The sequence below is a fragment of the Pholcus phalangioides genome, unplaced genomic scaffold, assembly GCF_987345545.1.
Source record: "Pholcus phalangioides strain wild (caught in Gottingen) unplaced genomic scaffold, Ppha-v1.0 ptg000011l_1, whole genome shotgun sequence".
Taxonomy (NCBI): domain Eukaryota; kingdom Metazoa; phylum Arthropoda; class Arachnida; order Araneae; family Pholcidae; genus Pholcus; species Pholcus phalangioides.
In genome coordinates this window covers 34,018,606-34,090,694 of record NW_028301604.1, presented here as the reverse complement: position 1 = coordinate 34,090,694, position 72,089 = coordinate 34,018,606, and the positions used below count along the sequence as shown (strand labels likewise).

The 72,089-nt window shown below is 36.6% G+C and overlaps 5 protein-coding genes and 1 long non-coding RNA gene across 6 annotated transcripts; 5 read left to right on the top strand and 1 right to left on the bottom strand.

The window, feature by feature from the left end:
* The first annotated feature begins 23,888 nt into the window (after positions 1–23,888).
* LOC149080367 (uncharacterized) lies at positions 23,889–24,347 on the top strand. Its single transcript, XM_089238724.1, has one exon. It carries the CDS (start codon positions 23,889–23,891, stop codon positions 24,345–24,347), a length of 459 nt encoding a protein of 152 aa, XP_089094850.1.
* A 1,231-nt stretch (positions 24,348–25,578) lies between these two features.
* Positions 25,579–26,079, top strand: LOC149080366 (uncharacterized protein F54H12.2-like). Its single transcript, XM_089238723.1, has one exon. The coding sequence runs from the start codon at positions 25,579–25,581 to the stop codon at positions 26,077–26,079; it is 501 nt and encodes a 166-aa protein (XP_089094849.1).
* A 33-nt stretch (positions 26,080–26,112) lies between these two features.
* On the top strand, positions 26,113–26,895 carry LOC149080365 (uncharacterized protein F54H12.2-like). The gene has a single exon (XM_089238722.1). It carries the CDS (start codon positions 26,113–26,115, stop codon positions 26,893–26,895), a length of 783 nt encoding a protein of 260 aa, XP_089094848.1.
* Positions 26,896–50,961: 24,066 nt separating this feature from the next.
* On the top strand, positions 50,962–56,370 carry LOC149080364 (uncharacterized). The gene is made up of 2 exons (XM_089239498.1): positions 50,962–51,009; positions 51,392–56,370. Exons 1-2 carry the CDS (start codon positions 50,997–50,999, stop codon positions 51,787–51,789), a joined length of 411 nt encoding a protein of 136 aa, XP_089095624.1. The 5' UTR covers positions 50,962–50,996; the 3' UTR covers positions 51,790–56,370.
* A 181-nt stretch (positions 56,371–56,551) lies between these two features.
* On the bottom strand, positions 56,552–66,513 carry LOC149080363 (uncharacterized protein F54H12.2-like). Its single transcript, XM_089239496.1, has 2 exons — positions 65,793–66,513; positions 56,552–63,741 (listed from the first exon to the last, which is right to left on the bottom strand). The coding sequence occupies exon 2, from the start codon at positions 59,083–59,085 to the stop codon at positions 57,790–57,792; it is 1,296 nt and encodes a 431-aa protein (XP_089095622.1). The 5' UTR covers positions 59,086–63,741; positions 65,793–66,513; the 3' UTR covers positions 56,552–57,789.
* A 2-nt stretch (positions 66,514–66,515) lies between these two features.
* LOC149080362 (uncharacterized) lies at positions 66,516–69,459 on the top strand. Its single transcript, XR_016193565.1, has 2 exons — positions 66,516–66,887; positions 68,322–69,459. It is a non-coding gene; the product is annotated as an uncharacterized LOC149080362 (long non-coding RNA).
* Positions 69,460–72,089: the final 2,630 nt, after the last annotated feature.

Sequence of the window (72,089 nt, the reverse complement as noted above, 5' to 3'; positions counted from 1 at the left end):
CCAACATGCCCCCTACACCAAAGCTGTTCCACATAATTATAACACTGATGGTTCATACATTTATGATTCTTCATATTCCGCTTTTCATATTTAACCAAAAACTGATGATGCAAATAATATTAATTGCATTTTACCACTCCTCATACTCACATTATTTTTTCCCAGAAATAGAAAAGTTTAGGTCCTTTGTTTCTTTAATTTACAAGGGATTATGGAATGCAATTTTTAATGAAACATACTTCGTCAGTTTTTCTGTCGTAAATATTCTAGCCCAAATAGTAATAAGCAATTTCTACACGATTAAAAAAAATATTTATGAGGTTTAAAATTCATGTGAAATCAATTTGTTATTTTGCATTAGGCTTATCAAACAGAAATTTAATGTGAAATGAAAACTACATGCGTTTAATTTTACAATTTTAGTATAAAAATGAATGCATCTTTTAATATAAAACTACGTGCACTCACCTATGAAACCGCAGTTTATTTCCATCTTTCTTCTGTTTTCCCCATCGGTTGGTGCAATTATAGGCAGAACATGATATCAGCATTTGTGTATGTACAGATGGACGACTATACTAATGAAATAATATGAAAAAATACTGAAGATATGGAAGTTTCCCCCATTGTTTACATGCTGAAATAAGCAGTGTTTTGCCTATTTCGCTCCGTCACGCCCACTTTTATATTCCTCCGCGTCGGCTCGCGCACGTCTGTGTTATTGTATAGGAAGTCTTCACTCCAGTTTACTTCTAGCTCAGTGGCTGATGCGAAGGCATATACTATAATATAGCCACCCTGATCTGATGCGCCACGCTAGGAAAACACAAACGCGTAGCGTAATTATGTAACAAGTTTCTGCCTGCGCGAAATGGTCTAATTCGGTTCACGCGGAGCAAGAAACCTATTCCTAGGAAAACCCAGATTAAAGTTTTCGGCTTTATAGCTAAGCGGAAAAAATATATGGAAAGCAAAGAGTAGGGTGCATCAGTAGGCTGACTATATTTTCTCCAGAGAAATATGGGAAATTGGAATTCCAAATACGGGTCATCGCCAATTTTTGCCAAGAACGAGGCAAAAAGTGAACAATGTTGCCAAATATTGCTGAAATTACTGAAAAATCGCAATGGTGGGAAAGGAAGCATCACTGCAAATTGCAGTGGATTTCACGAAATAAAACGTTCACCAAGGCAAATGTGGGAGATTAATGTTGTTATTTGTAGTTGTAATTATCATATAATTTATGAGTTCAAAAATAATTTTAATTTTTGACTTCAATAAAGAATAAAAATCCAAAACCGGGACACTTTTGTCCAAAAGTCGAGACGGCTAGAAAAACAAAGAAAACCGGGACTGTCCCGCGAAAGATGGAACATATGGTCACTTTATGCATTAGGATTTGCGCGAGCCCACACGGAGGAATACAAAAGTGAGCTTGGCGAACCGAGAAGGGCAAAACATTGCCTATTTCACTATCTAAACCAGTGATTCCAAACGTGGGCGATAAGAAAGTTTCAGGGGGGCGGTAGAAGCTACGGGTATAACATAGGATCCTATGGGTTTACTTGAGTTGGGGGCGATGAGAGAAAAAAATTTCTGATGAAGGGGGCGATGGAATAAAAAGTTTGGGAGACTATGATCTAAACTATGGGAAAACTTCCATCTTCAGTATTTTTTGCAGTGGTTTTCATATTATTTCATTAGTATAGTTGTCCATTTGTACATATGCAAATGGTGATGTCGTGTTCTACCTATAATTACACCAAATGATGGGGAAAGTTATAGAAAGATGGGAAATAAACTGCGGTTTCAGAGGTAAATGCACGTGGTTTTATATGAAAAGTCATTGATTTTTATACTAAAATTGTAAAAGTAAACACATATATTTTTCATTTCACATTCAATTTCTGTTTAATGAGTATAATTCGAAATAAATTAATTTCACATGAATTTTAAACTTCATAAATATTTTTTGAAATCGTGTAGCAATTGCTTATTACCATTTGGGTTAGAATTTTTATGACCAAAAAACTGACAAAATATGCTACATAAAAATTCATTTATGTCCTAAAAAGACTGAAAATGCCTTAAAGAACTATAATTATGCCGTATAAATCAAAGAAACGACCCAAACATTTCTATTTCTGGTAAAATTAATGTTTGGGAAAATGTGAGAATAAGTGAGGAAAGGTCCGTCATTTCAACTTTTTCGGGGAGGGGGCAAAGAGCATGTACTCAGTTACTCAGTGTATATACAGTCGAATCCCGTTTTAACGGATTCCAAAAGACCGGAGAAATCACTTCGTTATAACGAAATTTCTATATAAAGGAATTCCAGGCATTGTTCCTATGTAAACTTACCAGAAGGATTCGAAAAGTGTTAGTTAAAACGAGATTTTTGCTATAAATTAGCTATATTATAAATTTTGCTATATTTAGCTATATTATAAATTTTGCTATATTTAGCCCCCAAAAATTCGTATAAATATAGTTTCCACATTTTGCAATGATGAAAAACATTTTTTAGACCAAAAGTTGTTCTAATCAGTAGTGTATTTACAGAGGGGCTAAGCGGGATATAGCCCAGAGCGGCAAATTCGGAGGGGCGGAAAATTTTGAGAAAAAACTTTGTTTTTCGAATTGACGTTTCGTAAATGTATGGAAGCGCCATCTGTCATTTCTATCGTAAATAGTATGTAATTATTTAAGCATATTGTTGAGAAATTGAATTTTCTGGATGTTATGCCGAAACTGATATTTGGAAAGATACACAAGGACAAGACATTCTTCCAATCGAAATGGCTGATTCAACGGCTTTCATTGAAACATCTTTGATGTCCCCTGATGTTAAACTCGAAACTCCAGTGTGCTCTTTGGCCTCTTCATTGGAATAGACAATTTCATCATATTCAGGAGTAGAGCTTTTTTCATCTAAACACAATGCAATGTTTTTATCGAGAGGTTCTTCCAAAAGTTCAGCTTGCTTAGTTTCATTATTAACATCAGAACGGGCGGGTGTATGGACGTTATCGTTTTTTCCCCCATCATTCTCTTTATGCACAAGAATTTCTTTAGCTCTTGCTCCCACTTTCCATATTATGTCCATTTTTCAGCAAGTAGGGAAGTTCTTCTTCAATTGTACAGGGCTTTTTGCCTGAGGGCCCAGGGTATGGCCATGGATGCATAAGGCCTTGAATAATATTCAAGTCAAGTCGCCTGAGGGCCCCAACCCTGTTTGAGAAAAAATCACTGAGCTAAAGCTGGGTTTTCCTAGGCAGTGCTGTCTTAATGCGTGGGCCCACCTGGGCACGGCCCGGGGGCCTCAAGAGGAGAGGGGCCTCACAAAAGTGAGAAGTGGGTGAAATTTTGAAAATTTTCAAGGTAAGATCTCAAAAACATCACTTGGCCAGGGGGCCATGACGCTCTTAAGACTACCTTTCCAAATATCCGTTTCGGCATAACATCCAGAAAATTCAATTTCACAGTATATTTCAGACCGGAAAAAAAAACCATCTCTTCATACAAAGCATATTGTTTACTTTTATTTGTTTGTGTTTTCTCATATGTGGGTGCGAAGCCTCATATGGCGACCCTGGTATGAGGCTAACAGGGCTTCTGTGAAGGGGACCTCGAGATAAACCTGACATGACATGACACTTTATTTTACGTCCTTTATACCTACAACGGCTTTAGGACCGCTTTAAAACAAAAATTTACACTATGTAATACACATGTAAATATGTAAGCACATATACGTAATGTGAATACATGACTGCAAAATTTACATTAAAGATGGTAGAATTTGCACAAATCTTACATGATAGGGATGGGGGAAAATCACACTTGGAAATTCTAACCAAAAAATACACATAGAGAAAGCAAAATATAAAATTTCAGAGAGATTAAAAAAAAACAAAAACAAAAAAGAACCCCACACATAAACAAGAATTACGAATTTTCTTTTTCATTCAAATGCTTCTTACATTCTAAAAAATAAATAGCTGCGGTATACATACCATAGGAAATATCTCATTTCACATCTTATGTGAATACAGAAACAGAAAAAATCAAAATTCAACGCAAATTAAAATCTGTTACATGCATAAAGATATTTTTCAAAAGCATGAACAAATTGTTCAGCATTCGCCTTTAATAAATTCATCCAAGACAAACAATTGACATTGGGAATCGAGAGGCTAATAGCAAATTGACGGCGTTGTGCAATCCAATGTTTACAAATGAACATGAAATGCAGTGAAGTCTCAGGATCTGAACAATGATCACAGATCGGAGATGAAATCTGGTTTATTCTATGTAAATGATCTTTGGTGGGTGCTCTGTTTTTTTGTAAGTAAACGATAAAAAAGTGTTTCATATTTTCGACTGTGAAAAAATCGTGAGTATAATTTAACACAGTTGAAAAAGTCGATTGCGTAGATATATTCGTTTTGACAAGTAAAATGCTGATCAACGTTGTTTTTAAAACAATTTTCAAAACGATTAAGAATATCTTCCATAAAAGTGAAAGAAGGAAAGTTTAAGTTATTATTTCTTGTCGCAAGTCGTGCTACTTTATCGGCAATCTCGTTATATAAAATATTCTTATGGCCAGGAGTCCACACCAGTCATTGAATTTGCAATGTTTTTTGCATGTGCAAGACAGGAATGTGTCAATAATGTTACAGAATGGGAACGGGGATTTACATTTTTCAAAGCAAAAAGTGATGCTTTGCTATCGGTGAAAATAACGTAATTACGTCTCTCACAGATGAGCTTGGTAGCTGCATATGCAATAGCAAGACACTCTGCAGTAAAAACGGAGGAGTAATTACGGTATGAACTAAAGCTTGTATACATGAATTATTATTAGGGCAATAGATTCCCACCGACGTATGTTGAGCTTTGGATGCATCTGTAGCTATGATAACATTAGACGACCAATTTTCTGTCATATGTTGCTTAAATAATATTGGAATCATATGATCGTAAATACTTTCTTGAAAGGGAAGATCATCAATATGAAACCTGATGTTGGAGTTACTCCAAGGGGGAGTTTGTCAGTGTTTGTAACGGAGTAGTAAGGTGATTATTAATTATAAAATCGGTAACTTCAGATGAGATCGGAGAAATAACTGAATTATTAGAAATCGGCCATCGTTTGCAAAAATCAGAAAAATCAGTGCCATAACTAGACACTCTAGCCTTCAAAAACAATCGACCAACGGAGCGTAAAACAGAGATTGAAAGGGGGTTGACCACATATACTAAGTAGGAGAGTTATAGGAGTTGATATAGGTAGGCCTGTTGTAATGCGAAACGCAGAGTGATATAATGCTGCACAATTTTTCAATTGAGTTTGTGATGCAGTATGCCATAAAAAAATGCTATAACTCAGAAAACCTTTAATAATGTTAGAGCAAATAGTAAGAAGTTTATTATTCGGAGCTCCACGTAATCTTCCAGCTATAAGTTTCAAGATATTGATAAGTTTGTATCCACGTTTTGTGAGGGAATCTATTTGTGTTTTCCAAGACATTTTCATATCAAGAAATACTCCTAAAACCTTCATATCGGCAATGTATGAAAGCCTAGAGCCATTAAAAATGATACTGGGAATTTCAATGTTGCGGTGTCGCGTGAAAAGTGTAAAAGCACATTTTTCTGTGGAAAATTCAAAACCCCATAATCTTCAATGAAGATGTATCATTACCACTGCAGTATAAATATATATCGTCAGCATAAATAAAAATATCTATACCATTTATGATGCATGTAATATCTGCGACATAAATATTAAAATACCACGGTGAAATAACGCATCCTTGAGGTATGCCTCTGCGAAAGAGAAATGGGCTGGATGCATAGTTTCTCCAGCTAATATAATTCATACGTTCAGCTAAGAAATTCTCCATCCAACGAATAAAGTTTCCATCAAAACCCATCTGCCGAAGTTTGAATATTAGTGCCTAATGAATCAGAGAACCGTAAGCGCCTTTCAAATCAAGTGAAATCAGTATACCGATTTCCCCACTTTGAAAAGTTTTTTGAATAAGAAATTTCAAATCGCAAGATAGAGACAAAGTTTCACTTTTTGGTTTGAATGCATATAAGTTTTTAGGAAAAATCTTGTATTGTATAGAAATCCAATTAAGTCGTCGAATGATAATACGTTCAAAAATCTTCATGCAACTATTAGTTAATGTTAGGGGTCGATAAGATGTAGCAAATTTTGGGTCTTTGTTGGGTTTCAAAAGAAAAATAATTTTACCCTTTTTCCAATCGATTGGAATTTGACCGGTATCCCAAATAATATCAAATTCACGACAAAGATTCTGAATACCTTCATAGAATATGTGTTTGTATGCTGTAGCGGGAATATGATCTGGTCCCGGTGAATTACTGGGTGAGTGTTGAATCGCCCAACACAGCTCAGTATATGTGATAGGTGCATTTACGCAATCCGAAAATTCGTTAGCTGTACTTACATTGGTTGAGAAACTCTCTTTGTAATGGAGTTTTAAAAAGTGAATTTTTCAGTTCTTCGCACTGCCGTTCTGGCTCTGTAACGCTCATACCATTAACATTGAATGTTAAGTGACTGTCCTCATATATTTTAGATTGAATAATTTTAAGACGGCGGAGTATTGTGTAAATTTTCGGATATGAAGAAAATTTGAAAATTTGGTTTGCTTCATATTCAAGTTTTTTCTGATTGATTTTTTCGAAAAATCGCATTTGATTTCTTATAACTTATCCAACAATTAGGACACGGGCATGTCAGGTATTTACGAAATGCTCGTTTTTTATCAGTGAGAAGTGTACGCAAATGTTGATCAAAATAATGATTATATTTGAAACGTGTCACTTCACTGTTGCAAGTATTCTGTTGATAGGTTTTAGCAATATAATTAGAAAAAGGAATCGACTGATCAAAGTTACTTAATTCATTGCGGAAATTTTGCCAGTTCGTGATGTTTCTTTTCAATGAGATTTTTTGGCAGGGGATTTTCATCATTAATCGGATATAGGTAGATGATCACTACCATATAGTGAATCTCCACTTATCCATGAAATATACTGATAAAGGCACTCACTACTAAAACAGAGATCAATAGTATTGCAAGACGAAGAGGTAAAGTGAGTTGGACTTAAAGGTCTGATTAAAAGCATTTTCTGTTTTATGAACCAATTAAAAAGTAGTCGCCCAGGAGTATCTACACGACTAGATCCCCATCCTGGATGAGATGCATTGAAATCAGAAATTATTAAGAAAGGAGGAGAAATTCTGCTTTCGATTAGATCGAGAATATTCAAGAAATTATCATGATTTGAAAAATAAACGTTATCTATTGTAATACTCTTCTGACGGAAAAAAACCTGCACAATAAGAATTTCCACTCCTGGATAGTTACATTTGAAAATTATTTGAGATGAAAAATTACTACGAAGACCAATCAGTACACCACCGCGCCTCTCGGTTCCTCTATCGCATCGAAATATTTGAAAGTTTGGTAAATAAAAATCATCGGATATTGACAGAAACGTTTCCTGAATACAAATAATTTCATATTCACGAATAAATCGTAATATTGAATCTTTTTTGTTACGAATGCTTTGAGCATTCCATTGCAATATATTAACAAATTGACTCATTACAATGAATATATAAATAAATTGTACAGTTTTTGTCCACTTACTGTTCACTTCGAGACCCACCTCCATCTGAAACGTCCATACTATAAACAGTGTTATTCAAGTTCTTTGAACCAACAATATTCTGGGTCGAGGAAGTAGAAGTACCGGAAGTAGGGGAAATTGTAGCTCCATACTTATTTGATTTTTTCCTTGGTGGAGTGACATTATCTAAGTTCTAATTTCGTCCAAGCACGATTCAATCATCGCTTTCATGTTTGTAGCGATTTCCAACTTCAATGATTCAAACAGTTCATTAAATTCACTTTTTGTTATAAACGAACAGAAGTTATTTGTGATCGGAGAATTCTTGTTATTCAAATCCAAATCGTCATGCAACTTGGTGAACATGTCTGTGATCTCAGCTTTGGTGATCCAATTTGACGTATCTGGAATGTTGCTTTGCTGTATCGAAGATAATTTCGCGATTTGAGAATTTTTTCGATTTTCAAAAATCTTACGTGCATTGGCTAATGTTATGTGATTGACACACTTAAAATCCAAAATTTTTTGTTCCTGTTTAAAGTAATCACATGATCTGTCACTCGCTGCGTGCTCTTCCATGCAATTACTACATTTCAACTTTTGAGAAACACAAGTTTCGGTGGGATGGTTTTCTGAACATTTTCCACACACAACAATAGTGGTAGAATAATGCTTCATTGCATGGGTATATTTATGACATTTTTTGCATTGTCGAGGATTATCATTAAATAGTTTTATGTTGTGGCGTTCAAGCCATAAAATTATTTTTTCTGGGAGGTAGTGGCCCAACGATTGAATGAGTATTGTGTTTATTGGCTTACCTTTATACTTGAAACGACGTATTGATAGAACCATCATATCGTTTTTTTCCTCAATTTCGTCAGCAACATTTCCTAGATCTTCATCAATTTCGACGTCACGCAAGAGAAATCTTGATGACAATTCCTCCAGCATGAATTTTGGATTAACTGCAATACCCATGATGGATTTCAAGTCTAGAAGGTCACATGCAGTATTAATGTTCGTTGTTTTGATTATTGGGTCGCCCTTTGCTGTGTATTTCACAGCCTGTAGATCTTTCGATGATCGAACGCTTTCAGATAATGCCTGGCTGAAGACTTTCGGTTTCGACTTCGGAAACTTGGTATCAATCGGAACCAACATGATATGAAACGTGGAAAATCCTAGAAAGTCAGCTTTTTTTAAAATATCCATATGTGAATGATTGGTTTGGAAAACACATGGGTCATCCACTTCCATGTTTGTATTTTTTGATGTATCACCACATTTCTTATCTATAATAAAATAAATTTCTATTTGAGAGCAAACGAATGGGGGGGGGGGAGAGAGAAAAAAAAACCCACAGAAAAACAAATTTGAATTCAGACAAAAAAAAAAAAAAAAAATTCTCTTTCAACAAAGGATAACTGGTTTTTCTCGCAGCGAACACTCGAGCGTCCTTCCCGTAACGTGGCTGAACGTCGAATCAGAAAGAACGTCGTTTTCAGAAAAAAGACGCCCGTCATTGTTTACCGTGCAAAATTAGTGACTATACAACCCGCTTTGGAAGTAGAAATTTTTTTCTGTTTCAGAATTATTTTACCATTCCTAATAATGCCAGATAACTTAATCCTGGACACAGCTCTTATTTTTGTGAGCGATCATCACTTATCCTGTAAAGATGCTATACACATAACCAGCTTATTTTTATTAAGCAATTGTTTTCAAAGGTGTTTCTGGTACTCCAGGTACCGGACAAATGAGAAGCGGAATTTTTCCTTGGATCTCAATTGACTTGTGGAACAAATTCTGGGTGAGGGCATGCCCCCTCCTCCCTTTCTAGAGCAGGGTACAGGGGCGGCACTTGGTCATGCAACCCATTGCGGCCGCACGAGACGCCTTTCAAGAGGGATGCTAAATCCGAGGTGAATGGGTAAAAAAGTTCCATTGGCCGAAAAAAATCGAAGAAAACGTTTTCTGTCTGCTCTGGGGGAACAAATTCCAGATGAAAGGGCGAATTTTTTTTTTGTTTGGAATTGTTTGGATAAGTTGGTAGGGAGGAGCTTGACCTCAAGGGTAAAGCACGCAGGGCTCCAATTTAGAAGCTCGGGACTGAATCCTTATAATTTTTTTTTACACTATAAATTAACTGTAGAAAGGGCTCCATGGAAAATCTATCTTGGGTCCCACGAAAGATTCCAGCTTAGGAGCCTTGACGCAGGATGTAGGGGCTGTGGGGAGGGGGAGGAAACGGTCAAGAGGCGCAACAAATAAGTCCCGCACGGATTTTGCCTCAAGCCGCCCCGATGGCTTACATTCTTGTTTCTGGTATTAAGGTCAGAGGTCCTGCCTATTTTCTGAATATTTCCGTTGTCGAGGTATGACTCAAAAGCATGATGTCATGTGAATTCTCACTGTGTTAAATTTTGGGGGAAGTCTACGCCGCCAGGACAGTAAAGTAAAATTTAGGCGCAACTACACTGTTCAAAGCAATTAGGGGAGCAAGCAAAAAAGTGAAGAAAACCGTGCGAGACAGCCACGTATTGGCATACAATGGATAGTACACGCGTATCAATGCGCAATACAGAAAAAAGACGTAAAAAAATTTGGAATTAAGCTTTAATTCTTTGAAAATATGGAAAAAACATGAAAAGATGATTTAGGGCAACAATTTGGTTACATGTAAACGATAAAAAAAAGTACTGTTTAGACATGATGCATGAGTTTTAATAGGGCGTGTGGTCTCCTCGAACAGCTAAGACTGCTGCACACCTGTTTGCCATGGATGCGATGAGGTTATCGATCAGACTTTGGGGAATACTGTTCCACTCCTCAAGAAGTGCAGTCTACAAGTCTCGGACAGTAACAGGCGGCCTTGGTCGCGCAGCAATGCGTCGTCCGAGCATGTCCCAAACATTCTCGATTGGATTCAGGTCAGGAGAGCATGCTGGCCATTCCATACGCTGTATTGTTTTAGCTTCAAGCATGTTCTCCACCAGACGAGCTCTATGCGGTCGGGCATCATCATCCTGGAAAACAAAAGGAATCTCCAATGGCTCCAGCGTAAGGGATGACATGAGGTCGCAGTATCTCGTCTGCATACCTTCTGGCCGTCAAAGTGCCATTCCGAATGATATGCAGGTCCGTACGTCCGCCTATGCTGATTCCACCCCATACCATCCAACCAGCTCGTCTGTATTGTGACCTTTCACGAACGAATGCGGGGTTATTTCGAGTGCCCCTGTCCCTCCATACCAGAACACGTCGGGTGTCACACTCCAGACTGAATCGGGACTCGTCTGTAAACAGCACTTGGCTCCAATCATGTTGCTCGCTATCTCGATGTTCAGCAGCCCATCTTCTTCGGGCCGCACGGTGGCGTGGGGTCAACGGAATGCTAAAGCACAATGGCCCGCTGCTTTGGGTGATATGAATAACCAGACTTTTCGAAACATTCATTCGGGGAATCGAATAGTATATAGGATCGAAGACCGAATTGCCGTTGCAGAGTTTTCGCTTTTTCTTCGCCCTTCACGAAAATCGTTCGATAATTTTCATTTATCTGGGCAATGTCTGCTACAATAGTAGTCTACGCGGCGCTTTACCGTCGGAAGTGCCCATTTCCGCCGCTAGACTGCACCACCGGAAATCTCGATTTTTCGAGCATTTTTTGACCGACTTCCCTTTTTTTCCGGATTTAACGCCTCTCGAACCAAACTTCCTGTTGCCTGGGAAAATGGCGGTATTTTTTCCGGATCTCACACCTCTCGAAACAGGCTTCCTGTCGACCGAGAAATGTCCGATATATATTTTCAAAATGGCGGTATTTTTTTCCGGGTTTCGCACCTTTCGAGCCAGACTTTCTGTCGCCTGGGAAATGTCCGATATATTTCCAAAATGGCGGTATTTTTTCCGGATCTCGCACCTCTCGAGCCAGACTTTCTGTCGCCTGTCCGATATATTTTCCGGATCTCGCACCTCTCGAACCAGACTTCCTGTCTTCCGTGTCTATTTTCCTATCATGGTGGCCATTTCTGTCACGTCCCGGATGTCGATCCGTTTAACTTTCCGGCTTTTTCCGGATCTCGTACTTTAGAGCCCTTTTTTGATATCTACCGGCGTTAGCTTGACCAAGGGATGTTTCTGGTCTCACGGTGTTCTTTCCGATAATTACTATACGCTCAAGCTTATCTACAGAGACGCTATAAATACCCCCGTCAGCAAGGAAAGGCCATCATTCTTAGTTTCAAGCTCGATCGAGATGGATTCCGCTTCTTTTTTTGATGAAAACCCATTGCCTAGCGATGTTGACTGGGATCTAGAGGAAGAGGTATGTTTTTCGATACACTTGTATTTCTCGCTTTGTTTTTTATGTCTTTTTAATGCAATTTTGAACAAGTTTTTATTTTTTTCTAGAATGCGTTGATCTTCAGATCAGATTTCCATATTGACGATGTGGAATGGATTATGGCCGAGAACCCTTTCTCCCAAGAAATTAACTGCACTCAGGTCGAGAAGGTTGGTTTAATTGTTTTAAAGTTATTTAATATCTCTTTTAATGTCTCCTTCGATTATTTAATATTGTTTCTTTCTCATAGGACGCCTTAGAACAGATAGGTGGTGGTGATCCTGGCGAGGGAACGTCAAATTCCGTAAGCATTATTTATATCAATTAATTATGTGTTTTTCCTTTTTTTTTCAACGCTAATTCTATTTTTTTCTTTTATAGACCCGACGTCCATACGTGCTGCAGGAACAATTCCGCAAGATGACCAAAAGATTCAATGCGGAGCAAATCATTTATGCTGCCCGGATACGAACCGAAGCCCTAGTGGATCCGTCAACCCGCCTGATAGCTGCCATGGCTTTTTTGAGATCTATGTTGAGGCAGCTGATAGACGAGACGACAAGGGGTCTGCATCCCGAGGACCGCATTCGGTAAGTATTTATTGGATATTCAGAGTATTCTGAGGAATTTTTTATTTGAATAATTTATATTATTTTTGTCTTTTCTTCAGGATTGTCATGACGTCCGATAATTTCGACAGGCCCATTTCGACATCTCTTGTTCCTGTGGCCTCACTCACCATAGAATCACTCCTGGCTGTGATAATGAAGGTTCTACAGAGCAAGAACTCTATAACCCTGGACGACCCATCTCTCAGGTTTGACGTCATCACGCTCCGACTACCACGAGGAGGTGGCAGATGCAAGATCATCAACATATCGACTGACCGGCTGACAAAAAAATCAGTTACACGTATGCCTGAGGATGGACTGTGTTGCAGTCGTGCCATAGTTGTTGGACACGCCATCCTAGACAAGCATCCAAAGCTCTCGACGGTAAAAGATGGGCGCAAAAAATTACAGAGAGATATGGCCTTAGCGTTACATCGAGTGACTGGAGTTCCCGAGGGCCTTTGTGGATTCGATGCCATCACAAAGTTTGCCGAGGTTCTAGACGTCAAAATATTCGTCAAGTCTTCGGAAGAATTTTATCGGGTAACCCACATTTATGTAATTTTATCTTAATTTTTACTACATTCAACAAATATTTTTCTCAAATTATATTTTTTCAAACTGTTTTTTTTTAAATCTATTTTTTAGGTGGTGTTCAAAACTTCCAAAAAAGACAGAAAGATATTTCTGTTGTTTCATAACGGACATTACGACCTCATCACATTGCCTAAAGGATTCCATGGTCCAGTTTACTACTGTCCGGAATGTGACAAGGCCTACAACAGCATCCAGAGACATAAATGCGCAATCCGATGCAACACCTGCTTTGACGATACATGTACAGCTGGGGTGTCTCAAGCCTGCAAGGATTGCCATAGGATATGTCGATCTGCCGACTGCTTTGCAAGACACAAGAGTCTAGGGGGGGAAAAACACCACATACTGCCAGCAATTCTACGAATGCCCGTCCAGCAAGAAATTTCTTGTAGAAAAAGAACGGCCTCGAGGCAAACCATAGACTAAAGATATAAATAGACAACGCATGATATTCATAAAACTTGTCGAACGTGAAGAAAAGATGGGCAGTATTGTCGGGGAAAGAACAGGTTCTGCGCTATTACATTTGGCTCGTTTTCGCAGAACCTAGTGATAACGCAAGGATGTTGCTGTAAAGAAATTTGACTCAATCGAGTTGATCAAAACTTTCTTTCATTTGTTCAATGAATTTCATTCATTCTTTTGTAAAATATTTAGGGAATGTGGGATTTAAAAAAAAAAATCAATTCTATATAATATAAAAAAATATTTAAAAATGAAATTGCTTTATTTTCCAAAAGGGATAATTCCTAATAATTTCAGACTTTTGTGAGTTTTTAAATCTTATTATATATATGACCTATCTCTTATATATACAGCCTATTTCATTTATATTTTTAAATATTCTCTTCTCATTCACTTTGTCACTTTTAATTTCGAACATTTATTTTAACTAGGGGTTATTAAAAAATAAAAATTATCTTCCAAGAACATTAAAATTACTCTAATCATACATTTATTTTGAGTATATAATTATAATGCATCATATTATGTCATGTAATGTAACACATTCACACTCATACCATATTCAGTCATGAAATATTTAAATAAGTATAAGTTTCATTTCCAACATTTTCTTGAAAAACCTTTTATAACCTTATCACACAAAAATGTGAACACTTACATAATATTTCAGGAATAAAATGAATTTTTCAAGAAAATTGCAATACCTCATCGTTACTACTTTTCTAAATTATAAGAAATGAAATTTCGTGTAGCGTGTATATGTAATAATTTAGAGTACGTAAATGTATGTTACATGTGACATATGGTAACCTCTTCGCTCCAGAAGTATACATGTGTGAACCTTTATTTTTTTTCAGGCATTAAGTAGTTTTTAGAATGATTCTTTCTTCAAGTTAACATCTGAGGTACACATAGTGACTTCAGATCTTAACTCAGATGGTCCTAATAAAGATATTGACTGAAAATTAATTAATCAATTGATTTTTCTTGTTTGAGGGCAATTTCACACATACAACAAACACAAATTAATCAATAAAAAAATTTCTTTTCTGTAATAGTTTTCTCTCAGGCGTGAAGAGAGGTAAAAATACTATTTTTAGAGGTAGTTATACATTTTATGCAAAACTGCCATTGTCTAGAGCATAGTTTCCCCAACCTTTTTTGTCCCATCGCCCCCTTTTTCAGAAATGTTTTTCTCCCATCGCCCCCAACGCAATCTCACCCATAGGATCCTATGTTATATCCGTAGCTTCTACCGCCCCCCCCCCCTGGAACTTTCCATCGCCCCAAGAGAGCGTTAGCGCCCACGTTGGGAATCACTGGTCTAGAGGGTGCGTTTTCATTACATTCTATTTAAATAAAATATTTGCCATAAATTCCTCATTCTGAAAAGCATATTTTCTTCAAGTTGAGCGAAACTCGAATAAACTCACCAGCTCGCAAAATCTTGCGGAGACGTATATTTCAGTTAAAAGTTAATAAAACTCATTACTTCAATCATTTATAACCAAAAATTCTATTAAATTATTTAATAATGGCTCATGACATTTGAATTTCACCAAAACTTGAAACTTTAATTGAATTAAATCCAAAATGGAATCGTTAAAAACTGATACTACGTCAGAAATCTATTGAATCGTCAATTTAATATTGCAATTTTTCATTTATAAGAAGGGGAATAAGCAAAAAAGTATTCCCCCTTGTGAAAGGATACTGGTCCCCCTTTCCTAAACCGTTCATAACATCCAAAAGCTGCGCAAGTGTTGACCATTCTAATCAAAAATAAGACAGCACGTGTAGATGATCATACGAATAGCCATAAGGAAAGCATTGCCAGCGAGATTCCCTGACCAGCCTTTTGACCGGAGTCACGTGACTCCGGATCTTTGCTTCACATTGTAACCCCTCGCGCGCGCTCTATATTATTCTTACTCTGTGAGGCAAACACGTCTGCGGGGAAAAGTATTGCAGCAACTGCAAAAATTTTCATCAAGATGAACATCATCTCTGCTCCCTCAAGAAGAAGGTGAAGACCCCTTCTGACAAGCTCGTTTTCTTCGATTTCGAGACGGATCAATCTTCAGGCGAGCACGTGATAAACTTTGCAGTTGCTCAGTACTCGGATGGAACTGAATTCGTCTTTCGAGGGTATAACGCCCTCAACGAATTCTGCGCCTGGCTCTTCCGCAAGGAACACAAGGGGTACACCGCCATCGCACACAACATGAAGGGATTCGATGGTCAATTCCTGCTCAAGTAAGTTTTTTTTAAATATTTTGAAAATGTTTACATGAATAGCATGTTACTGTTTTATTTTTATTATGCATGCATTTTGTGGTAAATTTGCGCTTGTTATTTTTTCTTTACAGATATCTCCTAGAGCAAGGAATTAAACCTTCTGTGGTACCGTGCGGATCCAAAATCATGGCTTTGCGGCTGGACACCATCAACATCCGGGTTATCGATAGTCTTAACTTTCTCCCGATGGCTCCGTCCAAACTGCCGAAAACATTCGGTTTAGAAGAGTTGAAGAAGGGTTTTTTTCCTCCTCTCTTCAACCGACCGGAAAACCAAGACTACAATGGACCCCTCCCTTCCATGAACTTCTTTAATCCGGAAGCTTTCACCGTCGAAACGAAGGCGAAATTCGACAAGTGGTACGAGCAGAGGAAAAACGAGAGTTTCGTCTTCCAAGACAAAATGTACGAATACTGCAAGTAAGTTGTTTTTTCCTCCATTGAGCATATTTTATTCGTTGTTGTTTTTTTTTCATTATCGTTTCGATTATTTTTTCCATTGTTTTATTATTTCTTCTTTATGATTAACATTTTTTTAGGTCAGACGTCGATATTCTTCGTCGATGCTGCTCGCAGTTTCGTAAGGAGTTTTTATAATTAACCGGCGTCGACCCCTTTCAGTACCTCACCGTAGCCTCGGCCTGTATGGCAACATACCGGTCGAAATACATCGACGATGGTGTCATTGGTATGGTGCCTGCCAATGGTTACGTCAACAATACAAACAGCAGCCGCCTAAGTATTGAATGGCTGTCATACCTAGGACTGAGAAACAACATTCAACATTCCAGAAACGGGACGGGAGAAAAGAGAATGCTTGGTCTCAGCGTGGACGGGTTTTGTGAGGACACAAACACCGTGTTTCTGTTTCACGGTAAGCGTCATCGATTATTACTTTTTTTGAATTAATTTATTATTATTTTTATGTTCCGTGATTTTATTTATATATGATATGCTTTGTTTCTTTTCAGGATGTTATTGGCACGGCTGCCCGCACAGTTTCGAAAAAGATATGGTGAACCCCAGCATCCAGAGCTACATGTGGGAACTCCACAGGAAGACACTAGAGCAAGAACAAAAGTTCCATCAAGGCGGTTACAATCTCGAAGTCATGTGGGAGCATGACTTTAACGCTCTGAAGAAAACGGATCAAGCTCTCAAATGCTTCCTGGTGGACTTCCACTATGTTGACAGGCTTAACCCACGGGGTGCATTTTATGGCGGAAGAACTAATGAAATCAAGCTGTTCTATCAAGGGACCGCAAAATATATTGACTTCACGTCTTTGTACCCGTGGGTCAATAAATACTGCTAGTGAGTGCTTTAAAATTTATATAACTTAACAAATATGGCTACCATTACTTTTTTCTTATTGCAGATATCCCGTTGGACATCCCAAAGTCATCACCGAGAACTTTGGAGAGTTAGAATCGTATTTTGGCATCATTAAATGCAAAGTACTACCACCAAGAGCATTATATCTGCCCGTTCTCCCATACAGGTATTATTGTAATTTTTTATAACGGGATCTTCTCACGTATATTCCCAAGGAGAATTATCTAACATGTTTTTTTTCATAAAGTTTTTTATTATTTTTATCATAAAATATTTCATTTTTTATAGATCCGGTGGAAAATTGACCTTTCCCCTGTGTCGTTCGTGTGTGGAAACACGCATAAAAGAATGTTATCAAAACGACGAGGAAAGATGTATCATAGGCACCTGGGTGACTGAGGAACTCAAGAAGGCTATAGAAAAAGGCTATGTGGTGAAAAAGATACACGAGGTATTTTTTTTTCTAACCCATAATTATTTTTAATGTTTTCCACGATTATTTTTGTTTTCTAATTAGGATTGTTTTCTCTAGGTTTATCATTTCGATTAATCTCGAGAGGGCCTTTTTGTCCCCTACATCAACGCTTTCCTCAAAATCAAGCAAGAGTCCTCGGGATGGCTGTCAAACTGTGTCACGAAAGAGGAGAAAGACTCGTACGTAAAGCAGTATGAACATGTTGAAGGCATAAAATTGGAGCCTAGAAATATCCAAATCAATCCAGGTCGACGTCAAGTGGCGAAACTTTGTCTGAATAGGTAACTATCATTTTTAACGAATGAAAATATTTTGAAAACTATATGCATTTTTAAGATCATGTAATCATTTCTTTTTTTTCCCCCAGCTTTTGGGGTCGGTGGGGCATGCAGGAAAACAAAACGCAGCTGTCATACGTCACTAAAACAGCCGATTTTCACAAGATGATGAACGATCCTTCTATTGAGGTAATTATTCATCATAAAATGTTATTTAATCTAATATTTGATTTCATCACAAACTAAAAAAAAACAATTTATTTTTCAGGTCAAGGATTTGTATCTCCCCAGTGACAACATAGCTGCAATAGAGTGGCGACACAAGTCGGATTTCATACCATAGACCGACCGGACCAACGCTTTCCTGGCTGCCTTCACGACAACATGGGCTCGCTTAAAACTGTATTCCGAGATGGAGAAGCTAGGCGATGCCTTACTCTATTTTGACACCGACTCGTAAGTTCGCAGAAAATTTTTTGTTTCATTTAATTTTTCAATGTTTTATCACTTGACTTATTGATTTTTTTAAATTTCAGAATCATCTATGCTAGCAATGGGACCAATGATCCACCATTGAGCGATTTCTTGGGCCAATTTACAGATGAGCTCGATGGTCATCACATTACGGAGTTTGTGCCAGATATTTTTCTCAATCTTGTTATCGAACTTTAATTCATCCTTTAATTTCACAGGTTGAGACGTTTCTCATTATATATATTTGTTTTTGAAAAATGCTTATTTTCAGTTGGAGCCAAGAATTATGCCTATAGGAGGTCAGATGACAGGACATTCTGTAAGATTCGAGGCTTCACACTCAACTTCAAAAACTCGCTAGAGCTCAACTACGACACGATGAAGGCCCTGGTCCAGTCCATGGATTTTACAACGAAGATCGCTATCGTTGATACCCACAAGATAGTGAGGGAGGCTAAGAGGAGGCGGATACTGACCAGACGAGAGGAGAAAAAATACGGTCTTGTTTATGACAAGCGTGTACTGATGCCCTATTTCACGACGCTGCCTTATGGGTACTAATTTTTTTTTTCACGTCAGAACATGCTTCTCACCGCTATGGGGACGAAATACCCATATGTAAATACGACTATTTCATGAATAAATTATTTATTTCTGTTATAGATTTGTTTCTCCCGTTCTTGTGCGTGTTTTTTGGTATTTAATGTTATGCAAACCGAATTAACTGTCATTTGCGATGGAGGAGTTGAAGCTTAAACATCCTTTTGGATGTATAGTGTCTGGACCGACTTCTTCGGGAAAAACTCGATTTGTTTCAAAGACTCACAGCCGAAAAAATGATTGATCCATTTCCTACGGAAGTTGTCTGGTTCTATGGTATTTATCAATCGTTTTATGAACAGATTTCAGGTGTCACATTCGTAGAAGGTTTACCTACAGATTACGAATCTTACATAGGTTCGCGAACGTTATTTGTTATCGATGATCTGATGTCCGAGCTAGGCAATGACAAGCGATTAACTAAGGCCCCTTTCACACGGAGCGGATGCGGATGCGGACGTGGGTCCGCATACCCTTTCACACGAGCACTGAAGATGCGGGTGTTTCGCCCGCATCTTTAGGTTGAAATTCGCGCATAAAAACTATTTTTTCGCAATTTTTGTAATTATTTTTCTCCTTCACCGCTGATTCAGTGCCCATAGGCAGCCTAGAGCCATTCTTCGGTGGTTTAATCTAGAGCCCCATAGAATAATGGGTATAAAGATGCCTTCATTCCGATCCTCACAAGTAGTCGATGGGAGAAAATATCTTAAAATATTTTCAAAAAATTTTGAAAAAAAAAATCTCTTTTCGGAAAAATATGAAAGAAAAATTCCAAAAACACATCCAATGTTCGAAAAATCAAATCCAAAAACATCCAAAACTTTCGATGTTCCAAAAAAAAAAAAAAGTTCAGGAAATATCAAAGAATTTGCAAGTAGAAAAAAAGGGGAGGGGTGGAGATTTTCAAAATGTCTGTGCTCAGAAATATTCACATCACAATTCTGTCTTAGGCCGGGATTACACTATAAAAGTTTTGTAAAAGCTCTTTGATAAAACGTGAAAATTCAACCATTAAGATCACCGGTTGCATTTGCTTGAATGCAACCGATGCGCCTATTGGTTGAATTTTTCAACTTTTATAAAAGATCTTTTACAAAACTTTATAGTATAATCCCGGCCTCAAGTCCGGATTACACTATAAAATTTTTATAATAATGCTTTTAATAAAGCAACTAATAAATTTATCGGTTGCACTTGCAATTTATTAGTTGCTTTTTTCAAGTTTTATAAAATAACTTTCATAAACCTTTTAGAGTGAAATCCCATCCTTAGATTAGTCTCACTTCTGAAATATAAAATTTCATTTTTTTTAAGTTTATAGACTGAATATCGAGTAAAATATACTTGTAGGTATCGAGGGAACCACCAAAAATATTCAAGTGCTAGGGTCTTCAAACGTCTTAATCCGGCCCTGAGTGAACAAACACCGTACGTGGCTAACATTGTTTAATAAAAGTATTTTTTTTAAAGTTTAAAAAAAGGCCTCTAAGGCCCCTTTCACACGGAACGGATGCGGACGCGGGTCCGGAAGAAGTTTTAACAATTGGAATATACTGCGCCTTTCAGACGAGCCGAAAAATCTCCGCACCTAGGAAATGTTCATGCGGGTCCGGACGTCGTCCGCATGTGTCAAAACCTAAGTGCGGGCTCCGCATCCGCACATAGAAGTTTTGACAATAGGTTTATTCGGAGCTATTCACGCGATGCGGAACGAATTCGTCCGCATCTTTGGCTACTTTTTGAAGGTGATTTTTCACGGAATTTTTTTAATTATTTGCCATAAATACCCTTAAAAACACTATATTAATGAGCAGGGACCATCATATGATGTACCTACATACGTCTATCCCTCCGTTTCCTTCTAAGATGGAGATATAGCAACTTCAACTGCCTTTTGTCCATATTTCACAATTTTATACAATAAAACCTGCCAACAACGGCCACTGACGGGACCAAAATTATAAGCCGTTCTGTTCATTACGAATATTTAATTGACTACATACTTTAATAACTTCTAAATTTAATTTGAAAATTTTAATTTTTTTCTTTTTAAATTTTTAAAATTATTTAAAAATATAAATATCTGAAATATTATTTTAAATATTTGTTATTTTTTTAAATTTTTAATCTGTTAATTTTTTTAAACTTTAAAAAAAATACTTTTATTAAACAACGTTATCCACATACTGTGTTCACTCAGGGCCGGATTAAGTCGTTTGAAGACCCTAGCACTTGAATATTTTTGGTGGTTCCCCCGATACCTACAAGTTTATTTTACTCGATATTCAGTCTATAAACTGAAAAAAATGAAATTTTATATTTCAGAAGTGAGACTAATCTAAGGATGGGATTTCACTCTAAAAGGTTTATGAAAGTTATTTTATAAAACTTGAAAAATGTAACCCATAAACACATCTGTTACATTCGAGAGAACTTAACTGATCCGCCTATTGGTTGCATTTTTCAAGTTTTATAAACGAACTTTTATAGTGTAATCCCGGCCTCAGACAGAATTGTGATGTGAATATTTCTAAGCACAGGCAATTTGAAAGTCTCTACCCCTCCCCTTTTTTACTACTTGCAAATTCTTTGATATCTCCTGAATTTTTTTTTTGGAACATCGAATGTTTTGGATGTTTTGGGATTTGATTTTTCTCATTGTTGTCAGATTCGTATTCTGAAATTCATTGCAAAGGACTTGAAAAATGTAAATTCATTGCAAAGGACTTGAAAAATGCAAATTCATTGGGCAGATGACGGGGAAGATCTGCCACGATCTCATTGGCTATCCTACATCCCCCTCTTTACCAAATCCTAAAGTCCGCTGTTTCAAACACGGCTTTAATTTTCCCCATTGCGCACTGATCAAGGCCGTCAAATACGGTATGTATATACGAGAAAGAGGTTTCGACTGTCAGTGACGATCAAGATGTCGAGGCATGCACAACGAAATTTAGAGACTCTTAAAGAGCTCACCTGTTGTAGAGGCAAGAAGCGTACTGATCTGATAAAGAAAAGTAGCAACAGTGTCATACGGGCTCTATGTGAAGTGTGTCTTAACGTGTTAAAAGGCAACGTTCCCGTCACGAAATCTCAGAAAGCTAAGCTCAGTCGTCATAAGAGGAGTCTGAGAAATTTGTCCAAGAAGAATCTCCCACTATATAAAAAACGGCGTATTCTAGTCCAGAGAGGTGACGGTTTTCTCGGCCTACTTTTACCAGCCGCAATATTCGTTATCTCGTCCCTCATAAATGAAGCACGCTAAAAAATACGTCATCGTTCAGGCAGATAGACATTTGAACGCTGTTGAACAACAGCTAAGCAAGTTGGATGGTGATATCAACATTGTCCTCAAGAGAAAAGGTCTGAGAGACGATGAAAAAGCGAAACAGTATTTGCAGGTATTGCAAAGGTACTTAGCGCTCACAGAAAATACGAATACTGAAATTTTAGGGGAAAAGAAAGAAGATGATATAAGACCCGATTTCGAGAACATGATCATACGAAAAGCCGCTCAGAGTCTGAAGAAAAGAGCTAGAGAACTGGTTGACACCATGAAAGTGAACAACAGACAGCTGCTTTGGAATGAGGACGGCGAACTTGTTCAAGATGGCGTTGTGGTCCCGGGAACCAATATCGTGGAACTCATAAGACATAATCTGCGAAAGGAGAAATTTGGAAAAGTACCTAGAGGAAACGAAGCATTTAAAAATTCCGTTGAACAAATAATGTCTCCTCAATGGTTATGCCTGTAACTTTTTTTTTTTAGAAGCAATAAAGAATGTGAAAATTTAAAAACCTGTGTTCTTTTTTCTAGTATATATTCTCACACGATATAATTATACTCTCATTTGCTAATAAACAGAGCTAAGAAACAGGTGTGTTTTAGCGATAACGTATCAATATTCGTAGTTAGAAGCGAGGATAGAAGAGGGTTTTGGCTCGAGGATGCGATAAGATTTAGGAAGAGAATATCCGATTTTGAAAAAATATGGACAAATATACAAGTCCCTCCGAACCGGCCAGTTTTGGCGGAATCAACGCGTTTCACAGACGTCTTAGAGAAACCGGAAAAAACGTAACTTTGAAAGATGTCAAAGAATTATTGCAGGGTAACGAAGCATATACATTGCACAAATCATCCAGAAAGAATTTTAAGAGAAATCGGGTGATAGTGGGTGGTATAAACGAACAATTTCAAGCCGATTTGGTAGGCATGCAGGCCCTGAAAAAGGAAACCAAAGGTATTAAATACATACTTGCCTGCATCGATGTTTTATCAAAGTTCGCTTGGGCCATACCGTTGAAGGATAAAACTGGAAAAGAGGTTACCGAAGCGTTCAGAAAAATTTTCAGAGCTCAAATTTAAAGCTCAGATAAGCTTGTAGAGTTTTATTTTTTCAGAGACCGCGTATGCGGTCTCTGAAAAAATAAAACTCTACAAGCTTATCTGAGCTTTAAATTTTCAAAAATAAAACTCTACAAGCTTATCTGAGCTTTAAATTTTCAAAAATAAAACTCTACAAGCTTATCTGAGCTTTAAATTTTCAAAAATAAAACTCTACAAGCTTATCTAATGTCGATGAATGTCATACATTTTACAACAGAAAGCGAGAAAAAAGCCTCTGTTGTCGAGAGGTTCAACAGAACTCTTAAACAGAAAATGTTCAAATATTTCACACATAAAAATACGCACAAATACATAGACGTGTTAAGCGAACTAAACTAATGCATAGTTACAATAACACATGGCACCGCAGTATAAAGACTAAACCCGTTCTTGTTACCGAAGAGAATCAATCGGTCGTTTGGAATGAACTGTATAAGGATATCTTGAAACCCGTGAAGACAAAGTTCAAGTTTGACATTGGAGATACGGTCCTCATAAGTCGCGCAAAAATGGTTTTCGAGAAAGGATATGAACATAATTGGACTCGTGAAATTTTCACTATTAAAAAGAGACTCGAGCGCTTACCTCCAGTGTACAGGATAGCCAACTCTGGTGGCGAGATTGTCCAGGGTACTTTTTACGAATCTGAATTGCAGAAAGTGAAGCCGAGCGAGTATTATCAAGTAGAAAAAATTCTAAAGAGACGCAAGGTAAGAGGTAGGATGGAGTATTACGTAAAATTTAAAGGCTACGACAGCAAGTTCAACGTATGGGTGAGTCATCTCAAACGCATATAAGTGACAGTGTTCACACAATTATCGGTCATTGAACAAGATGTCGTTCTATGTAACACTTCCCAGCGACAGTTCGGGGTCATACTATCCTGAAAACACTATATCCCATTTTGTCACAAGATTGCCATTTCCAATAAGTTTGACTGGCGAATGGGAATGTGCGCTTTCGAAGATTGTTTATTCTCACACGTGGTACAATATAACCGAAAAAAATAATCTGTTCGAGTTCGATCTTAGTGATGGTAAATTGCAAGGAAGAAACGTACCAGTCGGATATTACGAGACAGTTCCAGATCTCTTGAACGGTTTGAAGATACCAGCTTTAAGAAACAAAGTATTGTTCAATTACAATGAAAACACCAGGAAAGTGAAAATAACACTGAAAGATGGTGCAAAACTTCTGTTAAAAACTGGCATTGCTGAGCTACTGGAATTTGAACCACTGCTGATCGAAGAAACTACCGAAAGTCCTTACGTTGCTGTCACAAACGTGTTTTTTCCAGTTTTGTACATCTATTCCGATATTTTGCAGCCTCAGGTTGTGAGAGATGTGCAAGCTTTACTACTGAGAATCGTTCGCGTGAAAGGAAAAGATAACGAGGTTATAAGCTCTCATTATGATAGACCTCACTATCTCCCTATAGCTCGAAAAGAATTCCAGACTATAGAGATAGAAATTCGAGATAGTTCGGGAAATCACATACCTTTCAGTAGAGGAAAGTCGATTCTGATTCTTCACTTCCGCATGAGACAGCTATTATAAAAACACTGGTCTTATCGATCCGTTGTCATTTACGAACTAGATACGAAAGATGAAGGTTCCATACCATTGTTGCACTAAACAGTTTGAGGACTACTATGTCCAACAAGCCCAAGTCGGACAAGGCCTGCCGTATTATTCGAGTGTTGTAATGCAGAGAGGATACGGACTAAGTAGCATATTCGGAAGTCTTTTTAGAGTAGCCATGCCTTTTCTTAAAAAAAGTGCTAAAACTGTTGGCAGACAGATTTTACGCTCTGGCGCTGATATAGTTGATGACGTAATGAAAGGTGAAAACGTTAAAAGAGCAGCGAAAAGACGAATGGGTGAAGCTGGAAAGATACTGACAGAAAAAGCAGTGGCCAAAACTCGATCCACGTTTGGAGCGGGGCATAAAAGGAAACGCAAGAAGGCGAAACGCATCATTTTAGCCAAACGACCCAGGGGGAACACACACGATATTTTCGATCCGTGATGGCTTTTCTCTTGAAGGATTCTCAACTGGCAAAATCTGAACTCAACTTTTTCACTCTACCCGGAACACAAACTACCATAGAAAGCGGAAAAGGGGTCACCTATTACCCGCTTTCAAACGTCTCCGATGGAGGCCCTCTGGAATTTAACATTGGAGGAAGTGGTGATGGGTATCTGGATCTCTCTCAAACATTAATTCACGTGAAAGCTAAGGTCGTGAAAGGTAATGGGACTTTTCTAGATAAAGAGAGTAAAGTCGCACCCGTGAACCTTTTCTTGCAATCCATGTTTTCCCAGGTTGATGTTTCTCTGAATGACCGTCTGATATCATCTTCCAGTAACACGTACCCCTACCGAGCTATGATAGAAAAACTCTTGAACCACGGTAACGAAAGCAAAACCAGCCAACTGACAACAGAACTCTTTCATAAAGACACTGCCGGAAAAATGAGTAATGTGGACCCGACGTCAAAGGACCCCAATGAGGGTTTAATACAGTGAGCGGCGTTCATCGAAGAAAGTAAGACCGTCGACATGATTGGTTCGATTCAAGGGGACATATTTTGTCAACAGCGACTCTTGCTGAATCTCGTTTCTCTAAGAATAAAGATGATTCGTAGCAAGTCAGAATTCTGTCTGCTTTCACCAGACAAAAGTGCAAACTTCAGAGTTGTTCTCCGTGACGCATGTTTATACATAAGGCACGTCAAAGTGTCTCCTGGTGTGCTTGTAGGACATGCGAAAGCTCTAAGTCATACTTCAGCCAAGTATCCGATAGACAGAGTAGTGTGTAAAGTTTACTCGCTACATCAGGGAAGCATGTCGTGGGTTCAAGACAGTGTCGTCGTTGGACAACTACCCAAAAGAGTGGTAGTCTCTTTAGTAGACAACGACGCTTTTTCGGGATCGTATAGCAAATCGCCGTTCGAGTTTAAACATTACGACCTTAACTTCATAGCCACGTATACTGACGGACAGCCAGTTCCTTTCAAGCCTCTAGAGCCCCAATATGATCAAGGATTATATGTCAGAGCGTATCATAGTTTGTTTTTAGGGACTGAAAAAGCCTGTCAAGACAGGGGTATAGATATCTCTAGAAGTGAGTTTCCATTGGGATACGCTATCTACGCCTTTGATCTGAGCGCCGATCTCTGCCAAGGCGAGCATTTCAATCTGATCAGACACGGCAACCTACGACTGGAAACAAAGTTTAAAGCTCCGCTCGTCCAACAAGTTTCCATCATTGTCTATTTGAAGTTCGACAACGTCATAGAAATAAATCAGGCACGAAACATCCTCGACGATTTCAGCAGTTAAATATGTACTCATCTCAAATAAAAACAATTTTAGAACGCGAAACACCATACTTCATCGATGTGTTTCCATGTGACATGCTACCTGTACATATTCAAACCTATCCGGCGTCTTTAGTTGTGAACGCGGATAAGCACACAGAACCTGGTTCTCACTGGATGGCAATCAACATTCCGGACAAGAACACCTTGGAATTTTTCGATTCATACGGACAGAAGCCAGAGACTTACGGAAAAGAAATTGCATCATTTACAAAAAGATATAAAAACATTTTATGGAACTCGACTCCTCTACAATCACCTACCTCCAATGTATGTGGACAATACGCTGTGTTCTTTGTTATACAGAGAAGTAGAAATGTAGCTTTAGAAAGTATTGTTAAGAAACTAAACAGAAAAGGAAATGATTTTGCTGTTTATCAATATGTAAAGAAAAATTTTGCTGTACGATTATTATTCAAGAAATAAAGTATTTAGTCTAAAAAACAAAATTGTCTTGCGTTGGTTATTTAAAAACAGTACACAAATGAAACACAACCAATTGAAAGTAAGAAAACATTTATCAAATGAGATAAATAATGATTATACAATGAATAAAGATCGATACAAGGCTAATAAGGGTTATACATGAGGGAATAGGGTGTTTGGATAAATCGTCGTTCAGCCTCCTTAATCAAATCTGAAATACGAATCGATTTGAAAAAATCTAGATCGATGTAGTCTTCGACACGTATGTCACCAGAAAATTCAATAATTTCATTTTGATCATTGTTTGATATGATAGTGTCCTTGAGTTTGGAAGCGAAATCGTCCAAGTTCATGCATGTAAGTGCACGTTAAAAGTCTTTCGTTGAAGCACCGGGTGAATTCAAAATCATTCCAATCAACGTTTCCGAATAAAATACGAAAAACAAAATCACAGAACACATCTTTCACAAATTGGCGGAGAATAGAAATCTGGTCTTCTCCAAGTTCTAAACTTTGATGAGGGGGGATCATATACCGATAATAAATCGGCGTCATTATGCACTAGCAGGGTTATACTAGAAAGTACGTTATTTTCAGTAAAAATTAAATTGTTCCACTCATCTTCAGACAACACGATACATGTGGAGACACCCTTGACTTTCTCTATGAAAACAGTCTTACCGCGAACGCGCACTTTTACGTGATCGTTAATTGAATTTTCGTACTCACCCTTGTCGTATGCTAGAGACCGGCGGATCACGCCATCACTGTCACATAATTCCATAAAGTCCTCTTTCGTGAGAGTGATACCATCTTTCGTAGGGTAATATTTTTGTCTATATAGGGCGTATCTTCTTAAATGGCAATATACATCACTTCTAAAATTGCACACCTTTACGTACACCGCATTACCCAGTTCAAAATGATGCTGAGGGATATCGGATGGTGAAAAAGCACCGTTATCCTATAATAATATACACTGCTGGCCACCCAAATTGCAACACCAAGAAAGACAAGAGATATCGCAACAATATTTATTTTGTAGATAACATGCTGACCAAGCATCAAATGATTAAATTTATAGACTTCTGTGAAATGTGGTTCCTGCCAAAATAAGTAGCCAGAGTAGCCGCCATTGTTGGAGATCATCGGTGCCACACGCCTCGGCATTGATTCAAAGAGACTTTGGGTGTGTTCTTGGGGTACAGCAGACCAAGCAGCTTCCACGCGTTGCCAAAGTTTATCTGGTGTGGCAGCTGGGGATGTAATCTGGGTCAATCGTTGAGCAACCATGGACCACATGTTTTCTATCGGCGAAAGATCCGGAGAGCGAGCTGGCCAGGGAAGCAATTCAATCTGGCGATTGACGAAGAACCTTTGGACAATGCGTGCCACGTGTGGTCGCGCATTATCCCGTTGAAATATGGCTGTGGGCAAGCCCTGAAGGTAAGGAAGGACAACTGGCTCCTACACCTCGGAGATGTAGCGCTGGCTTTTTAAAGTACCGGCAATGCGTACTAGAGGAGTGCGAGAGTGATATCCAATACCGCCCCATACCATAATACCCGGTGCAGGACCAGTGTGGCGGTGCATAACGCAGCTGTTCAGCATCCTCTCTCTACGGTGTCTCCAGACTCGAATCCGACCATCGTGGTGTTGCAGACAGAAGCGTGACTCGTCAGTAAAGACAATTTCATTCCATTGTGCCGTCCACATCCTTCTTTCATCGCACCATTGGCGGCGGAGACGTCTGTGGTTCTGCGTCAAGGGTAGATGAAGCAATGGACGTCTTGCGGACAGACCACTCTGCTGTAAACGGCGTCGAATGGTACGCGCAGACACTGGATAATGCGGTACAGACTGAATGTGCTGTGCTATGGTTCGTGATGTGGCTGAGCGATCCGTCACTGCCATACGCACAATACGCCTGTCATCACGTGAAGTGGTGCACTGAGGTGGATGCGATCGAACACGTCGGTCCGTCGTACCCTCCTGCATCCAACGATCACATATCCGCATTACAGTTGTTTGGTTTCGTCCAACACGACTACCGATTTCCCTGAAAGATAATCCACAATCTCGGTAGGCCACTATCCTTCCTCTGTCGAACTCGGATACTTGATCAAAAGATGATCGCTGTTTTCTACGAGGCATAATTGATCGTTTTTTTGAAAAAACCACAAGAAAAACACAATTGCCGTACTTCAAATCGTCGAAATCTCCAAGCCTTAAATAGCGCTTTGAAGTGGCGCCACAGGCGCGCGTGATGTGCGTCTGCGCTGAAATTCTAATCATTTGCATATCTCACCTCCGCTAATGCATGTTGTAAATTTCATATTATTTGCATGCTTCCTTCAGGGTGTTGCATTTACGGTGGCCAGCAGTGTATAAAAAAAAAGGGATATGAGTAAATCTCACCAAATGAAGCTCAGAAATAAAACATCATTCTGATAAATGAAAAGTTTGAAAATTCAATTACCTTTACATCTGTCTTTAATTTTTTCATCGGTGGTGGTGAAACATCAGGACCGTTGCACATCTTACGGAACGTCAGGCTGACTCTTGCTTCCTTCACCTCGGGGGCGGCAGGAATCCCGTGTGTCCAGAATCGATTCGTTGGCGCTTTCATAGTTAGTAGGGAGTTGTCCGGAAGAGTGTATGTAACGGAAGCAAAACCTTTACGGGTGAACATCATCTTCCTTTCAGCTCAAAGTGATAGCGTTGCTATCGGATAATCAGCCTCCAGGTCAGATTCATCGTCTCGATGATTCCCGATTCGACGAGTCCCGTCAGCATAGCGATTGATGAGGACGAAATTGAATTGGCATCCCGTAGCTGCTTGTATAACATCTCTCACCTCTTGGAGAACTGGCAACTAAAGCTTGGCTGTCAATCTGAGACCACTAAAAGAATACCTAAGTCCGCTATCGCCATTAGCGGCATGTTGTCGTGGTATTGGGTGCTCTTTTCCACAGACGACGACTTTAGAAAGTTCTGGTGGCAAATACTCGACTTCTTTTTCTAATGTATCTAAGATTTTTTTCGGATGTTTCAGAATTTGAGCCTTGTAGTCCACGTTCAGATCCATCTTATCAGCTACAGAACACGAGCAGAAATGATGTTCAAAGTTCAAAGTTCAAAGATTTCTGGCGGGGCCTATCTGTTTACAGACATCTGCCGCCTTCAAAACCGGCCCGCGGGGGACCACTGTGAAGAGAAAGGCAAGGGTGCAAATGTTTGTGTAAAGTGAAGTGCGTGTGGTATGCAAGAATTTGGGAGCTTGTCTACGTTAATTAAAAACTTAATTAACCAGGAAAAATCAAACATGTCTTTCCGAACTTATTAGTCATATTACTTATTAATATTTTCGGCAGGAAAAGTAAAGTGGACTGCTTCTGCGACGCCATCTTGGTTCGTCGTGGCTCATCCTCATTGGTCGGAAGAGTTGCTTGTCAGGGATTGGCTGAAAAGGAATGAAAATACACAAAAACACAATTTATTAAAAATTATTAATTAGAAGGTGAAGAAAAAAGAGGAATAGAATTAGTCATATTAAAAAAGTTCGTAGCGATAGATGGAGAAGAGATTTCACTTAAATAAGTGATTTTTATTTTTTTTTTTTTTTTGAAAGTTTTTTAAAAATTTTTAAGTTTTTATGGGATTTTTTAGGAAATATTTTTGGAAAGATGGGTAAAGGAAGCGTAGAAAAAGATAGAGTTTGCAACACTAATGTCGCTAAATATGGGAGCTACTCTCGGCTCCTTGTTTTGTCTCGTCGGCTATCGTTCTAGAATTCGATCAGCCTCTTTTAGGAATTTTTGTAGAGTAGCTCGTCTCTCTTTCTTCGAGCATTGCTGGACGGTGTTTTGTATGCAAGCCTTGGCAAAGTCGAACAGGTCCCGTGCCAAGTCAAGGTTGGCTGACGATTCGGAGTCCGACGACGTGGATGACGCCGAGGACGAGTAGACAGAGGCCGGGGAGGCGGGCTTACGAACTTCGTCAGCTTCCACTCGGCCGATGGGGGTGGCACTTGCGCCGCCGTCACTACGTTCGGATGGGCCCGGGGAGCACTCTTGCCCAGTCGCTTCGGTTCTGGATCGGGGCAGAGTCTTGTCCTTCTCGCCTTGGAGCCTCGAGTTGACTTTCTTCTCGGTAGTGGGTCTAAAGTCCGTAGACTGGGACTTGTGATTTTCAGCTCCGCTGGGTTTCTCCACCAGGTCCGTAGATGGGGTTAGGTGAGCAGAAATGATGAGAAGCACAGACTGCGAACAAGGTTTCAAAGAAACGGGGTCTCACTGAGTGAAATCAAGGAACTCTCGCAATTGGACGAGTATGGCTCCGCCCCATTTAGTTTTACTTTGGATTTGAACTCCAATGAGCGTACAGTAATTATCAGTAAGAACAATCACCCCGTGAGAACGGAAATTAGTTGATAACCGCCGAAAACATCCCATGGTCAAGATAACGTCGGAAAGTTTAACGGATCGACATCCGGGACGTGATATAAAAAATACCGCCATTTCGAAAATATATATCGGACATTTCTCGGGCGACAGGAAGTCTGGTTCGAGAGGTGTGAGATCCGGAAAAAATACCGCCATTTTTCCAGGCGAAAGTCTGGTCCGAGAGGCGTGAAATCCGGAAAAAAAATCAATCGAGAACATTTCCGGTGGCGCCATCTAGTGGCGGAAATGTGCACTTCCGACGGTAAAGCGCCGCGTAGACTACTTACAACTATCTCGTATGGGTTAAAATCCAAATACCACACAAGGTTGTGTATGTCTCTATACACCCATGAAACCTGGGAGAATATAATGAAAAGTTAAAACCAGAAACACATAAAACAGTAGCTGGCTCAGAAATGATAAAAACTGAAAATCCCTCGAAAATAAAATAAAACTAATGATAAATAAAAATTAAAAATTAAAAAGAAAGAAGATGGAAAAAAAAAAGAAAATCGAAGATGGGAGCCAGATCATGTTTTTTTTTTAAATCGGCTTTAAACCGATGGACTGTGGGCTTCGCTACAGTCCCAGCGGGTTCCATATGAGTTCCATATGCGGGCTGCGCGAATGAAAAAGCTGTGTTATATCTTGTATTATTTCGACAGAATGGAATTCTGATAGTAAATTCGTGGGCTCTTGTTGTTGAGTTGATGTAAGTGAGGGGCGATCAACTGCTATGAATGTTAGTCCTCTCTGTATTTTGTAGAGAAATACTAGGTCAAGGAAAAGTCGGCGCCATTCGAGTGAGTGTTGATTCAGGTGTTCCAGTCTTTCTCTATAGGATTTTTTGCGGAGAACAGGTAGGTTCTTTCTAAATCTCTTTTGTGGCTGTTCAAGCGTCTTGATAATTCCCACTCGGTAAGGGGACCATACAGGTGAAGCATGTTCTAGCATAGGTCTTACAAATGTATTGAATGCCTGAATAAGTAAGTGTAAAGTTGTTGCATTTGCGATATGTATAAAAAAATCAAATATGGTAGTCTCTTGGCACGAGCTGAGATTTCACAGTAATGGCCCGAAAAATTCAAAGAAATATTCATGGGGATGCCAAGATCACGGTGTTCAGTGACCGATGGAAGACAGACGTTACCAATTGAGTGCTGACAACCTGCATTGCTGTACCCGAGATTGAGAACCACAGTTTTTGAGAGCGATATGGGAAGTTCGTTGGATTGACACCATCTGCGAAGCCTGTCACATGCAGCCTTAAGGATGAAGCATGAGTTAAAGTCATGGATGTTCGTATAAAATTTTACGTCATCTGCGTACATGAAAACTTGTATGGAACCAAGTGCAGGTGGGAGGTCGTGAACGAAAACAGAAAAGAGCACAGGCCCGAAAACGGATTCTTGAATTATACAGCTTGTAACTTGCACGGGTCTCGACACACAGCTTCCGACACGGACCTGCTGAGTTCTTTCAGACAGTTAGTCACTAATAGCTCTGACTACATGTGGGGGAACACCACCATAGTTAAGTTTACTCAACAACATAGGCGTAAACTTACTAAAAATGTTGGGGAGGCCCAGGCTCAACTAATGGAACCTCGTTTATACGACGCGTCGTATAAATGCGAAAACCGTATAACTGAAACTTTTTTCGAAAATTTCCTTTCCCCCCCCCTTTTTACAGACGTTTCCCAAAAAAAAACATTTTGTGAAAAATCTGTCGTTTTGATTCAAAATATTATGCTTCAGAAGAAATATTATACTATCATAACATTACTGTTGCTAAAGTCTCAAGCAATTTTACGGCATTCATTCAGAGATTTAACAGAAAAATATGTTATTTAAACCTTATGTAAAACATCCTATACTTGTTTGTTTGGCTTTTGGTTTCTATATCTAAGCAAAAAGTAGATGATGTATTGCGTTCCGTTGTCGAAAGATTTTTCTCTTAAAGAAAGAACTAATAGTGTACATGTTTGCTATCAGCAGGGCCGGAACTAGAGAGGAGGCAACTGCCCCGGGTAGCAAAATTTAGGGGGCGGCAGTTTTAGGTGGGAACAGAGAACACCGTTACAAAATTATCGAATGTGGGGGCGGTAAAATCATATTTGCCCCGGTCGGCAAAAATCCTAGTTACGGTCCTGGCTATCAGCATACCATAGCCCGTTCAATAATTATTTCAGTTCCTGTCAAAAGCCATTGAACCAGTCAATCATCATTTTATGGCTTTTTATCATCATTTATGGTCAAGTCATTTTATGGCTTTTTCAATAAAAAATATGCATGAGAAACTACAGTCGATCCCGCTTAGTTTTTCCGCTTACAACGTTTCTTCATTATGTGTTTTTGAAAACCGGGAAACACTGTATTTCAATGAAACGGTTTTACCAATTGAAAAATTATTTGATATCGATTGATAGAAATGGTGTTTTCCAAAACTTGCGAGTTCAAATCGATGTGAAAACGTTGATTAATTGAAGTGTATACAGTCAGGGCCCTGGGTAAAGCAGGAATTAGGAGGCTCTTGCGGCAAGAGTCAAAGATGTTAATTAGTCAGTGAATGTATGTTGTTTGAATTTCGGGGGCTCAAAGTTATGAAGGCTTCATTTGCCCATGCCGAAATATGGCCCTGTATATGGGGATAATGTATAGGAATATATAGCAACTGAAGTCAAACGTCGTGCAAATGAGTAAGGTCAGAAACGTAATGAGAAGTATAGGAAGGGTTCCAGTATATTTTTATAAATGCAGTAAAATCTCCACAAATGATCACCTGTACTCAAACACAAACATGCATCAATGGTCGCCTCTATTCGGCGTAAAATTTCTATGGCGGAGCCCGTGGGCTCCTCTTTTATTCATTTATCAAATTTACTGATTTATTTTATTTTCTTCGAGTGGCGGCGGAGCCCCCGGGAAGTGCACACGGAGCACCGGTTGAGAACCGCTGCTTCAGAGAAAAGTTTCCCAAACTTTTTGTTCGATAGCCCTTCTTCTAAAAAAAAATTCTTTTTCATCTCTCGCAACTCAAGCTGACCCATAGGATCCTATACTAAACCCACAGCTTCTACCGACCCTCAGGACTCTCATCGCAGTGTTTCCACACTTTGGAAAACTCTGCTTTAGTGGCCATTCTTGGTTATTATACAACTTGTCACCCAGTGTGTGGGAGACGGGAAATTGACTTTTTTTATGTTTGCTTTCTTTTGCACTATTTGTAATTTTGTTGTGAATAGAGCTGTTTTTAGCATTTACATATTTTCAAGGATGTAGCGGGGGGGGGGGGGGGGTGGCAGCCCCGCAAGTCCCCCCCCCCCAAAATCTGAGAAAATGACCGAAAAAAGGGAAAAAGATGGCCAAATCTATTGTTCTATCACTTTGATCCCCCGAACAAAATTTATGGCTACGCCCTTGCATATTTTAACCTCTTTTTAGCATTAATGTGTGTGTAAAAGTATGTAATTGAATAATTTTCAGAATAAGTGCATATTTTCAAGTTGTGCGGAAGATTACTTAAATTTTTATAATTTTTCAAATTAATATTGCTCATTATACAATAAAAGTTCGTTACAACGAACCCAGGATCCCCTGGGTCTCCCCCCCAGATTTCATAAATCCCGAAATCCCTGGGCGGGGTTACGAAAACGAGTATGTACAAAGAATACAAGTAAATCCAAAAAATATATACAGTATATACATCTTTATTTATTCCAGGGTGGGACAAATCCCAGGCGCCAGGTCACCATGGTGACTGGAAAATCTGTATTGACGCCTGAAATTTTGTATATGTGATTGCTAAATCAGAAGCTAGGGATGGCTCAAAATTTTCTGATTCCATAATTAACTGTCTTTCAATATGGAAAGGAGCAGAGCCGCAACTGGAGAGAGCAGGCGGGTCTGGTGCTCGAGACGCTGGACCAGAATGGGAGTCGCCTTTTAACTGTTTCTTTTACTAAGGGGAGCCAAAATTCCGGCTTGCCCCAGGTAACAAAGTATCTAGTTGAAGGCCCTGGGAAGGGGTCATCAATTCCCAGAAAGGTAAAAAAAAGTTATTTAAGACACTTTTCTCATGAAAAAACCCATGCTTGGCTCCTACGGAATTTGGCCGTCGTTTAAATTTTTTTCTGATTTGTCAAACCCTGTATTTATTTATATTTTATGATACAGCGTATATATTTCCCTCAAAATTAAATTTCATTTCACTTATTTAAGATTTATTTTACTCAGGTTTTAAATTGGAAAAAAAAGTTTTTTTTAGGTGCATAAATTTCTTAATAAAAAAAAATACTCGATTTAAATATTGTCACTTTTGCGTACGTGACAAATTTTGTCACGTACGCAAGAAAAATGAAGTTTAAATTTTTCTTAAATAAATTTTAAATATAAGTTTTATTAATATATTGATATGTCTAACAGAAAACAAAATTCTTTTACTACGCTTTATTGATTGTAAGTATGACAGGGATGCAAACTACTGTATCTAGATTGATTTTGATGATTCTGAATAAATTATCATTGAAGAAAATGCTTAAAATGCATGAATTTATCAAAAATGTGTAGCTATATTTAATATTGCTAACTTTTTCTGTCAGGAATCACGAGGAACTTTTCCGTTTTCTTGTAATACAACATGTTCTACTAACAGAAGGTTATACTGTACATGCACAACCGAATGTGGTCCACACAAACCATAAAATACTGTGGAACTGCCTATCTCAACATTTGTGGGATTTTTTCATTGAAAAACAAGGCGTTTACTTCAAGGGGCTCCAAACAAAGCTATTCTTATTCTGCAGAACCACAAACTCCGTCTATAGCCGATTTTTTTCACCACCGTAATTTCTTTATATTCCAATTAGGATCATCTATGGAACTGTTTCTGTCGGCGTCCCTGTTTCACTGATGGCCATCCATTAAGCGCAAATAAAGAAACAGAAGAGAAAAAAAAAAAAAAAAAAGCTTTTACCAAAGCCCTGACCGGCGCCAGCGGCGTCAAAAAGAATGTAGTTTTCGTTTTCGGAGACACGGGCTGTACTACCTGCTCATGCTTATTCTCATCCGTTCCGAATTATAAGCATCGGTTCATAAGCATGACGTTAAGAATAACCCGAAAAACGATACCAAGGAATTCTTGTTTGGCTCACTCCTTAACGTCACGCGACGTGAAAGAGGGGAAATCAAAGAAATCGCTTTCTACACAGGGAAAAACAATTTTTCCCTTTGGTCGATCGACCACTGACCAATCAAAATTAAGCTCGGGATATACAACTACTACTATACATTTACTGAATTTTTTTGTTCAGCGACGGTGGCAACGCAATTCATTTTTAATGCACGTGCAGAACATTTGTTGATGTTTTCTTTCCACATTCTTTAACGTCAAAAATGAAAGGTATTAGCTAGGGTGACCATACGTCCCGTATTTCCCGGGACAGTCCCGGTATTTTCTGTTTTTTTGGCCGTCCCGACTTTTTGGCAAAAGTGTCCCGGTTTTTCCCGTATTTTACGCGAAGCCAACTTGAATTTTTATTCTTTATTGCAGTCAAAGATTGACATTATTTTTCAACTCATAAATTATTTTACGACAATTACAACTATATATGAGAATATTAATCTCCCACATTTGCCTTGAAAATTTGTCTTTCGTGGAATACATTGTAATTCACTGCAATTTGCACCATTTCCCGCCATTGTGATTTTTCCGTAATTTCAACAATATTTGGCAACTTTGTTTGGTTTTGGCGTTGTTTTTGGCGAAAATTGGCGATGTCCCGTATTTTCCCGTATTTGGAAACGCAATGTCCCGTATTTCTCTCGAGGAAATATGGTCAGCCTAGTATTAGCGGGCTATTAATACAAATACAACGCCACAACAGGCAAATTGCCCAACGAGGTGGCTGACTTAAGAACATCATGGATCCCCGAGCCATTTTTGGAGGCCCTACCTACTACTGCTACACCAGACATGCATCCCCCCCCCCGCGGAACCCCCAACGAATCGGTACATGCGGGAATGTGCGTGTACGTGTAGTGCAACCTGACGTAAAGTTTGTTTCTGTGTAATGCTTGTTATGTGTAGTGCTGTCATCTGCCCCCAGTTTTTCTAACTATGAGTGAAGTGTTATGGTTGAATGATTTACCGTTGTAGGACTGTTGCTCTCTGTGGCGAGACTTTTTAACGGGGAGATCGGCTCGCATTTGCGCTTTGAAGTTGGGAACCACAGAAAACCAACTTCAGCCGACCACCGGCTGAATCCGGTATTTCGGCTAGATACTTTTTTTAAATTTTTTTTAATGGGGAGGATGGAAAATAAAAGGAGTATATGTATGTGAAGAGTTATTTCTATAAAATTCAAATATATTTTACAGCGTGTAAATAATATTCAGAAGGATATTTCAGCATTCTAATTAATTTGTTGAATTCTTTAACACGTGTGTGGTTCGTTTTTTTTTGAAAGTTTTCATTTATCAATCACAACGATCCTGATGCGAATTAAGATCATAATTAATTAACTAATTAGTAATTCAAATTCGTGAAAATTACTAAAAATGTCAAATATATAATTTTTAAAAATTTGAAAGCTTGTGATTTATTAATCACAATGATGTTGATGCTAATTAACATCATAATTAATTAACTAATTAGTCATTTACATTCCTGCCAATGACTAACATAGTCAATTTTATAATTTTCGTAAATTTGAAAGCTTGTCATTTATCAATCACAACGATCCTGATGCTAATTAAGTTCATAATTAATTAACTAATTATCATTCAAATTCGTGAAAATTTCCTTAAAATGCCTATTTATTTTACAATTTTTATAAATTTGAAAGCTTTTCATTTATCAATCACAACGATTATGATGCTAATTAAGATGATATTTAATTAACTATTTAGTTATTCAAATTCGTGAAAATTAATAAAAATGTCAATTTTATAATTTTTAAAAATTTGTAATCTTGTGATTTATTAATCACAATGATGTTGATGCTAATTAAGATCATAATTAATTAACTAATTAGTCATTTACATTCCTGCCAATGACTAACACAGTCAATTTTATAATTTTCGTAAATTTGAAAGCTTGTCATTTATCAATCACAACGATCCTGATGCTAATTAAGTTCATAATTAATTAACTAATTATCATTCAAATTCGTGAAAATTTCCTTAAAATGCCTATTTATTTTACAATTTTTATAAATTTGAAAGCTTTTCATTTATCAATCACAACGATTATGATGCTAATTAAGATGATATTTAATTAACTATTTAGTTATTCAAATTCGTGAAAATTAATAAAAATGTCAATTTTATAATTTTTAAAAATTTGTAATCTTGTGATTTATTAATCACAATGATGTTGATGCTAATTAAGATCATAATTAATTAACTAATTAGTCATTTACATTCCTGCCAATGACTAACACAGTCAATTTTATAATTTTCGTAAATTTGAAAGCTTGTCATTTATCAATCACAATGATCTTGATGCTAATTAAGATCATAATTTATTAACTAATTAATCATTCAAATTCGTGAAAATGACTAAAGGGGCCTACACACGTTCAGTTATGCCTGCACAGTTATACCTGTACAGGCATAACTGCGCAGGCATAACTGAACGGTTCGATGCATCCACACCATTCAGTTATACCTGTGCAGGCGAAGCTTCTGGAACCGGTTCTAGGCAATCTGTGGGGATATTTTCATTCTTCGCTCTCTGTCTTCGCGGTCTTTTGATCAGTTCGGATTTTTTCATAGTCTATAAAGTTCGGAATTTTCTAGTATGATTTCCACAGATGATGCTTTGGGTGTAGTTGGATGGGTTATGACACTGAAAGTTATTAACTCAAAGAAAAAGAAAAAAACGGGTAACGTGGTACAAAGATTGGTTTAAAAAAAAGGCAACAATATTTTCACGTTAAATTATTACAGGAATTGAGATTTGCACCAAAAGATTGGCATAATTTTCTTAGAATGGATCAAGATACCTACTCAAAGCTTCTTTTTTTTCAATTCCTTCCGGAAATTGCTTCGCAAACTTTAACAACACTGTCTCTTTTCGCTAGAGGATCTATTTCTCTCATTTTCCACACCAATCTCTCATAACTATCATCTTTCTTAATTTTGTTATGGCAATCTTTAGTTTTCACCTGCCACAAGCATTTCTTATTCCTATACATTTCAATGAATTCTTCCAAACATTCGCGCTGCCCGTTTCGAAGATCACTCGTCATTATAAACCTCGAGTCGTGAAAACTAAACTGAACTCTGAACTAAACTCTGGTGGAGTGTTGAAATCGGTGTTTCCCAAACTAGGACTATTCAGGCTATGAATGGACACAAGGGGGTGATGGGGGGACGAGAGGAAAACATCAGTTTTCGGAAACTCAGACCATTTTACAAAGGAAGCCTTTGTAAATATGGGCCTTGGGCAAAAAAAAAAAACAAAAAAAAAACTAATATTGCACACAGAAATTCGTACTTGTTTCATCAGAGCTAAAGTGTTTTTTTCTCCCTTTGAATGTGCGCTGTACATTCCAGATGTATTGTAACTGTAAATTGATCGGTAAAGCCTACTGTCACAGATCTCCACACCATCTGGGGTCCTGCATCCCCGGGGGCTGGTTTTACTAATGAATATTGTCATTATTCGAGCCATTTCACCCCAACCCCCACAAAGATGGGATTGGGATCAGGAGTCTGGTTTCAGAGCCCGAGATGATTCCAATCATTCTTTTTTCCCACGTTAAAAAATTCACTATAGTAGCGGCTCGGCAAAGAGAATAGCCTCTCTTGCCCTGCGGCAGGATGTTGGTGGGGAGGGGCAGGGGGGGTGACGCCCAAGGGCCGCGATGCACACTTTGAGGAAGACTGCTGTAACGGAAGATGTTTGTTGAATCTACACCATAAGTACAATAATGTATTTTGATGTTACTAAAACCTCTCATAATGACCGATTTTCATGACTCCGGTAAAAGGCACTACTGCCTACTCATGCTTATCAAGAATGCTATCCATATCTACAGTGATTATGACAATACGTATAGGCAATAAAAGAGAAATTTTGGTATTACAATCGACGCCCGATATAACGACCCCTTCGTCCCATCGAGAATGGACGTTATATTTGGAGCAAGGTCGTAGCGAGGGGGAGACTTGGGGTTGTGGTCAGGCCTGATTGGGACGGTCGTTATATAAGTAAAACATAAAACATTTGAGACTTACCCTACCAGTCTTTGTCGCTATAACGTGAATGATCGCTATAACGTGAAGTTGTCATAACGAGCGTCGACTGTATCTTCGAAAACAAGCATCGTTTCTCCTCTGAATATACAGATAGGGGATACATGCTCCTTCAGCATCGTATGAAAGCATTTTTTTCTCGCGATAGCGTCGATTTAAAAAAAATAATTTTTTTTACTTTATGGTAACTTACGTAGTGTTTTTCCTTGAAAGAAAACTGTATTTTCACGCGACCTCTTACGATTAATTCAACTCAATTAGAAATTGACTCATTATGAAGCATAGTATGTATATTAATAGCATTACTCAATGATATAATTATATTATCAATCGTATATCTCTCTCAAAGAATTTTTCGATTGTTTTCTTACGTTTAACTAGCGTAATTTCATCTGAATTTTTTTCTTTGAATGCTTGAGCTGAAAGTTGAAATTCGTTGCAATCTGACGAGATGTGTCCAAAAAAACAAATTCAATGAGATTCATTGAGAATTACATGTAAAAGAAAATAATAAATTGCAGTGATTTTTGTCCTGTTGATGCTTGCTGGTTTTCGGTCAAGAAAGGAGTAGGAATCCTGCTTTTGAAATTGCAAACATTAACTGACTCGTATAAACACCTGCTTGATTTCTAAAGGAAGTACATGTGAAAGAATACTAAAATAATCTGATGTCACGGGGCCCCTAAAATCTCCAAGAACCCTGGTTAGAGACCTCTTCTCTAAATAATCAATGAACAATTAATAGTTATAGCACATTATTTGAATATAGAGTTTGTGTGTTTCGGTGCATAATTTCGGGCAAATTTATTGAAAAGAGTGATTTCAGAAACAAAATTGCGAATTTTAACAATGGTCGAAATATTTCTAAAATTTTATTTCGATTTTTTTATTCGATATGAAATTGCAAGAAAATATCGTGAAAATTACGCCATTAGAAAAATTTCTTCTAATTAAATGGAATCCCTCTCCAAAACAAGTTATTCAGTTATTATTGTTCTATTACATTATCAGTGAAAAAAGAAGAAGGAAGAAAAAGAGAGAAGGGCGAATATAAGAAAGCGGGGAAAAAAAACTGCGCAGTTATACCTGATGGCCCATACAAACGCTCAGTTATACCTGCGCAGGCATAACTGTACAGTTATACCGAATCGAAAAACCATTCCCAGTTAGTACTACGGTTCGGCTGGTGCGGTTGATCTTATCAGCAACCGTGGAATTTTGCGTGAAACACACACTACTGTTAGCAACCGGGGTTTTTTTTATTTTTTAATGTCACGTGACATCTCGGGATTGGCTAAATTATTTTCGCCAAGCGCTGAAGTTGGCTTCAGTTAGCATGCGAATTCGTGCTCATAAGCTGCATTGTAGTAAAACCCCCTCTTAACGGATACTCCCTCTTTTACGGACAAATAATAATTTACAGTTGTATAATATATAAAAGTAAGAATTTCAAACCTCTTTTTAACGGTCACCCATTTTACATGGATTTAATTTTTTTTGTCCTGTCCGTGTTCACAAGAAGGAAGGGTTTTACTGTATATACTAATAAAAATATTCATGTAATGGAATTTAATTTTCTGTAACAATATTTGCCGTTTGAAATTAATTCAAAGTTGAAGAAAGACAACCTACAAGGTGACCCATTTTTGATGCTTTTACGATTCGTGACCAAATCGCACAAATTTTTTTACATATCATGACTGGAATCATCATAATTTATTTGAATAACATATATTATAAAAAAACTATTTAAATAACATATTTTTGTCATATAAAGCTGGTCTTTTTTCAACCGCGCTTATTATTTTTTCGGAATAACTATCGCTAGCCATTAACGAATCAGAATCTGCTGAAGACATGGTGGCACAAAAAAATTTCGTTGACACAGCTGACTCATGGAACTGGTGAATAAGAAATGAGATGGATAAAATATGATTAGTTATGTACTGCAACACTGTGCAAGCGCCCTCACGAGTTCCAATAATAATCGTAGCTGCGGCTTCAGATTGGCTTACTGATACCAAAACCTTTCTGAAGTGGACACCTCTACGGTTCCATTACAATTAAATTAAGCCGTTCGGTATTGCCGACATTCTGTGTTGTAGGATTATGACGGTGCCTTTCAAAGTTGCCCCATGTAGGAGATGTCCGAGTTGACAGGTTCCACGAAATTTTTTTTATGTTTCGCGAAGTCCCTTTTTTTAAAAGACCATTCGTTTTCCCAAGGGTGTGCATGGAAGGCTAGTCAATTGGGCTTAAATGGAAGTACAGTATCTAAATTTTATTAATTTTCCCAACAGGTCTATTGCCCTTAAAATAGATAATGGTTTTTCTTATAATTCTCAGAAATCCGGATGAAGGCAAACAAACTGAAAAACGGTTACCGACTGGTATACCCGTTTGGAAGACCTTGGCAGGGGTTCTTGAAACTTTTGCCACTCGCGGTTTCTTCGGCCTGCTCGTAAGAATAGCAAGAGCCATTCCAAAGCACTGCAGGGGTTCACGGCAATGCAAAGTCGTCGTGACGTCCTTCCGAGCGATAATGCGGAACATTCCCAGAAAAAGCGACCCACACCTCGAGAACTTCTGTTTTGGGTTTGGGGTGTACATCAGAAAGAAGGGGGGGGGGGAAGGGACTACTTTGCGAACTCAGCAAAGCTGTTCGTGGGACCAAGGCCATCTTAAAGCCACCCATATTCGCGTGATCCTGGGCTTCTTGTTCACATAGGGCCTACATGACCAGATGTAGTATAATGGTTTAGAGCAGGCATCTTCAACCTGTTGCTCGCGAGCACCACGGTGCTACCTGAAGCAACTGGAGTTCTCGAAGCTCCTGTCCAATAATTACTTGCTAGAATTCGATCGACGTTCCAATCAAATTACCTCGTTCAAATTGCATTCGAGGATTAAAATCATCCTAATTTTTCATGCATACGTATGGTCAAACTTGTAAGGATGCTCTCCTTTCGATGATGGGTACAGCCAGTGCTCACGACTAGAAAAAGGTTGAGGACCTCCGGTTTAGAGTGTAAATAATTACATAATGGGTGATTACAGTTTAAGTTCTCGTACTTCGAGTAGTTTTTCTTCAAAAACTGCTTAACCGAGTACATCTAAATTTTCAGGATATCTCAATGAGACCGTAGGGAGATTTATGAAGTAAAACAAATATAGTCTAACCCCGTTTTAACGAATACCGTTACAGTGAAAATCTCGTTCTAACGAAAACTGCCCCCCCCCTATTCACGTTATAATTTAAAGTTCTTGACCACGAATTACTCAAATTTGCCGCCCCTCTGAACTTGCTACCCCGGCCCGCTTAACACCCTGTACATACGGCATCAGGGCCGCAACTAGAGAGAAGCAGGTGGGACTGGTGCCAGGGTCGTCTTAAGAGTATTATGGGTCCCCCTGGCCAAGTGGATTTTAGGAGGCCCTACATGGAAAATCCTTGAAAATTTCAATCGGATCTCATTTTTGGGAGGCCCCTCTTCTCTTGAGGAACCCGGGCCGTGCTCGGGTAGGCCCATGCGTTAAGACGACACTGACTGATGTCCGAAACTCCGAGCCAGACAGGAGCGCAAATGTTAACCTTTCATCTCTCCTTCAATATTAAAAGGGGGCGCCAAAATGCGTGCTTGCCCCGGCTGACCACGCATGTTGTTGTGGCCCTGTACATCAGTATGTATGTTGCAAGGTTTAAGGTACATGCAGGGCCGTAATAATTTTTAACTGGAGCTAGCAAGCTTTTGGCGTCCCCGTGTAAGGAAAGGTTAGAAGGAGTGGCAGTAAAGGAGGAATTCGGCGCCCCCTCTAGTTCAGCACTCGATACATTGGACCCGCTCTCCCTAGTTCCGACTTTGTGCGTGTATGTAAATCAAAAACTGCTTGAAAAGAACGGTAGGTGTGAAAATTGTAATAGTGCACTCTTCGATATTACCCACATACAACGTTTTGTCTAGATCAGTGGTTCTCAATCTTTTTTGACCCACGGAGCCCTTTCCAGTACATAATTTTTATGGCGGAACCCCGTAGGCCTATTTTTTATTTATTCATCAAAGTTACTGATTTATCTTTATTCAAAAATATTAATAATTATTTTTTTCAAATTTACTGGTTCTTTTTTTATTTTCCTCGAGGGCCGCGGAGCCCTTGGGAGTTCACACGGAGCACCGGTTGAGAACCGCTGGCCTAGATGGTTTTTTTTAATTGCAAAAACAACAGATAGACGGCCACATTCATATACGATACAAAAATAAATACCAAAAAGACAGAATAATGGAAGCAAAACACACGCAATGCAGCTCTTAGGGACATATTTCCTCCCCGGTTCATACTTACGCTTTTAATAAATGTTTCAAAAGTTTGATACGGCAACATAAAAATTTATTCCTTCAGATGTCTAATTATTTTTATTCCTGATAATTTTTTATGAATTTACTAGAAATAGTTGGGCCTGCTGGCAATTTGTACTTTTTTGGATGAGGTAACTAATTGGTTTTTTGCTAAAACGTTATAATCGGGATCCAATGCATTTCATTCAAGTGTTCTAAAATATTCATCTCGGTTTTAGCGTAATCACGTTAGTTTATGAATGTCATTATAACCGAGTTTCAATGTATGCTCATGTACGAAAGCAAAAAAATTTCACTAGTTAGAAAAATTTAATTTTTTCTTCATTGGTTTTTTTTATTTTTATCAGTGCAAAAGCTCCAAACAAAGAATTAGCTTCTGTCGAATAGAACTTCACCATACAGTTCTTCGAATTTGTCTTTTCCCCTCATTTTTATGGCAACCCTTCCTTTGTCCAGTGCATCCGAAATCCCATCACCCTCCTTGTCAAACCACTTAATAGACAAGGCTAAATTATTTTCGCCAAGCTGAAGTTGGCTCCAGTTAGCATGCAAATTCGTGCTCATAAGCTGCATTGCAGTAAAACTCCCCTCTTAACGGATACTCCCTCTTTTACGGACAAATAATAATTTACAGTTGTATAATACATAAAAGTATGAATTTCATACCTCTTTTTAACGGTCACCCATTTTACATGGATTTAATTTTTTTGTCCTGTCCCTGTTCACAAAAAGGAGGGGTTTTACTGTATATACTAATAAAAATATTCATGTAATGAAATTTAATTTTCTGTAACAATATTTGCCGTTTGAAATTAATTCAGAGTTGAAGAAAGACAGCCTACAAGTTGACCCATTTTTCATGCTTTTACGATTCGTGACCAAATCGCACAAATTTTTTCATATATGATGACTGGAATCATCATAATTAATTTAAATAACATATATTAAAAACTACTTAAATAACATATTTTTGAAGTTTAAAAAAATTGGCCATGAATTTAGCACGTTTTTCTTTGTAATTAAAGTGAATTTCCAATTAACTAAATTTCTAATTAATGGAAATTAAGCGTAACATTTGTAATTTTGGGAAACCCCATATCACCAAACAAAAGGCAAGGAAAAAATTATTTTCTCCTATTTAAAAAAAATATATTTCTTTTGATGGTCAGGAAAAAAAAATTCAAATAGGAAATCGGAATGAAATTTCTGAAAATTTCATGTTTTAAAAACTGTAAAAAATCAAATTTTAAAAAACATTATGATACTCATTAGACCTTTTAGTTCCCAAAAATGTTCATTTGGGGTAATTCAAGTATTACGTCAGCATCGAGGGGGGAGGGAGTTTCGGATTTGCGGACATTTGATGACAAAGGGGTGAGGGGGGGTTTGAAGGTTGCTTACGTCATCAATCACCCCCTTTTTTTGAAATATTTACTAATTAATATAAATATAATATAAATATTTAAGCAGCTTGACACTAAGCTGCTGACGGGTGGGGTCAGTATTTTGCTGACTTTTGCTGACAAGGGGGGGGGGGGGTCAAAAATGGCTGAAAATCTGCTTACGTGATACTTGAATGGCCCCTATCATAAAAACATTTACGTGGAAAATATTTAAAAAATATATTAAACAAAGCATTGCACAAAAGCAACGTTAGTCAAAAATGGGATTAAAAGAAAACCTCATAAAAATACATTGTGCACTCAATGTTTGCGCCAAGACGGTTATTGGCAAAAAGCGATGCATGACATTAAGAAGTAACCTGAATCCTGAGATCTTTGTCGTGATCCCACCTTCCTCTACACCTGTGATGTGTGTGTGTGTATCATATGCATTACTTTATTTCCAGTATGGACTACGAGACGACAGCTTGTATTGCTTACCTAATCGTGAGAAATCGGAGAAATGAGCGACGCCGACGCTTTCATAGGTACTGGGTTCATCCTTTAACCAGCCAACGTTTCACGAAAAGTTATTTCTATAAACTTTATTCCGATATGCTTGACTCAAATTTATTGGAGAAATTGAAGAAAAATCTCTATTGTAAAGAATTACTCAAATTTGCCGCCCCTCTGAACTTGCTACCCCGGCCCGCTTAACACACTGTACATTCGGCATCAGGGCCGCAACTAGAGAGGAGCAGGTGGGACTATTGTTAGGGTCGTCTTAAGAGTATTATGGGCCCCCCGGTTTTTAGGAGGCCCTACATGGTAAATCCTTGAAAATTTCAATCGGATCTCATTTTTGGGAGGCCCCTCTTTTCTTGAGGCACCCGGGACGTGCTCGGGTGGGCCAATGCGTTAAGACGGCACTGACTGATGCCCCGAACTCCAAGACAGACAGGAGCGAAAATGTTAAACTTTCATCTCTCCTTCAATATTAAAAGGGGGCGCCAAAATGCGTGCTTGCCCGGCTGACCACGCATGTCGTTGTGGCCCTGTACATCAGTATGTATGTTGCAAGGTTTAAGGTACATACAGGGCCGCAGCTGGATACGTTTTTAACTGGAGCTAGCAAGCTTTTGGCGTCCCCGTGTAAGGAAAGGTTAGGAGTGGTGTTAAAGGGGCAATTCGGCGCCCCCTCTAGTTCAGCACTCGATACAGTGGACCCGCTCTCCCTAGTTGCGGCTTTGTAAATCAAAAACTGCTTGAAAAGAACGGTAGGTGTGAAAATTGTCTTAGCGCACTCTTCTATATTACCCGCATACAACGTTTTGTCTAGATCAGCGGTTCTCAATCTTTTTTGACCCACGGAGCCCTTTCCAGTATATAATTTCTATGGTGGAGCCCCGTAGGCCTATTTTTATTTATTCATCAAAGTTACTGATTTATTTTTATTCAAAAATATTAATAATTATTTTTTCCAAATTTACTGGTTCTTTTTTTATTTTCCTCGAGGGCCGCGGAGCCTTTGGGAGTTCACACGGAGCACCGGTTGAGAACCGCTGGCCTAGATGGTTTTTTTTAATTGCAAAAACAACAGATAGACAGCCACATTCATATACGATACAAAAATAAATACCAAAAGGACAGAATAATGAAAGCAAAACACACGCAATGCAGCTCTTAGGGACATATTTCCTCCCCGGTTCATACTTGGGGTTTTAATAAATATTTCAAAAGTTTGATACGGAAAATCTGCAAGCATAAAAATTTATTCCTTCAGATGTCTAATTATTTTTATTTCTGATAATTTTTTATGAATTTATTAGAAATAGTTGGGCCTCCTGGCAATTTGTACGTTTTTGGATGAGGTAACTAATTGGTTTTTTGCTAAAACGTTATAATCGGGAGCCAATGCATTTCATTCAAGTGTTCTAAAATATACATCTCGGTTTTAGCGTAATCACGTTAGTTTATGAATGTCATTATAACCGAGTTTCAATGTATGCTCATGTACGAAAGCAAAAAAATTTCACTAGTTAGAAAAATTTAATTTTTTCTTCATTGGTTTTTTTATTTTTATCAGTGCAAAAGCGCCAAACAAAGAATTAGCTTCTGTCGAATACAACTTCACCATCCAGTTCTTTTCCCCTCATTTTTATGGCAATCTGAGAAGGAGAGCAATTCCTTTGTCCAGTGCATCCGAAATCCCATCACCCTCCTTGTCAAACCACTTAATAGACAGTGGAAGACAGCAACCGCAGGTCCAGCCGAACCGTCATCAGGGTGTTCAAACCTTTCCAATACATGATGGCAGCTTTCCGGTTACCCCAACCGTCCAAAAAAATGTGGATTTTCTCGGTTGAAAAAACCGCGCTCAGCGGTTGCAGTTGTATCTGTGCGTTGACAGAATAAAACTATAGATGATGCCTTCCCCCCCCCCCAACGTCAACCGCCTGCAACCGCACCGCAGTCAGGTCCCGGCCTTAATGGATTTTTTTACAAGTTATTTTTGGAGTTATAAAAAACACTTTTGGGAATTTAAAAAAATTAGACGAACCTAACAAAAATAATCAGGTAAATTGAAAAGTTTTTGAGAGAGATCAACTTTACAAAATGTCTGGTCTTGTAAACGCTAAAATTATAGGCGAGAGATTGACGACATATTTTGTTAATTCTGTTTAAAGGGTTGAATATACGGCGTGTATTTCATTATTTTAATAATTTGTCTATTAATACTATTAATTGTATTCAAAATTTCTATAATGGGCAATATCGCCCCTTAGGGGCATGGAAAGGTCCGGCGTGGGGGATTGAGAAAAAAACAAATTCTGAAGAGGAGGACGATGAAACAAAAAGTTTGGAAAACTGCGAGTTGGATTATTCAAATTTGTTTTGCTTAAACAGTAGTCTCTAATAACAAGGAACAAAATAAGTCGAAAATAATTTGTGCAAAAAAAAACATCTTATGATACCCAAATTTTTTAGTTTTTCTGCAAGTCAGGACCTTCGACTTGAAGTGCCCCTAGAAAAAAGTGGACAATTATAACCCTGCATAAATAGGGTCAAAGACGTTTAGTTTATTAGCGAATAGAGTAAATACTGTGCTGTTTAAATTAAATGGGCCACTTCATGCAGAAATTAGGACCGGTTCAGAAACTATATAATTGTATAACTAGGTTCTTGTGTGTATTTTTTGCGTAAATTTAAATGTGAGTATTTGACATGAACAACATGAGGATACAATAAATATTTATTTTAAATCAACGAAATGTATAAATATGCGTTTCATTCGAACTGTTTGCTATTGCTGCTATGTTTGGTTATTCCTGGTGATTTAAACCGTGGTTTTCGATAGGCCGTGGTCAGCATTACATGATTGAAAATTTTTATATCGTTAGATTATTAAGTTATTTTTGTTAAAATTAATTTTTAGGATAAAATATGAATGGCATATCTATCACGTGGTGTTTATGGTCAAAACTCATACGTAGTCAGGTCCCGGCCTTAATGGATTTTTTTTGCAAGTTATTTTTGGAGTTATAAAAAACACTTTTGGGAATTTAAAAAAATTAGAAGTAGTATATACATGATCATATCTGGGCCCGGGGGGCCCAGATATGATCATGTAATAGAGGGGCTTCAGATATGATAATGATCATATTTATGCTCTCGCTTCATAAATTATCTTATTTGGACCTTCATTTGTTCATTATTATCCCTTTTAGATGTACTGAAAGAATGATACATGGAGTCTGTACAAACACAATTATATTTTGATTCTTTAATATTCTCATATTTTTCTTAAGATGTATGTAGGACGTAAAAGAAAATAATTTATTAAAGCTTACAAACTTTTTACTTGAACGAAATTATGAAAGAAAAGGTAACTTTTATGGATTATGAATTCTTTATCCATGCAATGGAACATTCTTAGAGAAAAAAGGCAGGTTGGCAAATAGAGAAAATGGGAATTAAATCGCTATATTTATACGGATGCTTATTTCTCGAAAATCATTAGACGGATTCTTAAAATGTTTTGTGTGCCTTCATGTATTTATTTTTCATTTAGATGGAAAAATATTTCTTATTTTTGCAAAGCAGATATTTGCGAGTGCATGAATATATATAAAGACATTTTTACTGGCGTTTTAGCAGACTGGGAACAAGTAGTTTACAAGATCATATTCCGAGGATGTCTTTTTCGGGTAAGAAATTTTTTTCTTGTAAATACTGTGAAAATCTAATGTAATGATACTATACTCTGGTTCGATGAAATTTTCATAGTGTATCCATCTATAATAATATGGATCTTTCTCTTTTTCTATAATATACCATATATTAATTTTCTTTTTGAGATTTCAGTAGTAAGTAGTCTTTATTTTTAGTAGATTCATCGGTGTTCTACTTTTTAAGTTTTTCTCAAAAATCCTCATTGTTCGGACTGAATAATTTTTAGTTCAATATATATCACATCAAACTCGCGTTCAACTCCGATATTACTGTACTATACCATTTATTCCAAATTTTATGATTTTTTTAATTGAAAAATATATCTGCGTATAGTTTTTTTCCATTTTTCCAAATCAGACTTAGATTTAGAGTTACGAAAGAAACGTACAGCTAATCTAACTGATGATGACGGTGAAGAACTCATCGCCACAACATCAAAACCGAAAAAAGCCGGAGCTAAAAAGAGAACCTCGAGTGAAGAACCGAAGAAAACCTCAAAAAAGAAACCATCGCCGACATACGATGTGATTTTGGTAGATGATGGATATGATGAACAGAAGTTGATCACGCCTTTTGCTGTGTATTGCGGAAAGGGAATTTCAATTGAAGTAAAAGAATTTCGAGGTACGTGGTATATGTGCTTCTGTCGTGTTACGAGTGATAATGCTGCTTTGAAGCATTTCAATATTGCAATTGATCAAGTCCCCCTGTTAAAAAAGGGAGTAGATACTGTTTACCATCATTTGAAAGATTGATGACATAGCATCTGACTCTTGGTGTGGTGCATAATGGTGGAGTTTGTGGAAAAATCATCAGCATTTAAGGGTTGGAGTAAGACATATACATACAAAATCACTGGCAATAGTATCATCGATCCTTTATTTTCTTTGAATAATGTACGAAGTTCTCTTCATGATCTATTCTCTAAAAATTCATTATCATTAAGACTTCGTTTTATTATTTGCTTATCCATTACTTTTATGAAATACATTGGCGATGAACTAAGACAGCGAGATTTTTATTTTTGCTCTTTCGCAGAACGTTTGACATCTTCTTTCGAAATTGATGAAAAATTAGATTCCGCTTATAACAAAATCATAAACTCAATAGAGAACTTTACAAGGTTTGGAAGTGGGTGGGTTATAAAGACTATCAAACACATTGACATACATACAGGAAAATATAATAGTACTAGTGGTGGATGCTATAAAGTAAAATTGCCAAAAAAACTACAAAATAAAAAATGCATACTCAACATAAAATGTGAAGATGATCTTTGCTTCATTTACTGCATTTTAGCAAAGCTGTTTCCTGTTTCTTCTCATAAAAATGATGTGAATTCGTATAAGAAGTATATCAAACTCTTAAATACAAATAATATAGTTTTTCCTATGGCAATTGACAAAATTCCTTATTTTGAAAATAAAAATAATTTTTCTATATATGTTTTCGCTTATGATAGTGAGATTTTTCCTATTTATATAAGTAAGAAGGAGACAGCAAATGTAGTTGATTTACTGTATTTTGAAAACCACTACTACTTAATAAAAAATTTTAATCGATTAATGAACACAAAAAATGGTATTCACCATTTTTGCAAAAACTGTCTTATCGGCTTCCAAAGAAAGAAAACGTTGTTTAGCCATAGAGAAATTTGTTTAAACAGAAAGTTTCAAAAACTCTCCATGCCAAACAAAAACGATTCTAAACTTTTTTTCAAATCAACTGAAAAAATGGTCGAGCACGAGTTTTCCGTATTTGCCGACTTTGAATGTTACACGCAAAAAAGTCTATATGATGATAAAAAACAGGATCTGACTGTGAGCTCTACGCAAGAAATAGAAACCCACTGTCCGATTTCATATGCTCTAGTAGTAGTAAATAACAAAAATAAAATTCTCTATCATGCAGACTATGTAGGAAAGGATGCTGTCCAGCATTTTCTTGTTTTACTCAATAAAATTGCAGAAATCGTTTTAAAAAAGCTTTTAAAAAATGTTCCTATCAATGAATCAACTTTAATGCATACAAATCTGAACGAATGTCACATATGTAAAAAAACATTCATTCGTGGAGAAATGAGAGTTAGGGACCATAATCATTTTACAGGGGAGTTTCGTGGGCTCGCCCACCAAACATGCAACCTCCAATTTCGAAATAAATATTTTGTTCCAGTGATAATGCATAACGGATCTGGTTATGATTCACACTTAATACTAAAACATTTGTCTAGGAAAGTAGCAAATGTTATACGAGTTATACCTGTTAATATGGAAAAATTCACAACATTTTCTCTGGATAGAATAAAATTTCTCGATAGTTTCAATTTTCTCAGCGCATCATTATCTACTCTTGTTCATAATTTAAATATAAGTAATTATGAATTCCCTATATTCAATATGTTTTTTGGTGAAAGTGCATATTGCCATCTTTTAAGGCAAAAGGGGATATTTCCATACAGTTACTTTGACTCACAAGAAGTTTTAAATGAAAAACAGTTGCCAGAAAAAAATAAGTTTTATAATATTTTGACTAGAAAATCAGTAACTGATGATGAATATAAACATGCTCATCTAATATGGAAATACTACCAATGTAAAACTTTTGAGGACTATCTACGTCTGTATCAAATGACTGATGTTTTACTGTTAGCTGATGTTTTTAATAGTTTCAGAAAATTGTCATATAAATATTATGAAATCGATCCCATATATTTTCTTACAGCAGCGGATTTGTCATTTAATGCAGGATTAAAAAAAACTGAAGTGAAATTAGAACTTCTAACGGACGTTGATATGTATCTTTTCATAGAATCGGGCATACGTGGAGGAATCAGCTACGTTAACAAACGGTTTGCAAAAGCCAATAATCCATACATTGATGGTTATGATGACAAAAAACCTAACAGTTATATCATGTCCATCGACGCGAATAACTTATACGGAGTAGTTATGACTGATTTTCTTCCAATAGATAATTTTAAATGGCTTTCTAACCGTGAAATTCAAAAACTGGATGTAACGAAGATTTCAGATAACTGTGAAACTGGCTATTTTCTTGAGGTTGATCTTATTTATCCCGATTCTATTCGTAAGAAAACTGACGACTTTCCATTAGCTGCAGAACATTTAGTGATAAGTTATGATATGATTTCCCCGTATCAAAAACGAATCATGAAACAGTTGGGTCTTAAATTTAATAAGGGGGTGAAAAAGTTAATACCTAATTTGTTCGACAAACAAAAATACGTTGTTCACTATCGTAATCTAAAGTACTACCTTCAACAGGGGTTGAAAATCAAAAAAATACATAGAGCTTTGTCTTTTAGACAAACTCCATGGTTAAAGGATTACATTTTATTCAATAATGATAAACGTATAGAAGCAAATAACGAATTTGATAGATCTTTTTTCAAACTTCTTAACAATTCTTTTTTTGGTAAATCGTGTGAAAATGTCAGAAAACGTGTTAATGTAAAGACCGCGGTAACCAAAGCTCAGTGTCAGAGATATATGTCAAATCCTGCTTTAGAATATTTTGAAAGCATAAATGACAATTTCGTAGTTTTTAAGTTGAAGAAAACTAATCTTTTGTTAAATAAACCCATATATGTCGGTTTTAGTGTATTAGAACTTAGCAAATTGCATATGTATAAAGCATATTACGACTATTTCAAAAACTTTTATGACGAAAAATGTTCTCTAATTTACACTGACACCGATTCACTTTTATTACACATCCATACGCGTGATCTTTATACTGATTTGAAGAATCATTTCAGTCACTTTATGGATACTAGCAACTATCCTACCAATCATCAATTGTACAGCAAGACTAATACAGGAAAATTAGGATGTTTCAAAGACGAAACAAAATCAGTACCAATTAAAGAAGTGTGCGCTATCAAACCCAAGATGTACTCATACATTTTTGGGAACACATTTGTTGAAAACATTTCGCATCAGATGTACAAAGATGTATTATTCTCAGATTTATTGTTGCATCATTCACAAACTCTTATCAGAAGTCGGAAACATAAACTGTCAACGATAATTCAAAATAAAATGTCCTTAACTCCTTACTATGATAAAAAATTTATCGATGACAATGGAATAACCGTTAAGTCATTTGGTCATTACTTACTACGAGACTCTTAATTCTTGTTTTCTGTATCCATTACCCTCGAGTGAAGAAAGTATTATATTCTTCATGATATGGAGGTGAAAGAATGGAAGATGAACAACGTAGATATTACCCAAAATGTAGTGGTTTGGGTGTATTTGTACCACATTTTGAGTATAACTATGTTGTTAATATCTTTTATTTATTTTATCTTTATATTACAGTCGTTGCTCGTTTCTATTAACTTCGGGGGAAGGGGGGAATGGAATAGAAGATAAAAAATTCGAATATTACTTAAAACGTGATACAATATACCCAACAAAAAAAATCATGGTTTGAGTATACTTATTTTCTATTAATTCATCTTCTTTGCACCAATTCAATGCTGGAATGAAATTTTAGGTTTATAAAATCCAGCGACGAGTGAATAGTGAGAACATTTTGTGCCAAATGTTATTATTACTATTTATAATCTTTTAAAGAAAATGGAGGTGAAACAACGTCTGAACAATGTTTCAGCACATGCAACTGTTTTGTTATTACAGTAGATTCTCAATAGCCTGCCTGTTCCTAATCTGACGTTCTTTTGTTGTTGTTTTTTTTTGGGGGGGGGGGATCCTTCGAGCATAGAAGAGGAAAACATGTCGCTGCTTGTCTTTGCATAGAAGTTTATGCGACACGATAACCTAGGATCCCTTATAATTTCCATCTTTTTCATTAATTGTTAATTTTAGACCCCAGGAAACCACCGGGGATCTCGCTGGAGTACCGACTCAGACCAGTATTGGTTCGATAAGTCTAGCAGTTGGGGTCCTCGGCTGTTGGATGAGAACGGAAACCAGAGGTTGGGTTGACGATGTCCAATCCAAATCCTAGTTTCACCTGTATGGGGATTCTAGAATCTACTGTGTTACATGCATTTCCCTGTGGTAGGGCTCCTCATTTGTGTCAGATTATCGGGAGTCTACTGTAAAATGAAAGCAATATTATATTTTTCATAAAAAAAATAATCAGAGAAAAATTAGTCTGGATTATATTTCAAGTTTATCGTATTCATTGTGAGTTATCATATAAATTGGAGAACTGTTGCTCGTATCAATAATTATTTATTATTTGGAAATACTGAAGCAATTTCTGATTGTATTTATTGGGATAAATGGTCTTGTATTTTTACTTGTTCCCGGTCTTCAGAATAAAGAACTTGAATGATTGCAGTTTTTGTTGTGTGTCTATTTTTTTGTTCAGTTGTATGTTTTACTATATTAATACTTACTCTCTCTCCAAGTTAATGAACTTAGAAATCATCTACTTCAGTTTCTCTTCATAAAGAAATGACAAGAAAAAAAAAATATGCGTACAAAATATTTTGTGAAATAACTTTTATTGTTTGAACATTTCAGACATTTTGTACATTTTTTTTTCGACAAATCAGTTTTAAAAAAATCACAGCAATACAAATTACATATGTTTGCGGTTACAATATGTTTTTCCAAAAGTGTTCATTGGGTATTTTTCACAATTTGTAGATATTGTGCCGAACAATTTCAATTTTTTTTCCTCAAATGTCGATGGATTTCTTCAATAACTTCTTTTTCACTTTTCAGCATTTTAAAATAACCAATCTTACTAGAGTTATTCCCATCTTGGATATTGCATTCAACAGCATCTTTTAAACAATCAAAAAGATTGTTGTAAAATAGACTGCCATATATTTGGGGAACGAAATGGGATTCTTCTTCACAAAGGATGATGAAACCATACTCTTCATTCACTAGTGAACAGTTAGGCAACCATTGATTATGAAGGGAATCTAAAATGCTTTTATTACTTAAAATTTTAAAATAGTGTAGATGGAGAGAACAACATTCCAGATAATCGAGATCCTGTGCTACACCATCTTTGAGAGCATCAATCAAATCAGAATATAAATTTGGAGAGCAAAAAATAGGCTTTGCTTCCGAAGAAACGTAGATGTAACCATATCGCTCCATACTTTTAGAATAAATTTTTTTATCATTACTATATCTTTTTATATAACATCTAAACCAACGTTCATATAACTCCTCCTACAAAATTATGGAATGACGAATAACAAGATCGAATTTTTTTATTAAAAATGAATTAGGACCACTAATTGGTTTAAAGCAAACTCTCACAGTACTATATGACATCGCTTTGAGGTATATCAGGATAGTTCAGTACTTGTTTCGAAGCAAAAGCATGCATTTTTTTCTCATTTTCTTCTTTATTTCTTGTTAGCTTGTCCAGTCTTTTACCTCGCACAATATGCGCAAGGAAATATAAACAGAAAATACCACATGTTCGTGAGAATGGGGATTGATACACCGTTACATTGTATTCAATTACTCTCGAGTTTTTATGCATGAATCGTAAGATATGTATGTTTTTGCATATTATTCCATAACTATCAAAATAATAACATTTATTATCATCGAAATACATAGCAATCCAATGTGAACCTGGTTTATGTTTTGTATCTAAATTCACAATAAAGGCCTTATGCTTTCTTCGTTTTTGTTGGGGGAGTTGGTCACATGCAAAAACTCCGGCGAACACTGGTGATAGTAAACCATCGCTATGTGCTATTTGAAACAAGTCAATGGAATTCATGTTTAGAAATCTGTGTAAACGTTTCTAGATTTATCAATTTGCACAGTTTTTGGAACTTGAGAATAAACAATCAAAGTCATCGTCTCAGTTAGAGCTTCTGAAAATTTCATTTCAATAGAAAGATTTGAGGTTTCTATAGTGCTGATGTAATCTTGTTTATCTGATGAATAGTCAGGCGTGAGGTCGAAACCAAATAGCATGAATCCCTGAGGATAGTCCTCGTAAAGTATCGGAATATCTGTAGTACTAGCAAATTTATTTAAATCTGTGAAAAGTGACATATAACTTCGAGCGTATGATTTAGCAGAAGGGGTGTAGGGATTTGATGGATATGTGACACCGTCTTTTCTCAAACATATATAATTTATATTCGAATGTCCGAAATTAAACGGATTTTTTCTTTCATCACCGCTGAAATTTTTGTTTGGAACTAAACCAAGAACAATTCTACTAGGAATCTCACTTAAAAATGCATTTGCAATAGAGTGAGTTTGCGTCCCATTTGGAACAGTAAAAGTTTTCAAATCCGATTTTCGTATCGGAATTTGTATATTCCCTATTTCTAATGCTTTGGCATGGCCTAAAAGAACAGAAGGAGCTATTTGTACTTTTCGCACGTACAAACTAGCGTCTGTTATTTGTAATTTAGTGTCTGTTACATCGCTCATCAACACAAACGATTCTTTATTTCTTTCTAGTTTAATTCTGACGTCTACACCATTTATCAGAAGTTTTGGTTGTTGAGCCAAATCGAAATGAAGCAATCCGAAAAGATCCATTTCTTGCGATGCCTTACAACGTTCATGTCTTTTTTTCAATCCCTTATTAAGACTTGTCTGGGGGTCAAAATTGTCCAGTTTTCCAGCAGTATCTTTGATATAGAGGGAACTGGTAAGATAACTGTTTTGAGCAGCTTCTGATGTGAATAATAATGATTCTATGTATGCTTTGTAAGCATAATTAGCGTAGTTGTTGATGGGCTTATCATTCAAAAATACTTGCAAAGAAGAAAAACAAGTATTTAAAATATAGTTTATTGGTGTAGATTTACTTGTTTCGGGCAAATCGGATCCGTAATGTTTAACGATCTTAGCTTTCAAGTGAAGATAAATTTGAGACGGATCTATATATTTTTCACTATTTGTGTTATTTATCAAAAATTCAATTGGGCCTTTTTGGGTGATGCTGGCAACTGGCTTCACTTCAACAAATGTTGAACCTTCCACAGCGACTTGAATTAATTGTTTTTCAAAAACATCTAATTCTGACTTGAGACAGATACAACCTTTGTCCTCCATGTTGAAAGAGAAGTGAAAAAAAATACATGAACATATCTTTTTATAATTTTAGGAAAAAATATCTTTCCATCTTTTTTTAATCTTTTTTTTAGTATTTGCACGTCGCTTTCTGCCCGAACCTGACTGCATCTTGTCAACTACATCACCTGCAATTTTATCTCGCATTTGCATCAATCTAGATTTAGCAGCTGTTTTAAAGTTCTGGCCTTGTATAACATCAGATGCTACCTGGATTCCCGACTTCAAAAATTGTTTACCTAAGTAATGACCTACTTGGGATAATAATGGTACAGCACTACGAAATATATTGGAAAAAAAACCATTTCCCCGCTGAATTAATCTTCCTTGAAAATAGGGCAAACCATTGCCAGTTTGCTGACTGATGTAATAATTGCAACATTGTCGAGCACATAACATTCTTTTGGTGAAATATTATCTATTATGATGAGAAGTAAACATATAATTCTCTTATATACATATGTATATCCATGAAAGTACACCTGCTTCTAAATAATATCTATTATAAGAAGCGCTGGAGAAAAGTTCTTTTTACATCTCTATGAAAGAAAGGGTAAGAAATACTTTCCCCTCAGAAAAATTCAAAAGTTCACCAGATGTTGAACAAATATGAATTTCAATAGACTCGATGAAATTCTTACTTACAGAATAATGCAAAGGATTATTATAAGATCTAACTATCTGTTGGTTTTCCCCCTCATTTAGAACAGGTATAATTTTCAACAAGGGGGCCATAACATTTCCTATGATCTGACTAGTTATCACATCTGTATAAATGAATATTTCAGAAATAGCTGTATGCAATTGCAACGGATATTTTGAAAAATATATGCCATGTGGAAATTGCAGCCTCTCAAAACCCAAAAAATCAGCTAATTCCCTTGATAGAGTTAATTTATGGTTTTCTGGTACCATTATTCTCGACATATTTTTTTTTAGCATGTGAAAAGTAATTTTTTCGAAACTGTGCGTCAGTTGCTCACCTCTAGAATATAGCCCTTGAGGCAGGGAAAATTTTTCTGTTTTTTCAATTTCTATTTTACGCCTAAAGGCAACCTCTGCTATTTCAAAGAAATCCGAATTGTTAATTTTAACACTCTCTTTGTTATATACACGAGCAGTCAAGCCATGGGAAAATTTTGTAACTTCTTTATTCAAATTCATTAAGGCAGCAAAAGATGCAGCATCATTCTTGTTGACGATCAATTCAAAGCCATTTGAAACTTTTATTTGCACATATTTTTCAGTTTTATCGAGTGAAAATTCGACTGCATTTCTATTCGTAATCAACTTGATATTTTCATTTAAAGCTTCAAAAAATGATAATTTTGAGAATTCTTCTTTGACGTACTTAACCGGAATCATGAAATTTGGAACCAGAAAACTACGTTTGTCCACTAGGACTATTGACTGAAATATTGCTCACTAACATCACTCCCCGTAGACCTAAACTTGAACGTTGATGTGGAATTTATGATTGCGTCTTTCACAGGTAAATGCAGCATGTATAGCAGTTTATCGGCATGCTCAACAGTAATCTTTATCTCATAGTCTATTGGAATAGTCACAATTACTTCAGTATCTTTAATTTGAAACGATACCAGATTAGTATTAGCTGTATGCAAAATTCGTTGATTAATAGTGTCCACATCAGGAGAAATGAATATTTGATATTCTCTAACATCAGGTTCATCTATCTCCTCTGTGAACGAAACCTGATATTTTAAATTACTTTCAGTAATATTGTGCCATGATTTTGGAAAAATGGCATCAGTGAGCCCACATTTCCAATCACCTTCTAAATGTAACGGAGTGAACAATTTTGTCACAAAATGACTCTGTGTATTTTGTGGAAACAAATCATCATTAGCATTGCTTGCAAGTGTCACAAAAAATTAATTTTTCATTTTTTCAAAGCCGTTGCTTCAATCCAAGAATTGAACTTAGGTCCGAAACCATGCCACTGGACGAGATACTGTTTGCGTTTACCAACTCCACGTGATTTTAATATTTTTTCAATTTTCCAAAATGCATTTGAAGGTTTTGTCACTCTTTGTAATTCGAACTCATAGAAGCGTCCAATCAATGGTTCACCTTTCAAATCTATTAAATCATACGTCGGTGGTTGAGTTTTATATCGTGATTTGATTAGAAAAATTTCATGTGTCCAATGGAGTAGATAAGATTTATGAAAAACTTTCCGCGTTTTCGATATTCTAACCTGATCGTTTATATTCAACTTAAATTTAGTGTTTGCATTAGAACCATATAATTTCTTAAATATTGTCGAATGATGAATTTTTTTAATTTTTGACGGAGCAAAACCTGTGCTGCGATTTATAGAATCATTGATAGATTTGACTAAGGCGGGTAAAAAGTCAATGTATTTATATTTTGAAGTGTGAGTGAAAATCCGATATATTTTTTCCTTAATTTGGCGGATTTTTCTTTCTGCTAAAGAAGCTTTATTCAGAGATTGAGTTCCATAATGATGAACACCATAACTTTTAAAAAAACTTTGCAATTGTCGATTAAAAAATTCCGTTCCGTGATCAGTATGAAGTTTCTGACACTTCTCTCGTTTAAAAAGTGTTTTGAATCCTTCTAAAACCTGTTCTTGTGTTTTATTTTTGAGCGCATGAACAAAAAGTTTTCTTCGAAACTTTAACAAACGACTAACAAATATTTTATTCCTTTGTTTTCACGTGAATATTTTTTCATTTCCATCAAATCAGCTTGCCATAACTCATTCGGTCCTAGAGCTATAGTTCGTCTTGTGGGAAACCGATATCTCACTGGTTTATGGAGTGTATACACATCCTGACTCATCAACCAATCTTTCGCTTTCCGTTGAGAAATTCTTGCTTGCTCAGCTAATTTTCTTACACCTCCAAATGACGCCGGGCTTTCGAAATTATAGTAGATTTTTTCTAATAGTTTGACCATTGTGCACCAGCAGGTTCGTGACTTCTACTCCGGTCTCTGCGGCTTACCAATTTATGTTCTTTTTTCTTAAATTTACTTTCCCGTGAGGGTGTGAAATAACCTTCAGGAAAATTTACTGAACTTACATGGCCTTCAGGGGAGGTCTTTTTTGATAGTGTCACCAGGCTTTTCCCCCGAATCTGTATAGGAGACGTATGCGCGAAACTTCTTTTTAGTACTTCATTTTGTATTCATTCCAAAGGAATTCCAGTCTTGATCAGTTCTTGAAAAAACAAATTAAAGCCCGGGGGCCAATTTATGTTCTTTCGGTTTCTCAACATAAATGAAAATATATCAATCACATGACTTCCTGGTAGCAAATCTCCATTTATAATCAACTGACCCTGTTTGTTCCAAAATAGATTAGCTTGCTTCATTTTATCTATAAGAGCCGGAACGAATTTTCTGGTTGTTTGTGGAATTGAAAGCAATATTTGTTGTACCATTGGATCTTCATCAACTAATTCGGCAGAATTTCTTATTGGAATAGCTTCTTAATTCGATTCATCAGATGACTTTTCAATAGAAACTTTAACGGGCTCATACGGCGTGTGAACTAGTCTTTTGTATTTTGATACCATGTTATTAAGTATCTTAACCTTAACATCATCTGCCATGTGATTAGTATTCAAAAGAGATTCGATTTCATCTTCCGTTCGTGATTCTTCAGAAATTTGCATACGTCGAGGTAACAAATATTGTTCTGGGACTAAAGCCATTTTTTGAGCCATTTTTTATCGTTGGAAAAGACTTCCTAATGCGCTGATTACAGTTGGAATCAAATATGGTAAAAATGCACCTCCGGTCTGATTTGTTAGCAACTGTTTCTTGACAGTGTCTGAAACTTTTTTGTCAGCGAGCTTTCTAATCACCGTCTTATATTTCTTAAGCTTTGAGATATTTTTGCTTTTCCAACATTCCCGTTCAGGGTATTTAAACATATTTCACATATACAATTTAACTGTGATCCAGTGAGCGTTTTCAGTATAGCGCGACGTTGAGATGGATTTGCTTTTTGTAAAAATGCCAACATATGATAATTCTTACGTATTGACTTCATGCTGAAGGAACATACACCCAATAAACACCATCAAAATCGGGAAAGCATGAATCTCTTAAACGAAAGGTTTTGTTGCTTAACGGATGACAATCGATCAACAAATGCCCATATGGATTCTCTGTCGCTTTTTTATAAGCATCAATAAAGTACTTAGATTTACTTGGAAACATTTGTCGCGACAAACATTGAATTTGACTCGAATCTCTGTTGTTTCCGAATAAAATAAGATAATGAGTGTTAAGAGTGATGTTTCTAAATATCTTATTTTTAGGAAACAAATTTTGAGTCAAAAGTATTACACTTTTATTTCCATAATGAGAAGTAACTGTAAATAAGCGAGAGACCGCTTCATTCAGAGATTCTAATAAATCATCAATTACAATTATATCGGCATTATTTTCAAACGCTTGAGGTAGCCCCTGATGGAAATTTATATTTCTTTCTTCCAAAAACCATTGTTGAAATGTTGAATAACACCACACCACATTATACTTTTTATGTCTTTTCCATAAATGTTACACTTCAATAACTTCCTAACTAAAGTAGTTTTTCCACTTAACGTAGGTCCAGAAACCACAGTCGTAGATGGAAATCTAAAATGAAAAAGATCATTCTCTATCACGTCCTGTGTAAAAAAATTTGGAAAATTCATTTTTATTCAAAACTCCACCTCATGCGTGAACACGAGTTAACTTTCTTGAGCTGTGGTTCTTGAATAAGTGTTAGAAGTTAGCTCCTTCTGAGATAAATAGATTTTTGGTAGGTGGAATTAAATAAATCTATTCTAATAAGTTTTACAATCATGATAGAACAGAATATTGCAAAAAATAAAAATAAATATATAAAACTGTTTCTCGCTTATTTTGAACTCTTACATCTCTTTTTCTGATTTTCCTAAAAACTCTACAGCAGTGTAGGTTAATGTTTATGACTATAACCACTACACTACCGCAGAGTTGATAGAATTACTGCTTATAAACTTGAAGTTTGTTTATTATCATTAATAAAACGAGGAGGCATGATCATATCTGGGAGACAACCACCTGCTACATGATCATATCTGGGCCCCCCGGGCCCAGTATTATCAAGAATTTATGCAATACATGTATTATAATAAATAATCTTGATAAATAACTTGAGAATAATTATTTTTGATGAAAGTATTCTCTAGTAATTTATAATTTTAGTTCTCTTCCCGTCAAGATGGGAATATTGAAGTTTGTAGACCACAATAAAGTTTGAAAGCAAGAAAATTAAACCAACAGGGCTGAATTGCACAACTTTTGAAGAGATGTGAGTGATACAGAATTTGAAGAGAACAATAGTTCTGTATCTTAGAATGAAGGTGATTATACAAGAATAGCTTCCTTTATCAATCAACTTTGATTTAATTTCTTTTGCTGTGAACTTATTTCTGAAAATTATCTAATTTTAAAATAATTTTTTAAGGTTTTAATCTAAAGGGTTCTAAAATATTTATATAACCAAACTTTTAAATCCTCTCATCATGACCTGAAGAATATTCTCAAACTAAAAGTTGTCATTGGGGGGTGATTATACCAAAAATTGTTTTGTTGTAAATGTTTCAGACAAAGAAAACTGATATATATTTCACAATATAAAAAAAATTAGTAAAAAAATTTAAATTACTTAAAAGAAAAATGAATATTCTCGATTATTCTCCAATTTTTAAATCCAGGAGAATATTCTCTCCTCACAATTCTACTTTAAAACAATAAAAATATTTTTTTATAATTCTTTTTGTCATGCGGTAGGTGAGGTTTGAAGATATCATAATTACTATTCATATAAATTAATAATTTTATATACTGATTAAATGAAAACATTAAATTGATACCCAATTTTTTCAAACTTCTCAAAAACGTTATTTTAGCTTATGACATCACCTCGTATATAAAACATTGGACAATCATAATTAAAAATCATAAATTGAAACAAAAATCATTCAAAAAAATTAAAGTATTTGTATGCTCGACACTGGGTCATAAAAATAAAGGGTGGGATTAATCAAATGATTTTATAATTGCTTTAAATTAACCATGCCATCAATAAGTTGCACAAATTTTTCTTGGAATGTATTTTTTTCTACATTTTTAATAGTAATTATACACTTGCAAATGATGTTTTACAATTAAATAGCATATTCTCTTCCCATCTCCATTGGCACTGTTTACAAACCATGCAGAGTATTGTTTACAAACTGGCATTTCTTTGATGGCTCAATCGAATACACATGCATAAACCTCTGCTTTTGAATAGAAAAGTATTTGTAATTTTATATGGAAAAAATAGAAATCTACTTTTTTTTTCCGTGAAATCGGACATTAATATTTTTTCAGCATTTGTGATATTAAAAAAAGCACTAGTCCTCACATGGGAAAATGAGGTGGGGATGTTGACAGAGCTTCAGCCCTGGGATGGGTTGATCGTAATTTTTTGTTTTTACATTCTAAATTTACATCAAAGGGCCCACAGAAAATCCTGGCGTGGGGGACCTTGGTTGAGGGATAATCAGGGACCACTCAGTAACATTATACATCACACTTTGGATACTTCAATTTGTTTATATAATAATTTTATGAAACGAAATATAAATAACTGTTAAATAAAGCTTTACACATACCTCATCAACTGCTTGAGAATCATAATCAGATTGCTCCATCTCCCAGACATGCGATCGAGCATGTTTCTTGTGACGAGGTCGAAACGTACCAACGTCCTAAACATCTGTTTCTTTAAATTTCTCTAATTCGTTACTTTATTCAATAAAATAAAACTACCAATAGCAAAAATAAATAACATCTTGCGGCGATAGCCATCGCGATCGTCCTCCATCTTGTTTTCAAAAACACATGCAGCGGCAGAGGAAAAAAGGATAAACACGCGATCTTTATTGACGAATCAGCATCAAGATCATCATCATCACTTGTTAAACGTCGTGGCCTTGTCACAACTGGTCACTGGTTAGCCGAGAATACCGATTTTTTCTAACACTCGCGATAACATTCATCCGCATGTTATTCGATCGGCCGTTTGGCTGGGACCTGACTACGGCGCGGTTGCACGCGGTTGAGGTTGGGGGGGGGGGGGAAGGCATCATCTATAGTTTTATTCTGTCAACGCACATATGCAACTGCAACCGCTGAGCGCGGTTTTTTCAACCGAGAAAATCCACATTTTTTGGGACGGTTGGGGTAACCGGAAAGCTGCCATCATGTATTGCAAAGGCTTGAGCTCCCTGATGACGGTTCGGCTCAAAGCTGCATTAATGGCCGTATTCACGGAGCGACTGTTAAACGGCCGGTCGAATAACATGCGGATGAATGCTATCGCGTATGTTAGAAAAAATCGGTATTCTCATCTAACCAGTGAGTGGCTGTGACAAGGCCACGGCGTTTAACAAGTGATGATGATGATCTTGATGCTGATTCGTCAATATCGATCACGTGTTTATTCTTTTTTCCTCTGCTGCTGCGAGTGTTTTTGAAAACAAGATGGAGGACGATCGCGTTGGCTATCGCCGCAACATGTTATTTATTTTTGTTATTGGTAGTTTTATTTTATTGAATAAAGTAACGAATTAGAGAAATTTCAAGAAACAGATGTTTGTAACGTTGGTACAGCTCTTCATCCGTTCCGACCTCGTCACAAGAAACATGCTCGATCGCATTTCTGGGAGATGGAGGAATCTGATTATGATTCTCAAGCAGTTGATGAGGTATGTGTAAAGCTTTATTTAACAGTTATTTATATTTCCTTTTATAAAATTATTATATAAACAAATTGAAGTATCCAAAGTGTGATATATAATGTTGCTGAGTGGTCCCTGATTATCCCTCAACCAAGGTCCCCCACATCCTGAAGCCGGGCCCCATGCCAGGATTTTCTGTGGGCCCCTTGATGTAAATTTAGAATGTAAAAACAAAAAATTACGATCAATCCATCCCAGGACTGAAGCTCTGTCAACATCCCCACTTCATTTTCCCATGTGACGACTAATTATGAATTAAATCTAATTAAAACTAATTACGAAACAATATTAATCTCCGATTTCACGAAAAAAAAAAAAGTAGATTTCTATTTTTCCCATATAAAATTACAAATACTTTTCTATTCAAAAGCAGAGGTTTATGTATGTGTATTCGATTGAGCCATCAAAGAAATGCCAGTTTGTAAACAATACTCTGCATTGTTTGTAAACAGTGCCAATGGGGATGGGAAGAGAATATGCTATTTAATTGTGAAACATCATTTGCAAGAGTATAATTACTATTAAAAATGTAGAAGAAATTACATTCCGAGAAAAATTTGTGCAACTTATTGATGACATGGTTAATTTAAAGCAATTATGAAATAATTTGATAAATTCTACCCTTTATTTTATGACCCAGTGTCGAGCATACAAATACTTTAATTTTCGTGAATGATTTTTGTTTCAATTTATGATTTTTACGTGGGGCTGAATTGCACAACTTTTAAATAAAAGTGAGTGATACAGAATATTTAAGTGTATGTGCATTGAAGAAAACAGTTCTGTATCTTAGAATGAAGGTTACTATGTAAGAATAGCTTCCTTTATCAATCAACTTTGGTTTAATTTCTTTTGTTGTGAACTTATTTCTGAAAATTTATCTAATTTTAAAATAATTGTTTATATAAGAATTTAATCTAAAGGTTTCTAAAATCTCTGTAACCAAACTTTTAAAACCTCTCATCATAAACAGGATTAATAGGGGGGGGGGGGTGATTATACCAAAAATTGTTTTGGTTGTAATGTTTCAGGCAACTTATATTTCACAATATACACGAAATTAGTAAAAAAATGTAAATTATTTAAAAGAAAAATGAATATTCTCACCTCACATCTCTAATAAAATTATATGGAATAAAAAAATACGTTTAGAAAGAGTTGAACGTAAATAAGTGTTGTGCAAACAGAAAAATATGTTAAGAGTTTGAGTATTAGATTATTTCTTATTTGTAGTTATTTTCATTGGTTTTTAGTTTTAAATAAGCTATAAAAATTGTAATCTACATTATTATTTCACTCATTGTTTCATGTGTAAAGTAAAATTTCTGAAGTAGTATGAAATATAGTTGATACTTCAAAAGTTGACACACATTAATTTCTGGCTACTGTACTTTATTACAGAATTTGATCTAATCAAGTAAACCTCTCAACTCCTAAGCAAGCAGTCTACAGGCAACACTCTTGGGGGTTCTGCACTTCTTTTCACAAAAGATAATTCGGCAATTTGTCTGAGATGATCATACAACAAGACGGCATAGCTGCCAAGTCTCCCGAATTTTTCGGGAATCTCCCGAATTTTAGCTTCATCGTTCGATCTCCCGAAAAGTTCTTAAATCTCCCGAATTTTTACGAAAATCACAAAAATCCCTAATTGTCCCTAAAAATTCCCTACTTCATTAAAAAAAAATCCCCGCTTATGAAAATAATCCCTAAGGAATTTCTTGTGGGGCATGAAGCCTCTTTTTTTTCCCTTTCGAAATGACGTCACACGTCGTAAATGGGGAAATTCTCTTTTTAAGGAAGTTTTACAAACCCTCTGATGGTAACAAGAAAGTTGTTTGTCTTATCGTGAAGTGAAATGGCTTAGCAGCCAATAGTCCTGGATAATAATTGAAGATTATAGTGACGCGCATATGGTCAAAATTTCTTTTGTTGAAGTTACGTACGTGCGGTATAACAAAGCATGAATAATGATAAGCAAAAAAATATTTAATCAATTTTAAAGATACTTATTCCGATGAATTTCCTTTCATCAAACGTTCCAGAAGAGGGCCGACTTTTCCTTTTTGTACAAGTTGTGTTACGGACATAAACATCGGGCATGGAAAGACTGCCATCATCAGTCGTGAAGTGAAAAAAAAACATCAAGTCACAAAAAGTCAGTGTTCTTCAAAAATTGACGGTGTTTTCCTTCATCTTCCGATGATTTTGGGGTCATTCGCGCAGAATGTTTGTTCACAGCGTTTCTGATTGAACACAATATTTATTTTTACATCATTGAAGTTTCGGCCTCCGATTTCACTTGTTTTTTGAGTAGGGATTTTATTCCCTACGCTCTAACTTCTATGTTTGGAAAATCCCTATTGTATTTATTAGGGAGTGGTTTTAGCATAAAATACGGGTTTGCGCGAAAATCTCCCGAATTTTCATTTTCTAAAGTTGGCAGCTATGAGACGGGCTCATGCAAATTTTTTTTCTGCCTTTTAATTATTCTTCAATACATTTATGAGTACAATAAATAGCAATTATAGTTTTGAAAGTTTGATTGACTTTTTTTTCGAAATTGTCAATTTTTTTTTCAATTGATTTTTAAATATTATTTCAGAGTACAGTGTCTTTACAAAAACATGTTTTATATGTTCACCATTTTGCAGGAAAAATTTAAACGTCTCTATGTTCAAGGTATTCGAAAACATGCTGCCTCGTATGAGATTTGTGTGCTGAAAAAATCTTGGAAATGACAAAATATGGAAATACATTTTCTCATCTGTGCATTAGATTACTAATAACATTGGACTACGAACAGATTGTATCAAGAAGCACCATTTATCTTTGCATTGAGAAGCTGAGTTTGCCAAAAAAATAATAATATCAAGAGTTTTGCTCGAAAAATGCTATATGAATGCATACTCATATTGAGCATCCAGAAGTACATAATTTATATAGTTACCCACATTTTGCAGTTATGCAAAATATATACTGTGCTGTGTAATATTCAAATACATAATGAAATTGCACAGTATAACTACAATATACTGCTCCATCATGACATTAGCAACAGAACAAAAAATTTGAAAAACACATGAGAAGTTATGTGCCATATGAAATTTATAATGTGACTCTGAAAAAACGCCTAGAAATTTTAATCAGTGTATGAACTTCGAATCATCAAAAATACAGGAAAAAAATTATTGATCAATTCTTTTTCTTTCAATAGTTTAAAGCAGCGGTTCTCAACCGGTGCTCCGCGGAGCCCTTGGGCACTCCCCAGGGCTCCGCGGCTCGAGGAAAATAATAAAAAACAGTAAAATTTAAAAAAATGATTATAAATATTTTTAAATAGTAGTTGAGAACCGATGGTTTAAAGTATATATTTTTAAATTACCAAATGCACAGAAAAAATTGAATGCAGAGACAATGAAATAGAATTCGTTTCTAATAAATGTATATACATATACGAAAATAGATTCAAAGTCCAGAAAATGAAATTTGAAAGTCTTCATTATTATTAATATTACATATACAGCCGATACGCTTATAACATCCCCACAACGTTTTCTCGATTATTAAGACTAATTATTTTCATGTCCCCACATCCTGGAGCAGGACCCTTAGGCTGGGATCTGGCTGGCCCTTCTATAGTGCATTTATAGCGTGAAAAAAATTATAGTAATTGTCCCGGGACAGGAGCCTTGTCAGCCCCGGCCGTTGTGGAAACATGGGCGGGGAGGGATTCCTCCCTCCCCCCCTAACGTCAATGGTCTAATGTATATATGAATTGACATCGTGTCCCCCCAGACTTCCAAGTCTATCTCCGCCTATGTGTGGGGGCCACGGTCCCAATCATTCTCAACAATAAGATTTTCCGTTTAAAGCGTTTTCCCATGATGGTTTATGAAAAATGTTATATAGGCGGATCCAACTGTATAAATATATATTTGGTAATTCAACGTCCGTGAAATTTAACTTCGAATTGCCCAAAAGCGCGATATGCATTTCAGAGTTCATGAAACTATGAAGTACCCAAGAAAGAAACCAAAAAAATGGAATTTGAATTCCGCAAAAGAAATTACCAAAAAAAAAAAAAAAATTCAAGTCTGAAATTGTACAGTCGAATCCCGTTATAACGAACTCCAAGATACCGGAGAAATCATTTCGTTATAACGAAATTTCGTTATGAAGTTATTGCAGGTTTTAGCATTGCTCCTACGTAAACTTAGCTGGGGGATGAGAAAAGTGTTCATTAAAACGAGATTTTCGCTATAACGGTATTCGTTAAAACGGGATTCGACTGCATTAGAATTGTCAAAAATATTGAAAAAAATTTTTTTTTAGTCCGCAAAACAGACTTTGAATTATCAAGAGAAAGAAAGAAAAAACGAAACTTCTGAGCGCGAATAAAATTCGAATTTTCGAAAAATACCCCAAAAAAATCGAAGTCCACGAAATAAACATTAAAGAAAAGTGGTGAAGTCCGAAAACACACTAATCGCGCATGCGTTAACATGCCTGTCATTTTTTAACAGCCCAAATAGCAGTGGCTACATTTTCACGAAAGAACCGACTGCTAACCGGTCTGTGAAGCGCGGAGAATACCGTTTTCCAAATAACCATCGTTTTAGCAGGCGCTTGCATGTTAACAGCCGTCGGTGAATACGGCCATAAGAGACCTTTCAAGCGGCTTTGGTTCGGCTGGACCTGCGGTTGCTCTCTTCCATTGTCTATCAAGTGGTTTGACAAGGATGGTGATGGGATTTCGGATGCACTGGACAAAGGAATTGCTCTCCTTCTCAGGCTGCCATAAAAAAATGAGAGGAGAAGACAAATTCGAGGAACTGTATGGTGAAGTTCCACCGCGACGGAAACTAATTCTTTGTTTGGCGCTTTTGCACTGATAACAATAAAAAAAACCAATGAAGAAAAAATTAAATTTTTCGAACTAGTGAAATTTTTTTGCTTTCCTACATGAGCATACATTGAAACTCGGTTATAATGACATTCATAAACTAACGTGACTACGCTAAATCCGAGATGTATATTTTAGAACACTTGAATGAAATGCATTGGATCCCGATTATAACGTTTTAGCAAAAAACCAATTAGTTACCTCTTCCAAAAGAGTACAAATTACCACGGGGCCAACCATTTATAATAAATTCATAAAAAATT

What these genes read in the sequence shown, in the direction of transcription:
- LOC149080367 (XM_089238724.1), top strand. Translation starts at nt 23,889, where the DNA reads ATGCATAGTTACAATAACACATGGCACCGCAGTATAAAGACTAAACCC.
- LOC149080366 (XM_089238723.1), top strand. Translation starts at nt 25,579, where the DNA reads ATGGCTTTTCTCTTGAAGGATTCTCAACTGGCAAAATCTGAACTCAAC.
- LOC149080365 (XM_089238722.1), top strand. Translation starts at nt 26,113, where the DNA reads ATGATTGGTTCGATTCAAGGGGACATATTTTGTCAACAGCGACTCTTG.
- LOC149080363 (XM_089239496.1), bottom strand. Translation starts at nt 59,085, where the DNA reads ATGGAGGACAAAGGTTGTATCTGTCTCAAGTCAGAATTAGATGTTTTT.